The 71796-nt window shown below is 42.6% G+C and overlaps 4 protein-coding genes across 4 annotated transcripts; 3 read left to right on the top strand and 1 right to left on the bottom strand.

Annotated features, from left to right (window-relative positions):
* Positions 1 to 42290: 42290 nt before the first annotated feature.
* LOC117049411 lies at positions 42291 to 43341 on the top strand. The gene has a single exon (XM_033154068.1). It carries the CDS (start codon positions 42311 to 42313, stop codon positions 43301 to 43303), a length of 993 nt encoding a protein of 330 aa, XP_033009959.1. The 5' UTR covers positions 42291 to 42310; the 3' UTR covers positions 43304 to 43341.
* Positions 43342 to 57237: 13896 nt separating this feature from the next.
* Positions 57238 to 58376, top strand: LOC117049410 (mas-related G-protein coupled receptor member X1-like). The gene has a single exon (XM_033154067.1). The coding sequence runs from the start codon at positions 57259 to 57261 to the stop codon at positions 58237 to 58239; it is 981 nt and encodes a 326-aa protein (XP_033009958.1). The 5' UTR covers positions 57238 to 57258; the 3' UTR covers positions 58240 to 58376.
* A 4054-nt stretch (positions 58377 to 62430) lies between these two features.
* Positions 62431 to 65388, bottom strand: LOC117050485 (mas-related G-protein coupled receptor member H-like). Its single transcript, XM_033156151.1, has 2 exons — positions 65193 to 65388; positions 62431 to 63523 (listed from the first exon to the last, which is right to left on the bottom strand). The coding sequence occupies exons 1-2, from the start codon at positions 65386 to 65388 to the stop codon at positions 62481 to 62483; spliced, it is 1239 nt and encodes a 412-aa protein (XP_033012042.1). The 3' UTR covers positions 62431 to 62480.
* Positions 65389 to 68968: 3580 nt separating this feature from the next.
* On the top strand, positions 68969 to 69949 carry LOC117050484 (mas-related G-protein coupled receptor member H-like). Its single transcript, XM_033156150.1, has one exon. The coding sequence runs from the start codon at positions 68969 to 68971 to the stop codon at positions 69947 to 69949; it is 981 nt and encodes a 326-aa protein (XP_033012041.1).
* Positions 69950 to 71796: the final 1847 nt, after the last annotated feature.

The raw sequence follows: 71796 nt of genomic DNA, 5'->3' as shown, positions 1-71796 counted from the left end.
GAGGCAGCAGTTCACATGTGGCCACGATTATGATTGCAATCAAGGTTGCTTGTGTGTGTGTGTGTGTGTGTGTGTGTGTGTGTTTTAAAGTGATATTTATAGGGGCATAGGGAATTGCCATGATGGACAAGTCTAGCCTTTAATCATAGTGAATTATTTCCCTAGGCAAAATCGAAAATTCTTTCTAGTAGCACCTTAGAGACCAACTGAGTTTGTTCCTGGTATGAGCTTTCGTGTGCATGCACACTTCTTCAGGTACACTGAAACAGCAGTCACCAGACCGCTTTATATAGTGAGAGAGTAGGGAGGGGTATTACTCAGAAGGGTGGAGGGAATGAGGGATTGGCTGATAGGTGTGGAAAACCTGTTGACGACTGTTAACGACTGCAATTGGTCTTACAGGAAGAGGCAAGGGGTGAGATGGCTAAAGATAGCTTTGTCATGTATAATGAGATAAGAATCTAATGCCTTTGTTCAGACCAGGTCTCTCCATGGTTTTAAGTTTCGTAATAAGTTGCAATTCAGCAACTTCTCTTTCCAGTCTATTTCTGAAATTTCTTTGTATTCAGTCTGTATCTGAAATTACACCCATTCCCAGCACCCTTCTGAGTAATACCCCTCCCCACTCCCCCACTATATTTAAGGATCTGGTGACTTCTGTTTCAGTGTATCTGAAGAAGTGTGCATGCACACGAAAGCTCATACCAGGAACAAACTCAGTTGGTCTCTAAGGTGCTACTAGAAAGAATTTTCGATTTTGTTTTGACTATGGCAGACCAACACGGCTACCCACCTGTAACTGGACTTATTTCCCTAGGGCACTCCAATCACAGTGATTTGGAGAACTTAAAAACAGTGATTATTTTTTTTCATATGGATCTATGCAGCCTTCCCCTGCAAAAATCAATTGAAAGAAAGCTCCCCACAAACCCCATTGCCCACCAACAACTCTTGGGGTAACAAGGTTCTAGCTGGAGGGGTGAGATTTTCACCACCCTCAGTCTTTCCTGTGGGTCTTTCCATAACCCCCTGTGCAAGTCAATGGACACATATTTCTCTCCCATAGGTTGGCACAAAACTTTGGCATCAGTTTGGAGGGGATCCAAAATTTCAGAATTAATGAAGCTCTTTTGCAGAGAGAAGAGACTGTATCCCCCAAAATCCATGAAGGAGATGCAAAAGCCTGTCCCCATCGATGGCCCTGGAAGGATTATTCCTGGGGTGGGAAGAAAGCCACCCCACCCTGTTTTTCCTTAAGTATTTATTCTCTTCTCCCCCATGCCCTGCCCCCACCCTGATTCCTATTTTGCCCACCCAAAAATGACATAATCTGCCCTTGAAGGAGAACTGCTTCACCTATTCTTTCCGAAATTTGGCAGACTGTCCCATCAGAAGGGGCAACCATGCAATGAATAATCAGACACCAGAGTCCAAAGAGTGTGTAAAAGCATTTCCGTTAGGACACAAACTTTGTGGGCAACTGTGTGTCATCTTCGCTGTTCATCCTCTATCCAACCACCTTCTGCCACCCCAGTGCTTCACCACCTCTCATGGAACCTCAGTCCATGAGATACAACTTACTCAACCCATTTTTACTGTAGATGTCAGAACCCTCCTTGTACCTTACATTAGTTGCTTTACCCTTTAACAATCAGCCATTAATTTCCTCTTCAACTGGTTCTTACCAGAATTGTGCTCATGCTGCGTTCTTGCATATGTGACCCTCGGCCTCACTAATGGTGGGTCTAACAGTAATTCCACCTCATTTCTACCACTGAAATCCAGAAACCTATCAATTAAGCCACCATGACTTGCTTCAATTTATGCAGCTCATTATAAGGTTGAATTTAATGGAGTCACTGCATGAACAGAGAGACTTCTGCTCATGCAACAGAACTTCCACTTCCTTTCCTTTTTTTCCTGGTGCCACCTCCCCAACTGCTACAGAGGGTTTGGGGAACCCCCAAACCAGGTTTGTGAGGTGGGGGGGGAGTCCACAGGGGGAGGAGAGGTAGGAAAGGTTCCACAGCTTGATCAGAAGTCAATTTGCTTGCAAAATGTCTTCGCTGTATCCAAACAACAGTTCCTTAATATGAATGTTTCACTTTCTCTCAAAACTGCAGTGGAAGCAGCGAATTATTTTAAAAAGCATGCTTAGAGTAGTAAAAGGATTTGCATATGCACCAGAGAGGAAGAAAAGTTGGATAATAAATCAGTGTCAAACAACCAGGTAGTTAATGCAATAAGGAACCTGGAGTTACAAATATTTTGAGCTCGAAAGCTCCTATCAGGGTGCTATATTCCTTCCCTCTGCATTATTAAAACTGACAGGAGCAACTGTTTAAGTAGCCTACACAGCCAAGATCAGGCACTAATTCCTAATTTTTTATGCATGCACAGGTAAGTACATAAAATTCAATATACTGGATTGCATCTTATTTAGAGAAGGGGATGTGTCTGAAGAATGCAAAGAGTCTCTTTCTCTGTAATTCATTAGCCGGGGTGGGGGTGGGGGGTGGGGGAGCCAGTCTCATTGCATGTAATCTGATTGTTGTCCATTGATGAGATGATTTTGCATTTTATATTCAAACTGTGCACTTAGTTCTAAACAGTCCTGCCACGACACAGCAGATTGTGTTCCTGCATGTCTCCTGAGAGCCGGAGGGAAGATGTTATTATCTTGAATTCCTTGTTTCTCTGGAGTGTATTTCAAATAGGTGTGTGTGTGTGTGTGTGTGTGTGTGTGTGTGTGTGAAATTGCCGATTCCACTGTGTTCTAAAAAGAAGCTCTTTGTGTCTCCCATAAAATGGGGATGTCGGCAAATTAAGGTCCAACTGATGTTTTCCAGTCATGGGGACCTCTTCTCAGTGGCTTCCTCCCATACTACTTTGGTTCATCGGCATTTGGAAATCACATGAACAAGGCCAGTCGTCATAGATTCTTGACTTATTTGTTATGCCTTCCCATATATGTCATGTTAAAAGCAGTTGACAAGGAAGAATGGTAAAACCATCGATGAAATCACGACTGTCAAATTCTGCCTAAGTCATATTCAGAACAGACCTACTGAAATCAATGGTACAATGATCTTATCACAGGAGCCAGCAAAGATCCCAGTGAGACCCAGTTGCAAAGGAGCAATTGTAAGCTGTCGAAAGTTCACATATGACATCAGCCTGTGGGCTTTATCAGGTCAGGTCCCAATTGGTCTACAAGGCCATTTCCCCCAAAGGCATTGTAATAAACAAAATTAGCCCTTATTTCCACATGGGGTACACAAGAGCCCTTTGTAGGTTCTCCATCGGTAGGAGAATATAACAGAAGCCAACCAGAGAAGATTGAGAAGCAAAGTCTTTATTATAGCTGTTGCAACAGGGTGACTCCCCTCACACACAGGAGAGCAGGGGAGGGACCTAGAACAAAGGAGAGCCTGCCCTTATATAGAAATTTGAAATTGCCCATGCTGCCGTTCAAGACCACCCCCAGAACCATCATACATACATCACAGAAGAGGTGTAACCCAAGAACACCACCCCCGATACATCATACCTACATCACAAAAAGGTGGTCTCCAACAAATTCCAACAGAAATCTGAGAAATTTGTTTTCCCCTACCTGCCAGTTTATATGATAATGCCTTATCTGATTGCCTTTCCTGGGTAGCCCAGCCATTCCTTTGAGATGGTAAATACTTAGTTCCTGAATCTCTTATGCATATTGATAGTGTGCTCAGTTTAACAGATACTTGCCAGACTGTATTTACAGGGCGGTGTAAGTCCCAAAGAGAATTGGGAAGCTTTTCCTATTGCCTTCCTCCTTTGAGAGAAATACTTGGTCAGCTGGGGGTCAAAATGGTGCTGCTTCAGACATGTGGCCCATACATTCATGTACATGTTTGCTTGGTACACTTATGAACAATTATTAGAGTAGAGTAGAGTTTGGATTTGATATCCCGCTTTATCACTACCCAAAGGAGTCTCAAAGCGGCTATCATTCTCCTTTCCCTTCCTCCCCCACAACAACACTCAGTGAGGTGAGTGGGGCTGAGAAACTTCAAAGAAGTGTGACTAGCCCAAGGTCACCCAGCAGCTGCATGTGGAGGAGTGGAGACACGAACCCGGTTCACCAGATTACCGGTTCACCGCTCTTAACCACTACACCACACTGGCTTATTATTATTATTATTATATAAAAGACCTTAATATTCTTACAACAGCATGTTCTCTTAACGCATACCTGAAGGCTCCTGTCCCCGCCTTACTCCCATTCCTTGGAAGGGCTCTTAATTTTGTCCTTGTGGAGTGTTTTGAGTTTCAAACAGGGACATTAGAGGCAACAAGTTAGGAAGGTGAAGTCTAGTAAGTAAACCTGCTTACTTAGTGACAAGGACAAAACTTGTCAATCGTGCATGATTCAAGTACCCACTTCACACAAGTAAATGAAAATATCTACATATGCTTTTGTCAGGAAGGCATCCCCTGGCACCTTTTTGTTTTTCCTGGGTCTCATTTCACTATGAAAGCACCTAGTCTGGTCCCTTTGTCAGGGCTGTCTCTTTACTCCTAAGTGGTAAACCTGAGTATGTGATGATACATCTTGAGGATTATGGAGTCTCTCAAGAAAAGTGGATTACGACAACAACAACACCACCACCACCACCACCAACAACAACAACAACAGTTATCTGTTTATTATTTATTATTTAATAAATGTATATTTCGCTTGATCACAGAAAAGATAAAACAATAATATGAGTAATAAGAAAAATTAGCACAAGATAATTTAAAACTTTCACAAACTAAAATAAGAATAGACTAAAAATGAATTAAATTTACAGCAACCTTCTAAACATCTGGGTAGGCTTGTGCTGTGTAGAATGTGTGCTGAGAAGAGTACAGTGAAGGCATCTCACTGATATCAATAGGCAGGGAGTTCCAAAGTGTAGCTGCTGACCCCCTAAAAAACTGAGTAGTTATAATAATAAAGGAGTCAGAAATACTTCAGAAGTGGTTCTGCTTTTATCATTGCCTATTTGGCTACCACTTGGAATCCGCTTGGTTGAAAGAGGACAGCTGTATCCAAACTCCACTCACTGGATCTCAGTTATGGATGTTTCTAATCTTTGAAAATAAAATAGCTTAAAGTCTCAAAACAGGTACTTGTTGGGAAGCACAAAGCAGCTCGAGAAAAGTATAAAACAGCATAAGTTAAGAGGCAGAGAGAATATTGATCTGGGAGCGTTTGGACACCATCGATTTCGTTTCTGGGAAGATCTGTACATGGAGCCAGTCAAAGGAACAACTTGCCTAGAGAAGTTGTTGAAATGTTGTTGCTGGAGGGTTATTATTTTATTTTAAGAGAGGGAAAATGCACAGATATCAGACAGAAGGTCAGTCCCCACAACTGCTCTGCAAGAAAAGTGCATCTAACCCTTTGAATTGCTTAATTTTTGGTGTAGTATGCAAAATGAAAATTCATGGATCTTGTCCATAAAGAGACATGTGAGTTTCTGATTAACAGCTCATTAGTGGCATCCTTTCCAGGTATTATTTAATTGAAGGCAGTATCCCACCTTTCCTCCCAAAGGAGGCCAGGAAAGCAAACAACCAAAGTGATGAAACATTGCATTTTTTTTTTTAATCATGGAATCATAGATTCATGTTTAGTCAGAATCTCCTTTCTTGTAACTTGAAGCCATTGGTTTGAGTCATACCCTCCAGAGCAGGAGAAACCAAACTTGTTCCCTCTTCCATGTGACAGCTCTTGTGATATTTGAAGATGGCTATCACACCACCTCTCAGTCTCCTCTTTTCCAGGCTAAACATACCCAGCTCCTTCAACCATTCCTCATATCTGGTTGTCCACTGCAAAATATGCCTGGACTAGACATGCCTTTGGTCTGCTTTAACGTGGATTTTATGTTCTTAAAACAGGATACCTGATAGTTGGGGCTGAGGAAGACCCTGCCTGAAGCCTCAACGAACTGCTACCTGTCAGAGTAGACAGTACTGAGGAGAGATGGAACAATAGTATTATAATTCAGAAGAAGGTAGTTGAACACTACTGCCAAAGTGGCTTGTTGTTGTTCAGTCGTTCAGTCATGTCCAACTCTTCGTGACCCCATGGACCAGAGCACGCCAGGCACCCCTATCCTCCACTGCCTCCCGCAGTTTGGCCAAACTCATGCTAGTCGCTTCGAGAACACTGTCCACCATCTCATCCTCTGTCGTCCCCTTCTCCTTGTGCCCTCCATCTTTCCCAACACCAGGGTCTTTTCCAGGGAGTCTTCTCTTCTTATGAGGTGGCCAAAGTATTGGAGCCTCAACTTCAGGATCTGCCCTTCCAGTGAGCAATCAGGGCTGATTTCTTTAAGGATGGATATGTCTGGTCTTTTTTTGCAGTCCATGGGACTCTCAAGAGTCTCCTCCAGCACCATAATTCAAAAGCATCAATTCTTCGGCGATCAGCCTTCTTTATGGTCCAGCTCTCACTTCTATACATTACTACTGGGAAAACCATAGCTTTAACTATACAGACCTTTGTCGGCAAGGTGATGTCTCTGCTTTTTAAGATGCTGTCTAGGTTTGTCATTGCTTTTCTCCCAAGAAGCAGGCATCTTCTAATTTCTTGACTGCTGTCACCATCTGCAGTGATCATGGAGCCCAAGAAAGTAAAATCTCTCACTGCTTCCATTTCTTCCCCTTCTATTTGCCAGGAGGTGATGGGACCAGTGGCCATGATCTTAGTTTTTTGGATGTTGAGCTTCAGACCATTTATTTTTTTAGTTGAATATAGCCAAAGTGGCTATATTCAACTAAAAAAAGAAACCAGGGCACCTGGTGGATCTGAATGGGGTCAAACATAATTCCAGACTCCAAACTGAGTAATAAAATATATGGGTCAATTTTTCAGAGAGAATCTAGCTTAGTAATGTCCACTAATTTCAGTGAGTCTGCAGTGAACAAGACTTACCGGTAGTTGCTTATTATTCAATGTATATTTCTATGTCTAGTCCTCTGGTTCTCTCACTCTTTCTTACTCTTTCTTTCCAATATGTTTATAGGAAAGCACTGTGCATTACATCCAGCACTCCAAAAAATGTGTTGGATCAATGCCTCTTCTTAGCGTTCCTGCAAATTTGAATTAGATCACTTCCCCCACCCTGCTGGAAAGCTCTTGGGCAGAGCTGCATAGCTTGAGCACCAACCGGAGGATGATGTTTCTGCATTCCCTACTACTCCTGACTGCTACTCCATATGTTAGGACCATCTGCCGTTACACACACAAACTTGAGAAGGCCACTGGAGTATTCTGGGCAAAGCGGCATGCAGTTTGTATACAGGGAGATGAGTAGGCTAGATACCTTGCCGAAAGCCTGTCAAGCAGAAAAGATTATGGCCAAGGGCAAATGATCAATGATCTCAGATGGTAGATTGTCTGGAAACCAAAACACGGGGGAAGGAAGGCAGCTGGTGAATTGATCCATAAAGAGCCAGCATACTCAAGGAGTAACTGAGAAGTTCCACAGCAATCAAGAGCAAGTAAACAAAAGGCTATGAGGGAGATCATGAACTACATGAATGATTATCCAACTTCTTGAATCATTCCAGTCTACTTGAACAAGGAACATAAATTAAGGCGTTGCCCCAACTACAAGCTTCAGTTCAGACCTCAATTTTGTGCTTTGAAAATAGTCTGATTTGGTCCAAAGCACTTTGTAGACTGCCGGATTCAGCTCTGATCCAAATACAAATCCCTGTTTTGAGTTCTGTTTTACAGGCTTTGGGCAGGTAAAAAAAGGTAACGGATGGAGCTGTGGGCTAAACCACGGAGCCTCTGGGGCTTGCTGATCGAAAGGTCGGCGTTACAAATCCCCACAAAGGGGTGAGCTCCCGTTGTTCTGTCCCAGCTCCTGCCACCCTAGCCGTTCGAAAGCATGCCAGTGCAAGTAGATAAATAGGTACCACTGTGGCGGGAAGGTAAATGGCATTTCTGTGCGCTCTGGTTTCCATTTCCCGTGCAAAGTCACATATGAGGGAATGGTCACAAGCAGGCTTCAAGACATGGTCATATGTGGTGGTGGTCACAGAAATAAAATTGCTGTGCCTGTGGGAGAACTTATAATTTTACTGTATCGTGTTGAACATATAGTACTATGAACTGAAGAAGCTCTAGCGAAACCTGATTAACATCAGGAATTCAGGTCTTCCAATCCATTTCGCCGAGGGATGGTGAGGAGGTGCCTTTCTGTGACCACCACCAGGTATGACCATGTCTTGAAGCCTGCCTTGCGACTGTTCCCTCGTATGTGACTTTGCACGTTCAGTTGAGAACTACCTGCAACACTTTTTGCGTATTTGCACTGTGCTAGGACACTACCATAATTGGCAGAATTGTGCCACTAGTTTACTATTTGTTTATAAGTATCTCCAGGCTTGGACTTGTGTTTATTTTAGTGTGTTTAATTGAGTAAAATTGTTCCTTATATGTACTAGCCGGTTTGGTGTTTTGGTTTTGTTGGATTACAATCATTATAACACCTGGTACTTTGAAGTGAGATGAGCGCCACAACCCCATAGTTGCCTTTGACTGGATTTAGAACTGTCCAGGGGTCCTTTACCTCTTTTTTTAAAGATTCACTTGATGTCCACACAATAGACCTGTGAGATGTGTCCCTGTATAAGAAACCAGCCAAATTATAACAGGCATGGAATCACAGAATGGTGGAGTTGGAAGGGACCCGAAGGGTTATCTGTTACAACCCCCTGCAATGAAGGGATTTTAGCTAAAGCATCCATGTCAGCTGGTCATCTCTGCTTAAAAACCTCCAATGAAGGAGAGTCCATCACCTTCCAAGGGAGTCCGTTCCACTGTTTGCAGCTCCCTCTTCTCAACAGCAGCACTGGGGGTGCAAACAATCTGGTACAATGCTCATTGTCCTGAACCCCCTGCTACCTGTCAAAGTGATGCTTCTGCTTCCATTCTGAGCTCTTTGCACCCAAAGATGCCTCAAATCTCTGTTTACAGCCTTCCATTCTACTGGCTGAGCTATCAAAAGGCCTGCTGGTGGTGGAGCTGACTCCTTGGTATTGTAGGAGCTTGCAAAATAAGAACACTCCTTCAGGCAAGGTGTAAATAAAAAAGGGCTTTTATGGGCATGTCCATAGCAAAAGGAAGAACAATGAAAGAGTGGGGTCACTTAGAGGAGAAGATGGTGACAGAATTACAAGCCTGGTAGATGAAGGGAACACTGTGGATGTAGCCTATCTTGATTTCAGCAAGGCCTTTGACAAAGTGCCCCATGATATTCTTGTAAAGAAGCTGGTAAAATGTGGGCTAGACAATGCTGCCATTCAGTTGATTTGTAACTGGCTAACTGACCAAACCCAAAGGGTGCTCATCAATGGCTCTTCTTCATCCTGGAGAGAAGTGACTAGTGGGGTGCCACAGGATTCTGTCTTGGGCCCAGTCTTATTCAACATCTTTATCAATGACTTTGATGATGGGCTTGAGGGCTTCCTGATCAAGTTTGCAGATGACACCAAATTGGGAGGGGTGGCTAATACCCCAGAGGACAGGATCACATTTCAAAATGACCTTAACAGATTAGAGAACTGGGCCAAAGCAAACAAGATGAATTTTAACAGGGATAAATATAAAGTACTACACTTGGGCAAAAAATAAATAAAAATGAAAGGCACAAATACAGGATGGGCGACACCTGGCTTGAGAGCAGTACATGTGAAAATGATCTAGGAGTCTTGGTAGACCACAAACCTGGAAACGATGCCTTATGAGGAATGGCTTAGGGAGCTGAGTATGTTTAGCCTGGAGAAGAGAAGGTTAAGGGGTGATATGATAGCCATGTTCAAATATATAAAAGGATGTCATATAGAGGAGGGTGAAAGGTTGTTTTCTGCTGCTCCAGAGAAGCGGACACGGGGCAATGGATTCAAACTACAAGAAAGAAGATTCCACCTAAACATTAGGAAGAACTTCCTGACAGTAAGAGCTGTTGGACAGTGGAATTTGCTGCCAAGGAGTGTGGTGGAGTCTCCTTCTTTGGAGGTCTTTAAGCGGAGGCTTGACAGCCATCTGTCAGGAATGCTTTGATGGTGTTTCCTGCTTGGCAGGGGGTTGGACTGGATGGCCTTTGTGGTCTCTTCCATCTCTATGATTCTATGATTCTAGTCCTTCCACCAAGGTGAAGATAAATGAGTGCCCATTGAGCTTGTGTGGGAAAGGTACTCCTGTGACTCTGTATTGTATTTTGATTGTTGGAGGCCGCCCAGAGTGGCTGGGGAGACCCGGCCAGATGGGCGGGGTATAAATAATAAATTATTATTATTATATTATTATTATTACTGCCTTTATCAGGTGCATGTAAGCATCAACCACGGCTATTGCCTTATCTTCATTAGCATCATCCTTATTGTGAATGGGGGAGACTCAAATTTCCCATGAACTTATATTTAGGCAATATACTCAGAGTGATGGGGTTATTATATTCCAATTTAATCATTGTAAGAGAGGCCAATGAGAGCGTATGCCTATGCCATAAATCATCAACGAAGCAGGAAAGGCAACTTAAGTAATATAAGAAGGATTGTAGTGCCTATAAATGATAATACATCATCCCCTGGCATACTGCAAAAAGCAGAATTTACAGCACTTTGGGACATGAAATGATACCTACTTGGGCTGGATCTAGACACATCAAAGAAGCGATTCAGTTTAAAGAATTGTAAATTTAAACAGGGAAAACAGGTGGAGAAAAACAGGACTCCACGTCACCATCTGGCAGCACAATGTTATATTGCACATACAAAGCAGAAAAATCACCTTTTCTTTAGCAGTTTAGCCGAGTCCTTGGAGTGCTCTGTGAATTAAGCTTATTAAAGTTTTACTTAGAGCTGGAGTGGAACCCTTCCTCAAAAAAAATGCAGCTCTATATTGGTTTTCATATAACATTCCAAAAACACTTAAGAAAATAAGAACTCCACACATCTCAGGCTGATGTCTTACAAACAGTTCCAGGAACAACAGTTCCTCCTGTAAATGGTGATGTTCTGGTGAAATTGTCTGGAGCTGTTAGGTGCTACATGATGCAAAGTTCAGAATAACTTGCTAGTGATTCATCTAGCCCAGAATTCTCTTACCTAAGCCAGCCAGATATCATCGGAATATGCCTTCCCTTGTTTGTCCCATAATGGGTATAGCGTAGTGTTGAAGGTCCTTTTGTTATGGTTAATAGGCATTGAAAGATTTCTCACCCATCAATCATTAATAGTCGCTCAGTGAATGAGCTGTGATGCATGCACCATTTTGACACACTGTAGGGTCCACTTGGCTTCATGTTGAAGGATGGAGGTCAGTTGTGGATGTTGCCTACCTCCACGGCTTGAGCAACTCATTGACTAATCCCTGGCTTTTGGAAAGCAAAAACCGCTTGTTGATTTTACAGGTGCATGCATCTTCACAGGTGCCAGTTTACAGAATGTCAGAAGGGACATCTTAAATAAGGTCTATCGTTACTGCTATTCTACTGATGGCAGGTGTAAATTCAAACGTATTTCATTTCATTTCTTGCATTGATAACCACCTATTCTCCAAGGAGCCCAAGGTGGTGTAGATGATTCTCCATCGCCCTCATTTTATCCACAGGACAACTCTGTGAGGTAGGTTAGGCTGAGAGACATTAACTTGAAAACACACAAGAATTTGTTTATGTGTGTGTGTGTGTGTGTGTGTTCTTTCCAAAAATAAATTGCTTATAATTGTAGAAATGCGAAGGAAAGATTTATCAGTGGACAGCTGTAAAAGTGACTCTGAATCAAAACAGAGCTGCCGCATTTCTACATAGAAAAATGGCTGTGACCACCATAGAGGGGGGTGGAATGACACCCCCCCACACACACTTTGACCCACATTTTTAATGAATTCTCCAACATAATTTATTGTTGAATGCTGGACTGAATATCTGTTCTCCAATTCATTAGTCACCGTGCACTTCAGTTAATAGGCAAAGCATTAGCTAACTCATGATAAATTCAATAGATATTTTCAACATAATTTTGCTGTTACATCCTGCCAATGCAGTAGCACTTTGGAGGCTGAAAGGATGTCTTCCTTTAAATGAGAAGGAAGGCATTTTTTAGGAAATATCCATTATGAATTCGTTCCAGAGCTTCAGATGGTTTCAAATCAGTCTATTAAATGAGGAAGGAACCCAGGCTCTTCTTTCAGAACAAATAAGTTAAAAATGTCTAAAGGGAGGAAGATAGAGATCAGAAATACAGTCAAAATGGTGGCTTCTTTCATTTGCCCCTCATTGGTAGAAAGGCCATTCGGAAGCCATCTCACACAGGGAAGCTCAGTCAACCGATGCTCTTTACTCCATGAGAAATAATTAGGGTGTTCTTTCCCCCCTTGTGATCTTCACTTCCCTGATATTCAAATATGCTTTAATAATAATAATAGCAATAAAAGGAACTATCACTGTGAACTGTACTTGGCCCATGATTATTTCTCAGGTGAAGAGTCCTATTTTCTCCCCTCCCTCCACTGGAATTTCCAATGTAAACTCAAGCTAGACTACGATTACAGTTACCAGGGTCCCATAGATCTCCAACTTCTGAATAGACACAAATAGCTCACACTAGTAATGTAGGGTGCTGATTTAGTGCTGTGCATCCCACAACCCAATCCAGCAGCATTCCAAGACTTTGGATTGGCCCTCACCCAACCCAGGGCTGACCCAGCCTGGATCTAGTCCTTGAATTTATTTGGGGGCCAGAATTTAATCCTGCTGGATATCGTTCCCCAGTGCATTTCCTGCAGCCAGCAGGAATGCTGGTGAGTGGAGGGTTGAGGCCCGCTCATTTGGCTGTGTATGAATATTCCCTTGCTCAGAACAGGCACAAATAGGCAAAGCACTGTGCAGGGGCTGTTTAAAAGCCCTCTTGCAAACAGCCCCATCCAGCTCTTTGCAAAGGCTTTGTGCCTATCCTTCGCTCCTGCCACCATTGCAGTGTCTCTTGCCATTCCCAGATCATTCTGGGTGGGCCATCCTGACCTCAGGTGATCCGGGACTATCTCAACACAATTCAGCTGAAGGTCAGATCTGCCCAAATGAGTTGGTTTTGGGCTTTTGTTACTCCCTGGTGTTGTCTCTCTCTTTCCACGCCCCAATAGAACATGGGAAAAATCCACCCTAAGAGCTCAATTTTCAAACTAAATCTTGGAAATACCTAGAAGCTTCTACAAGTAGAAAGAGGACTTTTCTAGTAACATTTGAGTTCTATCCAGGCTTCTCTCAAAATTGAGAGAAGCCAAGATAATTCCCCAAATGTCTGGAATCGCTTGGTTTATTTTCTGACTCAGTCCTGCTTTGGAAGTTGCCCACCCCTCTCACCTACTAACCACTATGATCTTCAAAATACCCTCTAGGGTGTTGGGAATTCATTCCCCCATGCTGCAGATAAGTTTTATCACATGTCTGTGTTTACATTCCACACTGTTGGATGTCATGGGAATGGAAGTTCAGATACGCTGTTTCCGTGATACTACTTTTGCTCCCCCCCCCTGATGATGAAGCTGAGAGGAGCCATGTTTTTCTTTGTCCTGTAAATAATAAACGTAGTGTAGCCTTATTGCAGACCTTTCCGTTAACCTTGGGTTCTTTGTTGCACCCGGGGGGGGGTGAGGGAGGAAGGAGTCAAAAAATGACACTGAGGATTTGAAATAGAGAAAGAGTTTTTATTCCTGTCATTTAGAATGGCAGGAAGGCACCCGCGTGATAATTCACAGCGAACTGCGCCGAGCATCAGTTGCATACAGTTTATATAATCTTCAAACCCCTCATTCCCCCTCCCCAGGAATCTGCTTCTTGCACGTCACACCATTAGTACCATCCTTGAAAATTCCTGTTCTTACAATCTTATCTTTAGGCCAAAAGGTCACTTAGCGTTGAGTTCGTTCCTGGTGCCTGCCTGTCTCCTTGAGTGGGCCCCTCTTGATCTATTCCTTTCCTGGCTTAATATGCCAGTAAGGAATGCACTACTAATCAAGGTTCATATCTATCAGAAAAGGTTTCATCTAAACAGGTTACAGAAAAGCTTTTACTTAAAGGGTTTCAGCCTTGAGTTCATTATTGGGTGAAAGTTCCTGTCTCGCACTCTTATCTCAAAGTGGGGGTTAAGCAGCCCCTGGCTGCCCCTGGTACCTCCCGCCTTTCCCTCCAACCGGCAGGACCATCCATTAAAGAATTATCCTGTCTCTGGCTATCTGGCAACTCTCACATCCCTCGGCCAGGAATTCCTGTGCCATCCAGGGAAAGGGGCGCTCCAGTGAAGGGGCGCTTTTCACTGATTAATGATATGCCAGAGAGGTATGCACTAAGAGCAAGTAACACAAAGACAGAGCTTACAGTAAAAGCTAAATATTATGCCAATAACATAGAAATATTAAAAAGGCCTTGCAAATAGTATCAAATAAAAGCCAGGCAAATAGTATCAAATAAAAGGGGCTACAGACAAAAGCCAAAGTTTTACAAATTCAGGTAAAGTCTAAATACTATTTATAGAGAGGCTAGGAATGCTACACATCAGTAGAAGCTACATGTCAAATAAAAGAACTTAAAAAGCATTAGAGAGAGAGACAAAGAATCTCAGTTTAAAAGACTTAAAAGGGAGAAAAAGGAAGGTCAGTTAAAATGACTTAAGAGGGACTTACATAGAGAAAGGAAGATCAAATTATCCAGGGGACTTTCAATATATAATCACAGAATAGAATCATAGGGTTGGAAGAGACCACAAGGGCCATCCAGTCCAACCCTCTGCCAAGCAGGAAACACCATCAAAGCATGCCTGACAAATGGCTGTCAAGTCTTTGCTTAAAGACGTCCAAAGAAGGAGTCCAAATGGCTGTCAAGGAGTCTCTCCTTGGTAGCAAATTAAAAGACTGTCTTTCAGAGAAGAATCTACCTGTATTCAGGGAGGAGGGTCTCTTTCTTTTCCAGAAAAGGAAGATTTTCAGCCCAGAAATCCAGTTCAAAATTAAAAGCTCTCTCTCTCTCTCTGTTCAGAGACTGTCCTTCAGAGAAAACCAAATGCGCGGCTCTGAGCCACTAAAAAAAACCCTGACTTTCAGTTCAGCGAAAGTTGAAAGCTCTAGCCAAAAAGAATCCTCCACTGCCATGCAGTACCAGGAGAAAGAGATAAGGGGAGGAGAAGGGGAGGAAGCCCCCCTCCCTTAGCTGCCCACTTCTGGATTAACAGTATGTCAGTAAAGAATGCATTAGCAGACGAGCTCTTAGCTAAAAACTTTTTTTCTTCAAGTTATACAGAGAGAGAGAAAGCTAACCATGAAAGCTTGGTTACAAACAGACTTATAAACTTATAAACTAGAGAATTAAAACTCTCCCTCTTCAGTAGAGCTTTCTATCCACGCCTCGAAGCCTCGCTTTTGCTGTCTGCTGACTCTGCTGAGACACGGTGTGCAGATGTCTTTGGATATCTGCTGCAGCAGTGCCTCGGAAGGAGGATTAATCACCCAAGCGGCACTTCAGATGGAGTAACACACCAGCCATGGTGTTGATTCCCAAACCCCATGAATTTCAGTAGCAGCCACCCACTACAGCTCCCAAGGGACACCAAGGAAGAACACCAGTGAACTTAACAGTAGGCAGAGATCCAGTCTCCCTCCTTTTGGTTTCTCTTCCCACAGCCGGACCTCTGACACTGCTTCCTTTGCCTTGCTTTGCTTTAATATCAGCATCGAGCTCACAATAACAACGCATTAAAAATTTAACAAGGAACATTTCCACCAAGGCAATTGTATCAAAACCTGCAGTAGCACAGAAGAAAAGAAAACAACAACAACAGAGAATTCAATGAACAATTAATGACATATCTGAATCATACAAATAATTCCAGTTACAGGTAGGCGGCCGTGTTGGTCTGCCATAGTCAAAACAAATAAAAAAATAAAAAAATTCCTTCCAGTAGCGCATTAGAGACCAACTAAGTTTGTTCTTGGAGTGCATGCACACTTCTTCAGATACACTGAAACAGAAATCACCAGACCCTTATATATAGTGAGAGAGTGGGGAGGGGTATTACTCAGAAGGGTGGTGGGAATGGGTGATAGGTGTGGAGAACCTGTTGACGACTGTTAACGACTGCAATTGGTCTTACAGGAAAAAGCAAGGGGCAAGATGGGTAAAGATAGCTTTGTCATGTATAATGACATAAGAATCCAATGTCTTTGTTCAGACCAGGTCTCTCCATAGTTTTAAGTTTGGTAATTAGTCGCAACTCAGCAACTTCTCTTTCCAGTCTATTTCTGAAATTCCTTTGTAGTAAGACAGCTACTTTGAGATCTTGTATAGAATATCCTGGGAGACTGAAGTGTTCTCCTTCTGGTTTCCCTGTCTTGTGATTCCTGATATCAGATTTATGTCCATTTATCCTTTGGCGTAGGGTTTGGCCTGTTTGTCCAATATAGAGAGCTGTAGGGCACTGTTGGCATTTGATGGCATACACAATGTTAGAAGATGAGCAATTAAATATTCCTGAGATGGTATGTTTGATGTTGTTGGGGCCAGTAATGATGTTGTCCGGGTGTATGTGGCAGCAAAGTTGGCATCAGGGTTTATTGCAAATAATTGATTGGGAATGGATGCTGAGCTGTAGCCCAGCTCCAGTTGACATAACCCCTCTGGGAAAGGGCTTTCTTGCTTGGTGCAGCAGCATAGTGGTGGGCAGCAAGTTCATTTATACTTTCAGTCCCAAGGGAGATGGGGCAGGTCCCATCCAGTCCTAAATGGAGCAGGTGCTCCTTGCAAACAGCAGTGCAGTCCCAGGCACCTGGATCTTTCACACGGAAGGCTGGCCTGGTCTCACTCAGCTCGCCTGGATGAGTTAATTGCAAACAGCAATTGAAATCCCTTTACTGCAAGCACACTCCCTTGCAGATGGCTGCACTATTTCCGCCAGTGTCTTCTTTCACAGTTTCAGCCACAAGGGAAGCAGCGTTTGTCTCACTCTTCCCTGGATGGAACACAGCCTCCCAAATGCTGCCACTTCCACGGCGTCACCCATTAGGTGTAATTAAAACAGAAGACAGGAACGAGTTTTCTGGATCAGGTAGAGTAGCAAAGCCCTGCCAAAGGTTAATGGAATACTATATGGCTTGCTAGGAAGCTAAAGGATTGCTAGGAAATGTCATGATGATGGGGAGTTTGTGCCCTACCCTAGGAACCTAGAAAATGAAACTCTCTACCATGCCTTGCCTGGGACTCACTGCTGGATGGGGGGAAACACACCTTTGAATGCTGGTAAGAGATCATGGCAGTGACCCTTCAGTTTTGAAGAGCAACACCTATGCATTGTTTGGTTTAGAAAAAGGGCCTTCTTTGCGTTCATACTATTGTTTATTTATCTCTTATCCATGATGCTTCTTCACATCCTTCACATGCCTCCTGGTCAAATGGCACCTTTTCTGTGAAGCCCTCAGAAGCTGATGGACCACAACTCCCATCATCCGTAGTCATTGGCCCAGCTGGCTAGAGCTGATGGCAGCTGGGGTCCAGTAGTGGTGTGCAGTCAGTAGACTACGGTGACTAGGCTAGTCCCCTCAATGTTTCCCTGCTGCCTCCTTCCCAAAGCCTGGGAAAGGTCCGTCCTGCTTAGGGAGGGAGGTGCAATGCTCTGACTGGTCCGAGAGCCCTCCTGCCACTTTCCCAAAGTCCACTTGGCAGGAGGGCTCCAGCATCCTGTCAGAGCTCTGATGCCTCCCCAAAGCCTGGGAGGCTTCTGTCCAGCTTAGGGGTGCTCACACAGGCGATGCCCCCCCCATTGTCCTTGGTGCTTCTGACCCTAACTGTTCCCCTACGAAAAATTTCACAGCACACCACTAGTTTCCTTGAATCCCTGGAAAGTGCTACAAACACTTCAAAGTGATGAAAAATGACATTGACCAAAGAGAATCTCATTCAACAACTCCCCAACTTCTGCTATTTCATTCAGCATTGCCTAGACACCTGCATGAGTATTTTGACAACCATAAAGACTAAAATGTAGAGGGTTTTCATTTTGTTTTGTTTTCAAATGGAAGCCATGATTTTAAAGTTGAATTCTGAAGCTACTTCTATTCCAAAGCTACATTATTCAGTTGCGGAATACACGCCACAGGAAAACTGCTTTACTATTCAGTTGCCTGAAGCTCCTCTTTATTCTGAAGTACACCTGAGAGATGTTTCTCAACTCCTGAAAACTAGCGAGTCCCCCGGACATGTTGCAATGTGCACAATATTTATACGGTAATTGTCACACAAAGCACAGAGACTTACTTGCTCAAATATAGTGGAATATTATAGAAAGGTTCAAGGCAGTATTTCAACATGTTTCAAAATAGTTGTGTACTCTTTAGATTCATTTTCCATCGGCAGCAGTTATTTCGCTTTACTGGTTCCATGCATTGGAACATTTTTGCACAACTTTGTGGCTAAGAAGTACATGAATAATCAAACATCACTCTCATGCCATGTCACCTCCACTCTTATTCTTGACCAGAGCAAATGTCATTATCCTTAATCCTTGTTATGTACTGAGCTTGGATCCAAGAACAATAGGCAGGTAGGATCCTAGAAGGCAGCAACTTGATTGGTCTGCAGGAACCGCCCAATCTGGCTCCAGGAGGAAGTGAATCAGCAACCTGATTGGCCTGCAGGAGCAGCCCAATCAGGTTCCAGGAGGGGAGTTGAATCAGCCAATCACGTGGGACCCATTGTGTAAATATTGTATATATAGCGAGAGGTTTTTTTGGGAAACTCACTCACTCACTGATGACCATGAGCTGAAATAAAGAGCATGAAATCAACTCAACTCCGAGTATATTTCAATCCTGAAACCAAACTTAATGATTTCTTTAACAATGCTAATCTTTGACTGCTGAAGAGTTGAGTGATACTAAAGTAGTTATTATTATATCTATACTGAACCTATTGGGAACCAACAGAGCTCTGGATGTGGAATACTTAGACCATGTCACTGCTCAGGTACTGGATCTACCAGAAATGTTAGTCCTTATTCTGATGCTAATTTTGTTTGTTTATTTGGTGTTTACTTTGCTCCCCCCACCTTCCAAGCAAAACAACAACCAACAACAACATACAGGCACCCATGGCTGTATCCACGACAATTTTTATCAGATCAGTTTAAAATTTGGCTCTTCTGAAGACCTCATTAGGTAGGTCAAGTGTGTCGAGATTTACGTTATTAACCCTCTAAACATGTTAGCTTAGTATACGTGTTTGCACACATTACTTGGCTGGAGAACTGGACTGAAAAGTGAAGTAGTGTCCTTCAAAGAACGACAGAATTGTAGAGTTGTTTGGGACCACAAGGGTCCCAGTTCAACCCCCTGCCATGCAGGAATCCTTTGCCCAATGTGGGGCTGGAACCCACAACCCTGAGAGTAAGAGCTACCAACCCAGTTTGTGGTTTGTTTTGGGAAGTGCCAATTAGTTAGGTTTGCCTTTAAATGCAAACCAAATTTCTCCCCCCATCCTAAATCTAATGTTGGTCATATTCAAGGCAGACTCACCAAAATGAATGGACATGATTAATTTAGACCCATTGTTTTTAAGAAGTTTGCTCTGAGTAGGACTTAGCTGGCCCCGTTGGCCCCTCTGGAACAATACTAGCTCATAAGTTCCAGGCTGAAACCCTGAGACAACGAGCCATTTATTTCCAGGTGCTTGTTTGCTAATCTGTGTTAGAGATTTATATACTTTCTTTCTCACAATTATCTCCAGGTAGTTGCAGCAAGTGGGAAGAGGAGGGGTAGTTGGTTAGCTGCTAAAAAAACAAGAAACGACTGAACAAAACAAGCAGTAAATTAAGACCCAGCTGCTATTTGGAGAGTTTAAATATTTAGAATGTTTAAATATTTTAAAAGCTTGCAATCTTCGCCAGGTGCCTGAAAAGCAATATTGGCACCACACAGACCTCCTTGCAGAGGTGCCTCTGATGGACATGGGATTTGGAGAAGGGCATTGCTGATGACCTGAAGATAGAATCATAGAATCATAAAGTTGGAAGAGACCACAAGGGCCATCCAGTCCAACCCCCTGCCAAGCAGGAAACACCATCAAAGCATTCCTGACAGATGGCTGTCTAGCCTCCGCTTAAAGACCTCCAAAGAAGGAGACTCCACCACACTCCTTGGCAGAAAATTCCACTGTCAAACAGCTCTTACTGTCAGGAAGTTCTTCCTCATGTTTAGGTGGAATCTTCTTTCTTGTAGTTTGAATCCATTGTCCCCTGTCCGCTTCTCTGGAGCAGCAGAAAACAACCTTTCTCCCTCCTCTATATGGAATCCTTTTATATATTTGAACGTGGCTATCATATCACCCCTTAACCTTCTCTTCTCCAGGCTAATCTAGGCAGGTCGCTATGAGAGGTGGCATGCCTGCAAATCATTGGATCCTAACAAGCTGTTTTGAGATTTGCTCCATTTATGTGAATGAATAGTAAGCGGGAGTCACAGCTCAGCTCCCTTGCAACATCGGCAACTCATGAGCGTAATCTCTGTACTGTTGAAACCTCTTCGAGCATGCACAAATAAAGAAAATGTTAGTGCATTAGTCAGGTAGAAGGTTATTTATTTGTTTTAGCTGCTGCAGGGTTGCTCAATGCAGGAAATGGCAGCCTACATCGGGTGCTGCAGCTCGTATACAACTCTGGTAGATGTTAATTGCAATCTGCACAGCAATATATGGCATGCAAATGTTGGTTAAACAGACCATTCATGTTAATGAGTCCTTTACTAATGAGATAATGGGGCTGATTTGATATTATCCATATGCCTGCTTCAGTAGTATTGCTATGAAAATCAGACAACACTTTCCAGGTCAATGTGTGAGTGTGTGCGTGCATGCGCATTTGAACGTACAAATAATAATGTACTTTTGTACGTGAATGTTGTAGAGAAGCGGACATGAAAACAATATTAGTGGGACTCTGGGCAGCTCCCCGTATTACAACTGTTGTAGTTAACAAAATAAAATAAAAAAAATCCTTCCAGTAGCACCTTAGATACCAATTAAGTTTGTTATTGGTATGAGCTTTCGTGTGCATGCACACTTGGTATCTGAAGAAGTGTGCATGCAGACAAAGGTTCATACCAATAACAAACTCAGTTGGTCTCTAAGGTGCTACTGGAATGAATTTTTTTATTTTTATTTTTTGTTTCGACTACGGCAGACCAACACGGCTACCTACCTGTTGTAGGAAACATCAGCATTAGATCAGTTACTAGCCAATTTTCCTCATTTGCTTATTTAATCATAATCTAGTCCTTGCCCACTCATTATCCCTTCACCCAATTCAAAGTACTAATACTTCCATTTTCCTATGTTGTTTTTTTTAAAATTGAAACAGTAAACATTAGCCTGAAGAATCATTAAGTTGTATCCAAGTAAGTTATATTCTGAATAGACTCATTGAAATTAATGGAGTGGCAGCTCGCTGTGACCTGTTTGCAAACAATTTGGAGGATGACTACATAATCAGAGTTACAGGTAGGTAGCCGTGTTGGTCTGCCATAGTCAAAACAAAATAAAATAAAAAATTGCTTCCAGTTGCACCTTAGAGACCAACTAAGTTTGTTCTTGGTATGAGCTTTCGTGCACACGAAAACTCATACCAAGAACAAACTTAGTTGGTCTCTAAGGTGCTACTGGAAGGATTTTTTTATTTTATTTTGTTTTTACATAAGAAGAGTCTGCTGAATCCGGCCAATGGCCCATCTAGTCTAGCATCCGATTCTCACAGTGGTCAACTACCATATTTTTCGCTCCATAGGACGCACCGGACCATAGGGCGCACCTCATTTTTAGAGGAGGAAACAAGAAAAAAAAATATTTTCCTGGTTTTCCTCCTCTAAAAGCCCTGGGTTTGTGTGTGTGTGTGTGTGTGTGTTTTTGAGGATCAGCTAAAAGTTTTGCAGCTTTTTTGCAAGGGGAAAAGCCCTGGCTTTTTTGAGGACTAGCTAAAAGTTTTGCAGCTGTTTTTGCAAAGGCAAAAGGCCTTTTTTTTTTTTTAAGGATCAGCTAAAGGTTTTGCAGCTTTTTTTTACAAAGGGGGAAAAGCAAAGCTCCTTTTGCAAAGGGGGAAAAGCAAAGAGGAAAAGCCCCATTTTTATGGGGTTTAACTCACATTTCTGAAAAATCTTAAGGGAGCTGTTTCTACTGTTTCCAGTCAGATAATCTAATCAGCCAGTCACATGTCCTGGGGAAACAAACAACCTCCCTCTGCAGCACATTCAACAAAGGAGGGCGTGGCAAGAGGGCGGGGCTGAAAGGGAGCCGGGACTCTTATCTCCCTCCAGATCTCTTGCTGATCAGCTGCTGAGCGGGTCCTTTCAACACTCCCTTTTCTCTTTGTAAAATAAAAAGCACAACCTGCTTTTGGCACCTGGACAATTCAGCTCAAGGGACCACCATTCGCTCCATAAGACGCACAGATATTTTACCTTACTTTTTAGGAGGAAAAAAGTGCGTCTTATGGAGCAAAAAAATACGGTAGATGCCTGTGAGAAACCAACAAGCAGGATCTGAGCAAAAGAGCCCTCACTGACTGGTACAGTATTTAGAAGTATACTACCTCCAGTCATGGAGACAGAACAGAACCATCATGGCTAGTGGACTTTGATAACTTTCTTCTCCATGAAATTGGACTAATCCTCTTTTAAACCCATCCAACTTGGCTGCCATCACTTCTCTCGTGGGAGCAAATTTCATAGTTCAGCTATGCACTATGTGAAGAAATACTTGCTCTCCCCCCCCCCTTCCATCATTCAGCTTCATTGGCTGACCCTGAGTTCTAATATTATGGGAGAGGAAGAAAATCCTTTCCCTCCACTCTTTCTACACCATGCAAAGCTTGTTCCACCCTCTTTGGGTCTCCTTTTCGGCACATTTTCCAGCTCTACGATATCATCTTTTTTTCAGGTGAGGTGACCAGAACTCTACACAACATTGCAAGTGTGGTCACACCATGGATTAATATTCTTAAACTTGATCTGTTTATATGCTTGTTTGTGTGTTATGTAAATACCCCATTTTCATACCCTACAATGAAAATAGGGACACCCTATTCAACAACAACAACAACAACAACAACTTTACTATTTACACCCCACCCATATGACTGGTTTGCCCCAGCCACTCTGTGCGGCTTCCTACATATATAAAAACATAATAAAATATTAAACATTAAAAACTTCCCTATACAGGGCTGCTTTTAGATAGCTCAGGGGTCAGATAACTCCATGTTCTTCAACATTTTTCTGATGAAAATAGGGACATCCTACCACACTCTCCAACATTTCTCCAGTGAAAATTGGGATGCTGTAAGGAAAAGTGAAACATTCCGGGATCAAATCAGAAACTGGGATGCCTTCTGTAAATCCCGGACTGACCCTGGAAAATAGGACCCTGGAGGGCCTGCACTTTATCTCTTTATTCAAACCGGGGCTTGGATATGAGACGTCTTCTCCCTTAATCAATAGGTAGCATAGGGCTTGTGAAATACAGTTCATTTATATTTAGTAACAGCAAGCTGAGATGACCTAAAATTAGATTGTCTAAAGTTAGATGTCATAGTTCTAAATTTATATACTGTAAACTACTGTTTCAAAGGGCCTGTCACTTAGCAATGAAAGCGAAGTCAGTTTTAGAAGCTTAAATGTGGGATTTAGAAGCCGAATTTGGGACATCTGTTCTTGGAAACCTTGACCCTGGTGTGTGTTTAAGTGCTGAAGCTCAAAGGTTTTGGCCTGCATGGCTTGGTCAAGGACACACAGGGATTAAGAAAGAATGAGAACCAGTTAGGCAACATTCTGAGTGGATGAACCAAAGCTTGTTTAAGACTTCCAATTGCTTTGTTATGTAACAGTTACATAAGGATTGTAGATGATTTTGTAGAAAGCTATACAGAAGCTATAAAAACAGTTTAAATGTTTTGTGGGAAGGTCCAATGATTGGAAGATCATGGTCATTCCACTTACTCTATCCCTCAACTGTATGTGTATAATTCAGGAAAACAAATCGAAATGACCCTAAAACTTTGTCTTTATTCTAGATTTTCTAGGGTTACAAAAGTACAAACATTGTCTCTGTTTTCAGATCATAAAGCCCTTTCTACAGATCAGTTATATTAAATGTGAGACTTCGATGTTGTATACAGTATCAGCATAGGAAAAAACTTTGTGAAGTTTCCTTGCCCACAAAAAATAAAATAAAAAATAGCACCTCCAGGAGTAGCCAAGGACAGCATTTGGGGAGCAAGTTCAAAGTTATTGATTTAATTCACAAGATCCTTAACAATTTGAGTCCAATAAACCCCAAATAGGGACATGGGTGGCGCTGTGGGTTAAACCACAGAGCCTAGGGCTTGCAGCTTAGAAGGTCAGCAGTTCAAATCCCCATGACGGGGTGAGCTCCCATTGCTCGGTCCCAGCTCCTGCCCACCTAGCAGTTCGAAAGCACGTCAAAGTGCAAGTAGATAAATAGGTACCACTCCATGCGGGAAGGTAAACGGTGTTTCCATGCGCTGCTCTGGTTTGCCCGAAGTGGCTTAGTCATGCTGGCCACATGACTCGGAAGCTGTACGCCGGCTCCCTTGGCCAATAAAGTGAGATGAGCACCACAACCCCAGAGTTGTCCGTGACTGGACCTAATGGTCAGGGGTCCCTTTACCTGTTTTTTATACTGCAAATACTTCCTGATTCCTCATACCCCTGCCTAATTATGCAGGACTTGGCAGGAGCGGTATAGAAATGGTTGAAAGAATTTGCTTTAAAACAAACAGATATTGCTGCAATTCCCATCACATCTGGGTTGGCAGCATGATAATGACTGGAGCCCCTTGGGTGCTCCTTCTCCTCAATGTAATCTGCAGGGATTATAAAGGGATTGTGCAGGGCATAGGAGCCAATTCTTAGGGGTTTCGGCCCCCACAATAAAATATTTGAGGGGGTCAGGCCCCCACAAAGTTGATGGGCATTCCCATTCAAATACTGCATGTGTACTGCATTATGTGATCAATTATGTGGAGCAGGGCTTACCTGGGCCCCCACAGTATTTTATACAAGTTGGCACTCCTGGTGCAGGGATTGGGGTGTTCCAAATTCATGTTTATTTCAGTCCATGAAATATAGGAATATAGGGAATATAGGAAATAGCGTGGTGTAGTGGTTAAAACAGTGGACTCGTAATCTGGTGAACCGGGTTCGCGTCTCCGCTCCTCCACATGCAGCTGCTGGGTGACCTTGGGCTAGTCACACTTCTCTGAAGTCTCTCAGCCTCACTCACCTCACAGAGTGTTTGTTGTGTTAGAGGAAGGGAAAGGAGATTGTTAGCAGATTTGAGAGTCCTTAAGGGGAGTGAAAGGCGTAATATCAAATCCAAACTCTTCTCCTTCTCCTTCTCCTTCTCCTTCTCCTTCTCCTTCTCCTTCTCCTTCTCCTTCTCCTTCTCCTTCTCCTTCTCCTTCTCCTTCTCCTTCTCCTTCTCCTCCTCCTCCTCCTCCTCCTCCTCCTCCTCCTCCTCCTCCTCCTCCTTTTCCCTGAAATGGTGTCGCTTTGTATGGCTAGCTCTTGCAGTAATGTTTTCTGGTGCCTCGTTGAGGACCCTTGAGTCACCAGGTCAAGTATGGTGTTTGAGAAAGCGGGTTCTCCCTTAAAAGAGAGCACGGGTTGCAGAAGGGTTAAAGGAGCAGCTCCCAGTTACTGGGATTGGTTGGGGCGTGTTGCTGGGGAGTTGGGCATGTTGCCACTTTGATGATTGACAGGTGCTGCCTATAAAACCTGTGTTTGTGAAACTTTAGTTTCACTTTTGCTGTGTGCAACGGATCTCCCGCCCGCCCTCCCTAACTTTAGGGAATGGTGTCCTGCTGCTTGACCTTGCTATGCCTGTCATGGGGTTGTCTGCTTTGTAGCAGGAGCCTGGTAGGAATTTGTCCAAGTGGCTGATTGGCTTTTGTCACTGGTTTTGCCTACTGCGTAGCAAATCGTCACAACTTGTAAGGTTGGCGGTTAGGCATTGGTTAAAAAATTGCTTGCACTAGGGGTCAGGATAGGCTGGGCCTGCCCCTAGTAATGCTGCTTCAGGGGTATGGATAGGCTGGGCCTACCCCTGAATGCGCTGGGCAGGGGTATGGAATTGGCTGGGCCTACCCCTGCAAAAAGGGTATTCTGTTAAAGGAATCCAGGGGCTCATCTTGCTTTTGTCCACCCCCACCTCAAGTGGTGGGGGGCTAGGGCTATGCAGAGTCCTTGGGAGCATTTGGGGGAGAAGCCTGGGTCGTGGCCCGACTCCGTTTTCTCCCTTAGGTGTTTACCCTTTCTGACTTCGCCCAAAAGCGAATGTCAGCTGTCCCATGGCTGGGGGGACAGTAGTCGGAACCAATGCCTAAGCAACCACTCACATTGGATGTATTTAAATAAAGTTGTGGCCAAAATTATGCCAAAAACCTTAAACAAAAATTACTGTGTGACGTCTGAGTTACTGGGGTGGGGAGCTGGGCCGGTAGCCTCGACATGCAAATGAAGGATAACATATTATGCTTGCTTTCTGCTGATGCCCAACACTCAATTCTATGTTCAGAAGCCATGTGTCCTATTGACACTACCTACCAACAAATGTGTTTAGGACTGAGGTGTGAACTTCATATTTTGGCATCAAAGTGGACTGTAATTGCCCCGTAATTGCTCAACTTTGACAGGGCATTTATCAGTTTTCCAGCTCCTGTTGTAAAACCACTGGAACAGGAAATGAATGTTCTAGGACGTAATTTAAGAAGTAGCTGATCCATGGTGCTTGTCTTGGTCCAATGATCTGAAGCAATTGGCTGCTCAAAGGGGAAGGGGGTCACCTGTCAAGCTGGATGACTTTCTATTTGTGATTCTTCGTCCAATAGCACGGTGCAAGACAAGCCCTTTGACCAGAGTGAAAATGTGCTCTCGATCAATTTTGTCCCCATTTCCCCCCCCAACTGATTGAGTCTTTCAGTTCTGTGAAGAAAAGGTGGTGTAAACTGAAAGGAGAATGCAGTTCAAGACACCCTACAGAGTAACAGAGGATCCCACAGAATCCCAGTTTGATGTGATGGATATGGAAGGGAGAGACCTAGACTGAGATCTGTATTTAACCTATGTGCATTGAATGTGCTGTACGTGTATACTGAGGATCTGCCCAGAGAATTCAGGTCTCTGCTGCCTTTTACAAAGCTAGGTGATTGTTCCATCTAACTCAATGCTCTCTTTACTGACTGGCAGCAGCTCTCCAGGATTTCAGGCAGGGGTCCCTCCTAACCCTATCTGGAGGCACCATGGATTGAACATGGTACCTTCCACATGGAAAAGCGTATGCTCTGCAACTTTAAGAAGTGTGCCTGGCATCTTCTATGTGCTTCTGAGAGAGTCACGATGTGTAAGTCTTGCCTGTGCTGTCTCAGAGAAGCTGGCAATGCTTTCCCCCCTCGCCATGACATTGCAAAGCCCCCACTGGGCCAGGCTAAACACATACGATGAAACCTCAGTCCTAGCAACATCTAGGCAAACTCTGCCACTAACTAATGAATGCCTTGATTCAGCTGAAATGAAGGCGTTCTTATTATTAAGCAATATAAGTCTTCCTGCGGCACATAGATGGGCTTTGTGCCTCTGATAAGTGTATCTACAGGACATCACATTATTTCCCATGTTAAAAAATAAGCCCTTTCAATGAGATGCATTAATCCCTGCTATTAGCACTCTGTTTAATTCCCTCCACTTCTTTCCTCTTTATTGCTAGTCTGCTAATCCCAGGAATTGGCTGCTCTGTGGTTCCACATGCATTGAACTCAACAACATGTAAACAGAGGTGGATTTTTTTTAATAACGAGGATGTGGAGAGCCCAAGGGAGTAGATTGGCCTTAGAGAAATAGTGTGTGGGTGACCCCACCTGGTTCTGTGGTTAGTTTTCTGTCTTGGCTGTCAAACTGGCACAAAATCTGGTATTGGAAGGGCTGGTGACAAAAAACTGTCATATCAGAGGGTGGGGTTTGTTTTCTTTCCTATGACATGTTCATTAGAAGGTTTAAACTGGACAAGGATACTTTATAATTGGGGCTCCCAAAATTGAAACTGCTTCTTTCACAGTATGGGAGTGGTCACATTCCAGTATAGAGAGACCAATAAGTATACATGCAATTTCATTTAATGCTGAGTTCATCATGCCATTTTCAAATGTCTGTAAGTATTTTCTTTTAATTAATTTGTCTCTTTCTTCCCTAATAACATAAAAATAGCCCATTGGCTCATCTAATCTAGCATCCTGTTCTCACTGTGGCCAACCTGATTCCTGTGGGGGAACCGGCAAGCAGGATTTAAGCGCAAGAGCACAAGAACTACACGTCTTTTAGAACACAGCAAGTTTTAGTTGTTTAATGTTTCATTATGTCCTGGAAGTTTCAGAGTGGCTGGGGTGACCTAGACAGATAGGCAGGGTATAAATAAAATAAAAATAATAAAAAATAATACAGCATTAACTTTCTGGTGAAGAAATAAGAAACTGGATGCTAATGATGTATTTTTCTGTAACATCTGTATTTATTATAATGGGTTGAGCGGGAAAGGAACAGGCATGACCCCTTTTATTTAAAGGAATAAAAAGATGTCCCTTTTGCCATGTCATTTTGACTTTCAGAGCCCATGCTGGGCCAATTTCCCTAAGTGCCTCTATAAAAGCTGACCCCAATCCCCCTCCATTACGTATCCCTAAACCATCTTTAAGTCCTTGCTGATCCCATTTGCTCGGCACTCTGGTCTCAGCACACTTTGCAAGAAGAGCTTCAGCAGAAGCCGCCACAGAGCAAGAAGCAAGAAGGCCCACGATTTGGAATGATAAAGCAACGAGCTAAACTTGAGCAACCTGGCCGCCTGGTAAGCACACCTGAGGACAAACAAGGGAGCCGAAAGTTAGGTACATCTTTTCTTCTTCAAAGAAGGAGATAGGCTTTTTAGGGGGTGGTTTTGTGTCGTTTGCAAATGCATGTCACTGCGCCTTCATAGATAATGAAGCTTGATCTTCAGGGAAGGGTCACAGATCAGTGTTAGAGTATCTGCTTTGCATGTAGGAGGTCACAGGTTCAATTCCCAACATCCCCAGAAAGGGCTGGGAGAGAATCTAGTTTCATACAACCATGGAGTTGGAAGAGACCACAGGGATCATCTAGTACAGGGGTGTCAAACTCAAATTCATCGGGGGCCGCATCAGCAGTTTGGTCACCCTCAAAGGGCCGGTTTTATCTGTAGGACTATGTGTCCACTCCGTGCACTACTTCAATCATTTTAACTCGGGGTGAAAGGAGAGCACGGTGGCACTGGTGTAAATCATGGCCCTTCTGATAGGAATAGCATACACAAACCCATTAATTAGTAAACAAGCACCATGCCTACTGAATAGTCACCATGTGAGAAGACCCAGGCACAAAGCAATCTGTTACATGCAGGAGGGAAGCTGAAGGGCATTTTCAAAAGTGATGCTATACAAGCCTTTAAAACCACTTCTGAAACCGAATGTGAGACACAAGCTTTAAATCGGATGTGCTTGTGGCTTTCCAAGGTGACACAGGTTTCACACTGCAAAAAAATGGTCTTGGTTTAGTGTGAACCAGCAGAATTGGGGATGCAAGGGAACCCACGTGTGTGTGTGTGTGTGTGTGTGTGTGTGTGTGTGTGTCTTATTGGTTTGCTTTATTATGTATGTTGTGCTTTTTCATGTCGTGAACTATCCTGAGATCCAAGGGCAGCAAACAAATTTAACAAATAACAATAACAACCATAACAACCCCAAACGTTTTCCTCAGGGCAAACCCCGTCGATGCCCAGTAAACTCGCTCCCCATGCAACATGCATAGCTGTCAACTTTTCCCTTTTTTAAAGGGAAATTCCCTTATTCCGAATAGGATTCCTCGCAAGAAAAGGGAAAGGTTGACAGCTATGAACATGTGCACCGTGCAGTGGTGTTGGGTGAGGGCAGGGCCGCCAGCGGTCTACCTCCCAAGGTTGTTGCGGGCCAGATTAGGCCCCCGGGCCTTGTGTTTGACACCCGTGATCTAGTCCAACTCCCTGCAATGCAAGAATATTTTGCCCAGCTTCTGCAGAGCTGCTACCAGTCAGTGTGGATGATACTGAGCTAGATGAACCAGTGGTTTGGCTCAGTATAAGGCAATTTGCAATGCACCTGTGCATATCAATTTATTTATTTTTTTAAAAAATGAAAAACAGTTGCAGGAGAAGGAGAAATCCATTTTAAATGTGGATTTTCAAAATGCGCATCCCAAACCAGCATATGAACTGAAATGCAGCTCTCTGTTGAAATCCACACATGGATATTTGGGACAATAACATACCCAACTGCATTCTGTTAGAGGGAAATGTTGGGCAAAATTGCATATATTGGCAGTAGAGGTGGAAGGAAGTGCCAGTTTTGGTTCTCTTAGTTTCTCATTTCCCCCATATTAAATTTAGTTCTCCAGATTTCTGCAGAACTGTACGCCCCCCCCCCTCCCCGTTTTAAATCCTCACAAAAACTCATCAGGATTCAGCTGAAAGTTTCTTCTAATAAACACGTTATTTATATGCAGTCTCAACTAATGTGCATATTTTGGCAAGCAGATTTTCCCAATTTAATGCATGGTATTTTCATTATCCTATTCATTTTAGTCCACACTGGCCTCTGTTATGTGCTTTTTCGTAAGCATTGGTTGGCTGGAGAACTGCACCACAAAATTTGTTTTAAGTGTGAATTTCAGAAGGGCGGCTGTTTTCATATTGGTTTGGGAAGATGTGAAAGATTCGCTTTTAAATGCAAACCAGATCAAATTCCTATCCCTTCTCTAGTTAGGAGAAATCTGCACAGAAATGCAGACTTCTTTTTCAGACCAGAATGGAAAAAATGCTTGAGCGAGAGAATCCCAAACTGCAGCTTCTTCTGTCTCTAGATCCAACAGAGTCCTAGCATAAGTCCAAGACATCGCTGCTTGTGCAGTGGGTAATTCCCACTCCAACTGCAACCCAAGGAAGGCCATGGAGCAGATTTCCAGCACTACTGGAGGTTGCAGAAGGAAGTGAGAAGAAGGAAAATCCCATTCCACAAGTGAAAGGCCTGCAGGCAGGTAGCTCCAGGCTTGAGTTGTCATCACAAACAAAGAAGAAGAAGAAGAGTTTGGATTTGATATCCCGCTTTATCACTACCCGAAGGAGTCTCAAAGAGGCTAACATTCTCCTTTCCCTTCCTCCCCCACAACAAACACTCTGTGAGGTGAGTGGGGCTGAGAGACTTCAAAGAAGTGTGACTAGCCCAAGGTCACCCAGCAGCTGCATGTGGAGGAGCGGAGATGCGAACCCAGTTCACCAGATTACAGTTCTACCGCTCTTAACCACTACACCACACTGGCTCTCTTCCAGCATTCTTCCTGGTCCTGCTTTATATGGGAGAAAGTGGCATGAGGTTGACCCAACAACAACTCCCTGGGCAGAAAGGGACAAGGGTAGAAGATTAATTTAATGTTATTGATTTTATTATCTTATTTCAATTTATTAGGTGCTTGCCACATAAGAAGTCTCCAAGTCCGTCTTTTGAGTTCTGTGAAGATGATGATGATAATAATTTATTATTTATATCCCGCCCATCTGGCTGGATTTCCCCAGCCACTATGGGTGGCTCCTAACTGAATATTAAAAACACAATACAGCATTAAACATTAAAAGCTTCCCTAAACAGGGCTGCCTTCAGATGTCTTTTAAAAGTAAGATAGTTGCTTATTTCCTTGACATCTGATGGGAGGGCATTCTACAGGGTGGGCACTACTACCAAGAAGGCCCTCTGCCTTGTTCCCTGTAACCTCACTTCTCGCAGGGAGGGAACCAGCAGAAGGCCCTCGGCACTGGACCTCAGTGTCCGGGCTGAACTATGAGAGTGGAGCTGCTCCTTCAGGTCTACCGGGCTGAGGCCGTTTAGGGCCTTAAAGGTCAGCACCAACACTTTGAATTGTGCTCAGAAATGTACTGGAAGCCAATTCAGGTCTCTCAGGACCAGTGTTATATGGTCTCGGCGACCACTCCCAGTCATCAGTCTCGCTGCCACATTCTGGATTAATTGCAGTTTCCGAGTCACCTTCAAAGGTAGCCCCACATAGAGCGCATTGCATTAGTCCACACAGTGACCTCACTAATTTTGGGACTGTACCTGTTGGAGGGTATGTAATAATGGTCAACGTTTAGTGATAGCAGCCCTGTAAACCACAAGGGCCAAACAGAAACCACAACAGGAGATTATGCATTTTCAACCACATACTGTATTCTGGTTCATTGGACTGATGTGCTTAGGCATGCCAGTTTCTCTGACTTGATATGCATGCTTATTTTTTTTCTAACTCTGGTCAATGATAGTCACCTTGGAATTATAATTCATGTAAACCTTCACGTGGGAACTTTTCTGATTGGGGGAGGGGCACACGGATGTACAGCCTTCTCAAGCAGGTTGGTCAGTATGGGCGTGTTATTCGTGCTGTATTCCACTGATGGAAAATTGGATAATGCGTGTTCCTCTGGGTTGGTGCCAAACGTTATCTCTCAGCTCAGGTGAAAGCAGGAGGGCTTCAGCTCAGTGGTATGACATCTACTTTACACCCAGAAGGTTCAGGTTCAGTCTGGAAACACTCTTGCCTGGAGACCTGCTGCCAGCCAGTGTAGACAATGCAGAGCTTGATGGACCAATGATTTGACTCATTGAGAAAGCCACTTGCTGTGCTACTATGGCTCTGATGGAGACTTGCATGAGATGGTATCTGCCAATCCGTTTGATGTTGGGTGATGTTTGCATGTAGAATTGGACTGCATTTCAGGGAATTTCCCAGCATGGAAGTCTCTGCTACTGCAGAGCAGTAGGGGTGGCATGAGACATTGGCTCTAGATTAGCAGTTGGTAGAACATGAGTCTCTTAATCTCAGGGTTGTGGGTTTGAGCCTCACATTGGGCAGACGATTCCTGCATTGCAGGGCATTGGACTGGATGACCCTCGTGGTCCCTTCCAGCTCTGCAATTCTATGAATCATTATAACATTTATTTTGCCAGTTATCGTCTTTAACAGAAGGGCCACTGGCTGGAAGTATTTCAGGGACAAAGTTGTGAAGAAATAATAATACATTTGGAACAAAGCATCTGCCCATCTACAGATATATTCTGAAAAGTTGTTTTTGTTGCTATTTGTACACTGTGATCAAACTTATCCTCCTGTTTCTCAAAATATTTCTCCCCCTGTGAAAGAAGCTTCTATTTTTTCCTCCTGCATTCTGAGGGTACTTTAGAATTTCAGTGGGGGTGGGATTGTTCTCACTTTATTGCTTATCTTTATACTTATATCATTTTCTTCAAGGAGCTCAAGGGGGTGTACATGGTTATTTCCCTCCCCACTCTAACCTCACAACATGCCTGTGATATAGGTTAGGTGGAGAGACTATGAGAGGCCCGAAGTCAACCAATGAGCTTTATGACTTCCTGTGGAATTGAACCTTGGGTTGGTGTCCAACTAATTTGGATTTATGCTTGCACAATGGAACTCCGTCCTCCTCTTCTCTTCCGATGTGCACCCCTCCCCAAAACTGCTCTGGATCCTTGAGGGAACCCTCATAACATATTTGGGTGTGTAGCAGGAGGACATGGGGGAGTTCTGTTGCACAAGCATTAACCCTTGCACTGATGGAACAAGTTAGTTGGAGACAGTCCTGGTCTCCTAGGTCTTTGTCCAACTCTTTGACCTTTGCACTATACTGCTCTCCTTGTGAGACGAGGTGTGAGGTGGTCACGTGAGTTTATCTTTCCATTAAAGGTTTCTCCAGATTTCCTGGTTGCCTGGACTTCCTAATCCCCCCCCCCCAAAAAAAACTCCATAACAGCACAACATCTTTCCCTGAGCTTTAATTAATACATGGGTAGCTAGGAGGCTGGCTCCAAAAGCCTGAGGTAGCTGCTCCTCCTGAATTGTTTTTAACAGAAGTCTTTCCACTCACCTTATAGCACTGGTTTCTTTAAAATCAAGAAGGCTTAGCAACATGACAATGCACAGCCATCAGGAGCACCACAGTCAACCTATTAACCTTACTGTACTTCCTATGAGGATGTCATGGGGTTTGTAGGAAAGGTGATCATTCAGGAAGTGCAGGCCATGAAAGAGAAGATATGTAGAATGAAAGAAAAGACATTTACAAACATTTCTTGGCCACCTTGAAGGCACACATAAGGGTGGTGGCGGTGGAAACCTGCATTCTACTCATTGACCTTTTATCTCTACATGGATATTTTTAAAACAGAATTTATTTTCTCATTAACCAATGGACATTAGTCATGAAAAAGATGCAGCATAAATGTTTGGCACAATGCTAATTTCATACTGTAGATGTAATTGAGGTGATTCACACCCTGCTTTAAGGAGCTCATTATCTAAATCAGGGGTGGCCAACTCCCAAGAGACAGTGATCTACTCACAGAGTTAAAAACTGGCAGTGATCTACCCCCATTTTTTAGGGGTTCAGGTCTAAGTTGTTGAGCTTTTTTTAGGAAGGAAAACCCTGATTTGGGGGGTTCAGGTCTAAGTTTTTGAGCTTTTTTAGGGAAGTTATTGAGTGATCTACCACAGACATCCGGTGATCTACCAGTAGATCACGACCTACCTGTTGGACATGCGTGATCTAAATTTTGAAAGTGTGTGGTGGTGGGTGGGAGACAGGAAAGTGAAAGGTATCACAGCATGGCAAGAGGAAATGCATGGTGAGGGACAGGGAGCCACATTCTCTGTGTCTCAGGTGGCCAGTGCTCTGAAAGAGATTTTAGTGCTACTAAGCACTCAGCTGCTGCAGGTCATGGTCCCATAGTAATGTTATTAGTGGGGCAAATGTCCCCTGATCTGCTGTCTTCTTTGAATCACTCCGTAGGGAATCCACTAGCAGCTAAGAATGGATGCATCTGTTAGCTTCGGTCTCTCTCCTTTCTTGTAAATTCAGTTCTACGCATTGTCAATTTGCAAATCCGCGTGAGAATCCACCAGACATTTAGTGTGAATGAATTCCTCCTAATGATCACAGTTTGTATGCAGTTTGGGTTAATTTACACAATTTTGCAGGCACATTTATTCAATGTTAAGTATTTTTTTGTATGTTATTTCCATTAAGATATGCATTTCAAAGCAAACTTTCCCCTAGGATGTGCATTTTTCTACACATTGGTTGGAGAGCTGCATTGCAAAATTCAGAGAAATGTGAATATTCAGATGATAGCTGTGTTTTGATTTGGTTTGAGAAATGCAGAATTAGACACTTTCATATTAACATGCAAACAAAGTCCTTACTATCAATGGGGAGTCTAACAGCAAATAGCTATTTAGTTAATCTCTCCTTCTCATTCTCTGCTCTTGGGAGCTCTACAACAGCACCTGGTGTGTGAATCCCCAAACCCATTTAATATATCACTTTTATTACCCTTGCTTTTGGAACATGGGATAAAACACAAACAACTGAGGCATCAATCTGAAAGACACTTCCTAGGGTATGATCTCCATTGAGTTCCATAGAACTAACATCTCTGTAAACATGCAATGTCAAGGTTAGTGATGAAGGAGTAATCATAAAATGACAACCCACCTATCTATATGGAAAATTTTATGCATAAATGTGTATTAAATGTATAATATAGATAAAAGAGTCAGTCCCATGCTGTACTATATTTTTTGCAGCACACACACACACACACACACACACACACAGTCATATGCATCGTTGCAAAGTAATCAGTATATTAGGAAAGCTGGAATATATATGCATTAAATATTTGTGCAACATTATACACGCAATCATGCATATACTATATAAGAATTGTTCACATTTTTCATAGAATGAGTTCTGGGAATCTTCCATCCTTGTCCAGATCACATAGTCCAGGTATACCTACCACAATGTTCTCCCCTCTAGTTGCTTCTTTATATTGTATGGCCATTTCCTTAGCTATCATGTGCTACCCTTGTTTTGAGAATGCAGAATTATAGAATCATAGAAATCATAGAGTTGGAAGAGACCACAAGGGCCATCCAGTCCAACCCCCTGCCAAGCAGGAAACACCATCAAAGCATTCCTGACAGATGGCTGTCAAGCCTCCGCTTAAAGACCTCCAAAGAAGGAGACTCCACCACACTCCTTGGCAGCAAATTCCACTGTTGAACAGCTCTTACTGTCAGGAAGTTCCTCCTAATGTTTAGGCAGAATCTTCTTTCTTGTAGTTTGAATCCATTGTCCCATGTCCGCTTCTCTGGAGCAGCAGAAAACAACCTTTCTCCCTCCTCTATATGACATCCTTTTATATATTTGAACATGGCTATCATATCACCCCTTAACCTTCTCTTCTCCAGGCTAAACATACCAAGCTCCCTAAGCCGTTCCTCATAAGGCATCGTTTCCAGGCCTTTGACCATTTTGGTTGCCCTCCTCTGGACATGTTCCAGCTTGTCAGTATCCTTCTTGAACTGTGGTGCCCAGAACTGGACACAGTATTCCAGGTGAGGTCTGACCAGAGTGGAATACAGTGGTACTATTATTTCCCTTGATCTAGATGCTAAACTCCTATTGATGCAGCCCAGAATTGCATTGGCTTTTTTAGCTGCTGCATCACACTGTTGACTCATGTCAAGTTTGTGGTCTACCAAGACTCCTAGATCCTTTTCACATGTACTGCTCTCAAGCCTGGTGTCACCCATCCTGTATTTGTGCCTTTCATTTTTATTTTATTTTTGCCCAAGTGTAGTACTTTACATTTCTCCTTGTTAAAATTCATCTTGTTTGCTTTGGCCCAGTTCTCGAATCTGTTAAGGTCATTTTGAAGTGTGATCCTGTCCTCTGGGGTATTAGCCACCCCTCCCAATTTGGTGTCATCTGCAGACTTGATCAGGATACCCTCAAGCCCACCATCCTCAAGCCCATCATGTATATTTCATTTAATTAACCTCAAGAACTTAGCTGCTTGAGCAGACCAAAGGCCCATCTCGTTCTGCATCCTGTTCCCACAGTGGCCAAACAGGTGCCAATGGGAAGCCTCTAAGCAGGATCGCAGTGCAACATCACTCTTCCCAGTTGTGATTCTGAGGAACTAGTATTCAAAAGCACACCACCTTTGATGGGGACTGTAGAACATCAATAGCTTTATCCTGCATGAATTTGCCTAATTCTCTTTTGAAGTCGTCCAAGTCGGTGGTCTCCACTGTCTCCTGTAGGATTGAGTTCCATAGTTTAATGGTGCACTATTTGAAGAAGAACTTTCTTTCACATTGGATAGCTCTGAGTTATACTGTAATGAGAAAGGGAGAAAAGCTTTCCTCACCACTATCTTCACAAACTAACCCTACGCCAAAGGATAAATGGACATAAATCTGACATCAGGAATCACAAAACAGAGAAACTAGTAGGAGAACACTTCAGTCTCCCAAGACATTCTATACAAGATCTCAAAGTAGCTGTCTTATTAAAAAGGAATTTCAGAAATAGACTGGAAAGAGAAGTTGCTGAATTGCAACTCATTACCAAACTTAAAACCATGGAGAGACCTGGTCTGAACAAAGACATTGGATTCTTATCTCATTATACATGACAAAGCTATTTTTAACCTTCTCACCCCTTGCTTTTTCCTTTAAGACTAATTGCAGTCATTAACAGCTGTCAACAGGTTTACCACAGCTATCAGCCTATCAGCCATTCCCACCACCCTTCTGAGTCATACCCCTCCCCACCCTCTCAATATATATAAGGGTCTGGTGACTTCTGCTTCAGTGTATCTGAAGAAGTGTGCATGCACACGAAAGCTCATACCAAGAACAAACTTAGTTGGTTTCTAAGGTGCTACTGGAAGGATTTTTTTTATGTTTTTATTTTGTTTTGACTACAGCAGACCAACACAGCTACCTACCTGTAACTGTTCACAAACTAAGTTTTAGGCACCTTAATCATTTCCCTGCTTACTCACCTTACTCAACTAAGAAGGCCCCAATACTGCAAACTTCATGCATAGAGAAGTTGCTCCATCCTCTTTGGTTGTCCTTTTCTGAAAATTTTCAGCTCCACAACATATTTTTTTCATACAGAACTGCACACCATCAAACAACCTTAAACTTGATCTGTTCATATGCTCACTTGGGGGTTCTGTAAATGCCCCACATTATCTCATTATTCAGACATGGATTCAGATATGAGCCTTTTCCTTTAATCAATAGGTACAGAAGGGCTTATGAAATACACTTCATTTATATATAGTTACAGAAAGTTCAGATGGCAACACGAGGCCTAAAGTTAGATTGTCCAAAGTTAGACAGTGTAGTCCTTAATTCATATAAAGAAATGAATTGTTTCAAAGGGACAATCAATTAGCAATGAAAGTGAAGCAAGTTTTAGAAGCTTAAATGTGAACTTAGAAGCTTATTTGGGTATATTAATTATTGGGAACTTTGACCTTGATATGTTGAAGCTTAAAAGTTTTGGCCTGCGTGGCTTGGTCAAGGACACAGAGGGATTAAGAATGAGTGGGAACCAGTTGGGCATCATTTTCAGTGGAATAACCAAAGCTGGTTTAAGGCTTCCAATTGACTTATTTTGTAATAGTTATGTAAGGGTTGTACTTGATTTTGTAGAAAGCTATGCAGCAGTTCTGAACACAGTTTGAATATTTTGTGGGAAGTTCCAATGATTTGAAGATCACACTCATTCCACATGCTCTCTATATGTCTAATTCGGGAAAGCAAATCAAAATAACTCTAAAATGTCGTGAACTACTCTGCAGAATTTCAGAAATCTTACCAACATTATTTCAGTTTCCTTTGAAATTCCCAGCAGTGTTTCCCTAACTGGGACATTCCAAATCCACCATGTTAATTTGGGTAGCTGCTGTGGGAGATGAACTGTTGATCAACACGTATAGAAATCAAGATGGGGATGAAAGGGATCAATGTGATGATGTAATGGTGGTTATTTCTCATGTGCCTAAAAAGTTGATGTGGAATGTAAACCACAGAATGAATAACAAGATATCTTGTCCTGTAGACCTATCACATAAGTAGATAGAGAAGGAAAAGAGAAGGAATTAGAAAACAATGAAGGAAGAGAGGCAGACTCAAGATATCGCCATTAATTGGGGAAGGCACATTAATATACTTTAAGGTCAGACGCAGATTGTCTGATGCCCTGTTTGCATCAGATTATAGCCTGGTTCTCACATGGTGGTAAGCTATAGTTAAACTATGGGGAGCAACCAGGTGTGCTGGTGTATATGTGTTCTTGGCTAGTTCTGGTGGCTTGTTTCGGAGAGATACAAACCATTGACTTGCATGAAAGACAATGTCAACTATCCTTCCAGTATGAAGGAGAGCATTAATGCAATTTGTGCAGTGTACACAAGCACACTTATTGACTGAACTAGGCTTTGAACAATGAATCATTAAGAAGAGACAAAGCACCTGCTGACTCAGGGCATACTGAGGACTTCAAACTAAGTTGGCTTTAAACTTGGGATAAATTGCTCTCTGAGGACAGCTTAACTCTGGATTAGCTGTAAGATTTTATCCATGAAGCTGCTTGCCCCCATTACCTATCATGCTATCTTAACCTCAACACCTCACTATTTCACATGAAGGCAAGGACATAAAAGTTCCACTAATGTGCATGCAAGTTACTGACCACAAAATGGCTCACAGATGAATGTGTGAATTGCCTCCAGTTAAGAAGCTCTGTGTTTTGTCTGAGGTGTCAGATTTGGAACAGCTAATTCACACACACAAGAAACCTGTGATTATTGTGCCGTAATCGAAAGAGCATGCATGTGCAAGCAGGATTCAATGCACTATATACAATGTTTACTGTGGCATCTCACTGGGTGGCACTGATGATATACCTTACAACAGTCTTGCAGAAGTAAATGTTTGGGCACACATTATACTTGTGGGAATAGTGTCTGATACAAATCAGCTGCCAAACCTATCATCTGTGCCACGTTTGCAGTACTGTGCATACATTCAGAGACGAAGAGTATTTCGCATATATGCACAGAGGCTGTTTTCTTAACAGTCTGCAAATACAAAGTGATCCCTGTACAAGAATTCTCCTGTAAGTACTGGGTACATTGCACTTCCCACCATTTCCAAAGTGCATGGTAGAATTACGGTCAAATAGAGGAACCTACAAAGGAGTTGAATCAAAAGTATCAGAGTAGATGAGCATCCAGAAAGTCTCTAAACTAGCATGTGCAGAAGAGCAAAATGCTGTGCTTATAGCTCAAGGGAGGTTAAGTGAATTAGCACAAGGCTTCAGGATTTAACTGGCAGGTAACTAGGGTGAGAAGCTACTTTGCTCGCTCATGTTGAAGGCAGTGCCAAGACTAAAACCGATTGTGGGGCTTGTACACTCATGTGGTTGGGAAGGAAAGAGAAGCAGACAGGTTTTTCATCCTTTCCTGATTGTGTGTTTAATAAAACCTTGATAAAACACGTGGTGGTGTTTAGGAGGAGACACATGTAGACGTCTGCACATCTCCTTCCTCTATCTCCTCGTTGACAGCTCTGGGTCACTTTGAATGGGCCTGATCTGATATGAGGCAGAATGGGGCTGCACCCAATGCACTCTGCTGGAATCTTGGCTCAACTCAAATCAATCCATTTCGGTTCAGAGTCTGGGATTTGGCTGGTTCTGGTGCACAGCCCTAGTATAGAGCCAATACTACTAATAACCATTGGGAGATCAGTTTCTCTAATCTCCTTCTAAATTCATCTAAGCCAGTGGTTCTTAATTTCCCCCCCTCTGGGCCACACTTTCAGAATAAAAAATTGCTCATGCCACACTGAATGTTTTATTGATAAGAAATACATTGGAAAGCTAGCCAGATTGATTCAAATGCTGTCGGTGGGTTCTTGTTGTTGTCTTGCTGGGCTGGGTATGTACCGGTAATAAAGGGGAGCCATACCAGGGTGAAGGCGTCCTCTTCTTTTTGTCTCCGTGTCATTTGTAGTCTGTTGGTTAGCTTTCCTAATAATAATAATAATAATAATAATAATAATAATAATAATAATAACAACAACAACAATTTTTTATTTATACCCCGCTCTTCCCCACCAAACCAGGCTCAGAGCGGCTAACACCAATAAAATCACAACAAAAACATAAAACAATTAATTAAAATACAGATTAAAATACAATTTAAAATTTAATTTAGACTGCAGCCTCATTTTTAAGTAGCCCACCAATCACACCAAAAGAACGAAACAGGGTTAAACTGAAACCAACCCAAAGGCCAGGTGGAACAGCTCCGTCTTGCAGGCCCTATGGAAAGATGCCAAATCTCGCAGGGCCTTGGTCTCTTGTGACAGACCATTCCACCAAGTCGGGGCCAGTACTGAGAAGGCCCTGGCCCTAGTTGAAGCCAACCTAGCATCCTTGTGGCTCGGGACCTCCAAAAAGTTATTATTTGAGGACCTTAAGGTCCTACCCGGGACATACCAGGAGAGGCGGTCCCATATGATTTGGTACCAGTGGTCCATGTTCAGTCCTGACATGTCTCTCCAGTGTCTGGCTATGATGCTTCTGGCTGCTGAGAGTAGGTGGGTTATAAGCTCTTTATAATGTGAGTGGGCATTATTATCTTGGGAAATGTTCAGAAAATCCTTAATAAGAATTATAAACAAGAAATACATTGGAAAGCAATAAGATCACAACAAGTATCACTTGTTGCTCTTGTTCTCATTTTGAACATTTATCTATCCATATTCTGCCAAAAAAATGATACTATACTATGCTACACTAAAATATTTAAATGTTTCTTTGATTGTCCTTGAATCTTCTCACCCCACTTGCCAGCCTTTCCTGCCACACCAGTGTCACATACATTGAGAACCACTGTTCTCAGCAGAGAGTCACCACCAAATCTTGTGGTGGTGAATTCAAGGATTCCTAGGCAAGTCTGTGATTTGTGAATTTCTCTTCATTCCAAACTGGGTCAGAAGTCAATATTTCTGCTGTTTGTTCTGTAAATAAATGAACAGAGCACTCTAAGATGAAAGTGGCTAGTTTTCTGGAGGGGAAAGTCCATTTATATAAAAACACTTTTGAATTCATGCACCACACTAAATATCTAAATATTTGTTGTTTTTCAGGGTGCTCTGGCAGCTGATGAAAAGATGTTCAACTGCACAGTTAGTGAAGTTACTGTGATGAACCTGAAACCTGATAAGAAAACAACCATAATATTGCCCAGAAACAAGAAAGAGAAGGTTCTCAGGTCTGCCAGCTTCCACCATTCTGCTCCCAACCTTGCAGACACTACAGTACTCAAAGAAGAGACAAAAACCCTTGCTGGAAAAGTCACCAAAGATAGTGTTACTTTCCCCAAACCATTTTATTCAGCAGATGCTCAAAGCATGGATAATCTTGCCATGAAAAGACCAGTGAGGTTGGCTCCACTAGAGATCTCCTTGGAAGTTAAAGAAGCTCAGCTCAAGAAAATTATGAGCCTTCAGAGAGATTCCCAGTTGGCTGCTTCCAAACTGGCTAGCATTGGCTCCATTGGCAGTGAGCCCCATGTCAAAAGGGTGAAGAATTTGGCCCAGGTTGAGGTTGAAAGCCTTCACATGGTCAAGCCAAATGAGAAGCCCACTTTAGAGAATCAAGATGGCATCCATTCATCAAGTTTTGACAACCCTTTGTGTGAGGTTCAGATCATCTTGCCAGCTGAGGGAAATGCCAAGCCTTCTAAAAAGCCTGCTGCTGAATGCTCCCCTGTGAGATGCCGTAAGCCTTTAATTCCCAAGAACATGTGTGACATTCTCCAAACTCCTGATTTTCAAGAGGATGCCAAGATTCCAGACAACCCTTCTCAGGTGAATGGTAGGCCCCGTTTCAAATTAAAGCAGATGAAAGAGCAACAGGAGCGTTTAGGCAAGACCAAACCTTTGAAGGCCACAGGGACTGGCCTGCAGGAAGTGAAGGTCCCAACAGCTGGCCAACGAGCTCAGAAGACTCTTAGCCATGCAGACAAGTTACTAGACAATGTAGCCAAAAAGCACAGAGGGAGAGGGGAAGAGCCAGATGAGATTGATGAGGACCTCCTTGCAATGCGACCAGCCTCACGAAGGATGGCGCTGGGAGATATTATTCTGGTGGATGAAGAGTAAAGCTGGATCTTAGTTCCACTTTAGCTCAACCCCGACCCTTTCAGGGCTAATCCCTGAAAATAAACAGTGTTAAAATTACAACTTCCTGAAGATCATCAACATTACACTTCTCCATAGCCATTCTAATAAATGGTTAACAGCTTTACAGTTTTATAGGAGAACTATGTTGTGCAATAAATATCAGTTGCCCGCTGTTCTATGGACTCTTCTATGTGTCTTGGTGTCCTTCAAAACTTTCTTCTTGCTTATTTAAATGGTTATGTGATGCAGCCATGCTAGAATACTATTTGAGTTGAGTGACCACTCAGCTCACCTATAGGAGTATCATAAGACCCAAACTATAACAACAGGATACCTACAGAAGAATCATGTGGGTAGGATTTGGGTGTGGTCAGGGGGAATGACTAGATAAGGGATCTAAACAGGAAATTTATCTCTGTGGTAGGAATATTAATGGGAGAACTGAACACCTAAAGTGAAGTGATGAAGTGACACTTTTGGGCAAGGGGACCTGGATTTTTTTGTTGTGAATCTGAAATGTAAAAGAAGAAGAAAGGTTAAAAGGGGGAAATCAGTCTGCATATGAAGACAAGGCTGTAGCTCAGTGGTAGAGCAAATTCTTTGCATGCAGAAGGTCCCAGGTTCAAACCCTGGCATCTCCAGGTAGGACAGAGAGGGACCCTTGCATGAAACCCTGGAGAACCACTGCAAGTCAGTGTACTCAATACTGAGCTAGATGAGCAAATGGTCTGAGTTGGTACAAGCCAGTTTCTAATGTACTAATGCACTGCATTTTTAAAAAAAATGAAAAGCAGTTTTAGAAGTAGTGACTTATCCCTTCATTGAGTTTCAGATGTGTGTGTAATCTTGTGAGCCATGGGCAGGATTGCTGGTGTGTGTGTGGATTTGGAACTTGGAATGGGTGAAACATCTCATACCCTCCACTCATCACTAGCTCTCTGCTGTTTTGCAACAAAGCAAGTCACCAGTGTTAGGGTGTTTCTGGGGAAGGCATAGGAATATTGATTGAATGGGTTAAGGAGAAGCCTGAACAGAATCTATCCCATATGCATGTAAAATGATAGGGAAATTGTGAAGTCCTGAATGATAATTTCCATGAGAAGAACAGTTTAATGATACCTGCGGGAAAATGCGTGCATGTGAATACATACACAGAAAGAGATTAACATAGGAAACAAAAGAATAGAATCATGGACAAACATATGCCCAAATAAAATGGAAGTAAAGGGAAACATATTTGTACGTCCCTAGCTCAGATGCTCAGTACTTTGGACACCTCATGAGAAGAGAAGACTCCCTAGAAAAGACCCTGATGTTGGGAAAGATGGAGGGCACAAGTAGAAGGGGACGACAGAGGACGAGATGGCTGGACCGTGTTCTCGAAGTGACTAGCATGAGTTTGGCCAAACTGTAGGAGGAAGTGAAAAATAGGCGTGCCTGGCATGCTCTGGTCCATGGGGTCACGAAGAGTTGGACACGACTGAACAACAACAACAACAACAACAAGCTTAGATGCATTGGTTAAAGAAATGCTTCCCTGTGCAAGCAAAAAGAATCACAGTTCTCAACTTGGAACAGTAAATGCAGACCGAATTCCTCTGCAACTTCAGTGAAAGGACAGCTAAAAATAGCACGAAGCAACAGTAAGCAAAAGGGGCCAGCTGATATCCATTACTCATTTTGTTGGCCGATAGATAGAATAATTTTTTTTCCCAAGGCAAACTACTCTTTAGAACAGTGGATTCAAGGACAGGGTCTTAGTTGGTGTCATTTTGTACTTTAAGCAACTCAAATAATTAAACTGTGCAGGAACTGAGGTTGCAGGTGGTGAGTGTATATGTCTGAATATTCTCTTCATGGAAAGAATGTGGGGGGGGGGGCTACTGTATACAGAAAAATAACATGTCAGGAAGAGGACAAGGCTGAATACTTGACATTCAAGCTTTTTATATGAAGGGAAGAGGCAAGGGAAGCATTCAAACCTGCAAGCTCCACACAACTGCGTCAAAATGGTGCTGTCCAAGGACAGCTTTCCTATCCAATCTTCTTGTGTGTAAATGCTTTGGGTAATTCCATTGGGTATGCACATGGGACCCCCCCCCCCAATCATTTTATTGCTAGCTGCTTTTCCATAGTTAGTGTGGACCTCTTTTTCTCTCCTTGAAAAGTATGTGGAGCTGAAGAAGGAAGCTGGAAGAGTGAAACTCTTTCCCACTTCCTCTTTCAACTCTAAGCGCTTCTCAGATTAATTCTGCTGGATCCAACTTTTACCCAGTTGCCTTGGGAAAGTGTTGTGTGTTTGCATGTGCAATTTGTATTTTTTTCCTGTCTCTCTGTGGGGAGAGGAGAATGGTGACAGAAGAGGGTGGCATCCATGTCCCTTGCTCAAAACTCCAAATGTGTCCACTGTCCTCGAAAGATTGGCAACCTGTTCTGCCCAAGATTTTGGCTGTCAAAGGCAGTAAATTATTTTGGATTCAGATAGACAATGATGACCACCAAAGTTATTCTTTAACAGTTTTTTATTTATATGATGAGGATTTATAGGCTAAGGAATAAGAATCTTTCTTATTCAAAAGTTTAAATAGAGTCTTGGGTATAAAGCCTAGAAATAACTGAGACTGCATTCAGACAGCACATCTCTTCATTTCCCCAATGTTTCCTTACCTAATAATTCCTGTGTTTTATAAGATCTTTCACATGACACAAAAGCCACTTTTGGATATCTAGCAGAATCTAGAGGAGGTTTAGTACACAATTCTGTGATAATTGCTTCCAGAAAAATAAAATAAAATTGCAACCGCATTAACCCGAAAAATTGCAGGAATTTTGTGCTGTACATTCTTTCTCCATTTTCACAAATCACACCATTGTGATGAAATATGGGCTGGTATTCTAGCACACAGTTCCCCCCCCCCGCTATTTTCTTGGGCCAGTCTTGGGGAAACACAAGTACACATGCTGAGAAAGGGTGACATGTCTGGTGACATCTGCTGTTGTGTCATACCACACCCACCTGCTTGGACATATCCAAAAAGGAGAAATCTTTAATGCAGCAGGTAATGCGATGCAAAAGGAATGTTAGAAGCACTAGCCTTCTAACCAGGAAGACTAACACAACAATAGCCACATCCAAATGCATTCTAAGAGTGACACTTTAAAGCTTGATACATTTAGGATTGCCATAAACTTTTTCGGACTGCACCTTGTCCGACTTGTACAGTCTGTGAAACCTTACATGCCATAATAAATGTGGTTGTGTTAAAGAGGCCACAAGAACTTTTGTTGTTTCAGCTACAACACACAAATATGGCTTCCGCTCTGCAAGTGGTTAGAATGAAATATCAGAAATGTGATTACATACATTGACCTTGGGTGCTGGATGTAAGGGTGCTATAAAGAGCCAGTGTGGTGTAGTGGTTAAGAGCGGTAGATTTGTAATCTGGTGAACCGGGTTCGCGTCTCCACTCCTCCACATGCAGCTGCTGGGTGACCTTGGGCTAGTCACACTTCTTTGAAGTCTCTCAGCCCCACTCACCTCACAGAGTGTTTGTTGTGGGGGAAGAAGGGAAAGGAGAATGTTAGCCGCTTTGAGACTCCTTCGGGTAGTGAGAAAGAGGGATATCAAATCCAAACTCTTCTCTTCATAAAATTATATTTTCCTGAACAGGCATTCTCTCCCTCCACTTCCATACACACAGCATTCCTGCGAAATTGGAAAGTTGAGCTTGACTTCACGATATGCACTTGCAAGAAGAAGAGGTAGCTTTGCCTGAATGGTGTGTGTTCCTAGCCATTAGCAAATGTTGCTAGAGAACAGCCAAGAAGCCGGGGGGGGGGGGGATGAAATTCCCTTTTCGAAGTGCTATTAGTCCAGCTTGCCAGCAGATGGCTCATGAGTGTCATGAATAAAATCAGTGAAAGAAACACACATTTTGGGTCCTGGCTCTATTGTCTTTCTTTCCCAGTTTCCACAACAGTTCTCTTCTATATTCATTATTTCTAGTACATAAGAAGCACCTGGCTGCTGATTCAGACCCAAAGTCCATCTAGAAGCTGTCTGCTTCTGGGAACATGCAAACAGGAACTGGGTGCCACATTGCTCTGCTCATATGCAGTTACCAGCAACTGGTATTCAGAGACATTCAGAGAGCAGTATTTTATTTTATTTTCTCTATCCTGAATTTTCCAAAATTCAATTTCATCGGATGACCCTGAATTCTACTATTACAAGACAAACAACAACAACAACTTCCTATTAACTTTATCTGTGTAATGCATAATTATGCAGTTCTATCCCGTTCCCTCTTACTGACTGCCCCCCTCATTTCTTCAACCTTTCCTGAACTTTTCCCAGCTCTCCTTTTTGAGGTGAAACAACCAGAAATGTACAAAGTATTCCAAATATGGTTGCACTGTAAAATTGTATAGCAGCATCATGCTGTTGTTGTTCATTCATTCAGTCGTGTCCGACTCTTCATGACCCCATGGACCAGAGCACGCCAGGCACGCCTATCTTTCACTGCCTCCCGCAGTTTGGCCAAATTCATGCCAGTCGCTTCGAGAAAACTGTCCAACCATCTCATCCTCTGTCCTCCCCTTCTCCTTGTGCCCTCCATCTTTCCCAACATCAGGGTCTTTTCCAGGGAGTACTGGAGCCTCAACTTCAGGATCTGTCCTTCCGGTGAGCACTCAGGGCTGATTTCTTTAAGGATGGATAAGTTTGATCTTTTTGCAGTCCATGGGACTCTCAAGAGTCTCCTCCAGCACCATGTTAGCAGTTTTATTTTCAATCCCTTTCCTCAAAGCTTTTGATTTATCATGGGGGAAGCCTCCTTAATCTCAGTTTTAATCTTCTTTTAATTTACTGATGGCTTTAATTGTTGTTTAAACCTTTTAACTCCTTTTCCTTAATTGTAACCTTTTGCTTTTAATTGTTTCTTGTAAACCAAAGAAACAGATAAAATCAGCAAAATAGTAAAAAAAATTAAATAGTAATTTACATGTCTGGATAGGCTTGCTGACATAAACAAAGTTTTTCACCACGGGGATCCATGAGAGTATAGCGAATGTGCCCTCCTAATGTTAGCAAGTCTTGAGATAGTTTCAGCTCTAAACTGGGGAAAAATATCCCTCCATACCTACAACATGGGAAGAATGCCTTAAAGCTGTGCGACCTGATGGATGCTGTCCATGGTCCTGAATTTTGCTTAAAGTGCTCACTCTGCCTGAGCTGACTGATCTGCCCAGTGATCTGCTCAGAGTGAGAAACAGAACAGGGTCGGGAAGTTTGTAAGGATTTTGTAATGTTAATACCCTTCAGTGCAGGGGGCAGCAAACTTTTTCAACAGGGGGCTGGTCCACTGTCCCTCAGACCTTGTGCGGGGCTGGACTATATATTTTTTTTGGGGGGGGAGGGGGTGAACGAATTCCTATGCCCCACAAATAGCACATAGATGCATTTTAAATAAAAAGGACACATCTACTCATGTAGTACTCGTGCTCTGGTCCATGGGGTCATGAAGAACGACTGAACAACTCATGTAGTCAGGGAAGATGGGAATTGTAGTCCAGCAACGTCTGGAGGGCCGCAGGTCAGTCACCTCTAACATATAGAATCCCGAGTTCCACAAGGGAAGGGTGTGACACTGATGTGATGGATGAATGCAGAGATGGCAAGGAAGCCCCTTGGTGGAGAGAATAAAAAAGCACAGCAGGGGATTGGACCAGATGACCCTCGTGGTCCCTTCCAACTCTACAGTTCTATGATTCTATGAAAACATGCCGATTCCCGTGGGCTGGATTTAGAAGGTGATTGGGCCAGTTCTGGCTCACGGGCCTTAGTTTGCCTACCCATGCTTCAGTGGCAGGCCAGACAATGGAAAGAGTAAGAGAAATTATGATGTGATGGTAAGAGCTACAGGCACACAAGTGTGACATACTCCCCAGCTGCGAGGTTCTACCAAAGAAGAATGGCAACTTAAGCTGACAGAATATGCACAATTCACAGACTCAACATATAGAATAAGAGAACAAGAAGAATATACATTTAAAAAAAGATTGGAAAATGTTTACTGAATATATGGGAAATAATTGTGTACAGCTGACAACGCTGGCAGCATTAAGATAGATTCAACAGTGTAAAAAAGTTTTGATGGATGCAATAATGGAATACTGAATGGTATAGTTTTTGGAAAATACGCAGGGATTTATGATATGTAAAACGAACCATGGAAAGAGAAGAAGAGAAGGCATCAATATCTTAAGGATGTAAAATGAGTATTTTAAATTGTAAAACAAAATACTTAATAAATTATATATGAAAAAGAAGTGAATATCTGGCATGTCTTTTCATGCATTTCCCCCTAATATACACATTTATGCAAATCAATTTCCCCTTATACAACACATTTTTATGCATACCTTGCTCTTATATCTGCATCTTTTTACACATTACTTTGCTGGAGGACTGTAGTGGAAAACTCAGATGAGTAAGAATGGAGAAAGGCTGTGTGTTCTGCTCACACATTGATCTGTGAAGTGAGAATTAGGTAGTTTCACCTATAATTGCAAACTGAATGAAGAAAGGAGGAAGGCTAGAGCATGAGACTCTTAATCTCAGGGTCATGGGTTCAAGTCCCACATTGGGCAAAAGATTCGTGCATTGCAGGGGGTTGAACTAGATGACCTCTGTGGTCTCTTCCAACTCTTCAATGCTATGATTCTATGCATCTAATTTCTTCCACAGTTAGGACCAAGGAACACACAAGGGCTCAGGAAGCACTTGTACTAGACATTTTCAATCAATATATCCCCTCCACAGACACCTTTGTGATGATGATTGCGTAAAATTATCCTGTTCTTCTTCAATAAAAAAGGAGACTAAATTGTGTCAAAGGCTTCCTTTTGCCTTTGACTATTAGACGATGGCATGAGAGGCATTCTGATAGAGCAATGTTCCAGATATTATTAACTCTAGGCTTTATTGGTATATTAGAGTTTTCCTTCCATCATTGGGCAATAACTAGTCTAGCTGCTGTTAACAGGAAGGAAATTAATTCTTTTGATTTAACGGTAGAATTTGTGGTCAAATCTAATGATAGTAAGGCCTGATAGATAGTTTAGTGATTTTGGAGGTCAGATAAAAGTATTTTCCCTAATTGAATACATGGAACTCGCAGAACTGACCGCGAAACTCCGAGACCAGAGGGAAGAAACGGCACAGGAGGACTGGAAGAAATTTAAAGACTATTTGAAACGTCGTGAAAAGATAGACATTTGAAATTGAAATCAGAGGACATTTAAGGCTACAGTAATGCCAGAAGTTATATTAAGATAGGATATAAGAAGTAGTTAGAAATAGGATATGTTTATTTTTATTAGGATTAAAATTAAAGTTAAATGATGATTATTGTTTTTTAAGATTAAGATTTGATGAGAAAGAAGATTTTACAATGTTATAAAGTTACTAAAGAAGATTAGAAATGAACGCAGAAGAGAGGATGTGAGGAAGTCCCCAAACAATGTTAGGAATAAGATAAGGATAGCTAAATAAGTGTTTGTTTGTTAAGATTTTTGTATTTCTTGTAGTTTTGTAGTTTTTTTTGTAGTTTTGTAGTTTTTGTTGTATTTTGTATTTTGTGTGTGCTTTATTGTTAAAATTTAATAAATTCCTTAAAAAAAAAGTATTTTCCCTAAAAGGCGTGGACCAGGGTACACTCCCACCAAACATGAAAATAGTAACCTCATTCTACACAGCTTTTCCAACATAATGGCGAGCTTGAAGAATTTATTTTTGGTTTGCAGTATTAAATCAAAGAAGCTCATTCATCTATTTAGCACAGCACTATTGGACCCAACCCATCAAGACTGTTTATAGTGCCCTAGCTGTTGAATTCACAATTGAGAGGCCATCAGATTAGCAATGGAAATCTGCAGCTTTCACATCATTACAACCTGGCTTCTGTGTGGCTGGTCTCCTGCACAGATTACATGAAAAGGGAGGATGTGGCTAAGGGCTTCTTGAACAGCCAGTCAAAATACAATCTTGTGTAGGCTGCAGAGGAAAGGAATAAATGAGTAGATCTCCTTTCAGATCATGACTGAGTCGAGAGCCAAAACCAAACAATTTGCAGAAGGGAGACATTTTGCCACTTTCTATCCTGTTGAAACTCCCACATGTTCAAGAAGTGTGTGATGTGCAAAAAACCATCAGGTGATGATCTGTTCGTCACTGTATACCCATGCTAGGAAAAGCTTCATCTGTTGGACATCTTCCCCAAATGCAGTTGTCAGATGCATTTGATCCCTGTATGGAAAAAAAAGAAAAGGAAACATAAAGCACAAACATTATAATCCTATTCCATGATGATTGCTCAGTACTTTCATGCAAATTTACAGTTTAGGGTTTGTTTTATTTCGGCTTTAAGCCCATAGACATAACAAACAAGAACAGAGAAAACGCGCACATTCTGATTTACAATCACTAGCAACAGAATAGGTTAAAAGATATACAAATTAAATAAATTATAATGGAAATTAAAAATTTCAAGTTGTGTATAACAATCCATTGCGTCTCTTGAGTGTCACTACTGAGGTTAATTTTTTTTGGTCATTTGTAGGGTTACAATCGTATCAGAATCTTGCAACAAAAGAGCAAGATGAGACTCTTCCAAATATCCCGGCAGTTTTTGAATTAGTGGAAGCAATAAATTCTTTCGGGCAGCACAATATAGAGGGCAGATAAACACTATGTGATGTAGGGTTTCAATCGAGCGGTTGTCACAGGCACATAAATCTGAGACTTGGCCCTTAGAAAATCTATGAAAAAGGACGTTTGAGGGGAAGGCATTAAAACGTGCTTTGATAAAAGCAAAGCGGTGGCTAGCAATAGAGAGAGGTGTTAAATAAGCTGGCACTTGCAATGAGGGAACAATGCCCAGGTCTTTCATGCAAGTGTATTGCGGTCCTTGGTCTAGCTCCAAACAGCAAATCACACACACTCACATTCCCTTCTCAGCACACGTTCTTCATTTTATGCTTTCGTAGAGACCCAATTATTTATCATTTGTGCTCTTTGCTTTCCTCTGTGGCTATGTGGAGGGCACACATTTTGCAAGAGTTCACACTTCCTCTCTTTAGAACCGCAAGAACTCTCCCAGCTTCCTTTATTCAAAAGCATGAAATAACTTATTCGCCCCTGACAAAAGCAGCAGCCTACAACAACCCCCCCCCAAAAAAAACTAATGCATGATGTATTTGGATCGAGCTCCAAAGCTAGAGAACGAAACAGCAGGCAGAGATTTGTGAGAGTCTCTCTGGTGACAATCATAACCCCCCCCCCAAAAAAAATAACAATAGTATTGGTGAACATTTTAAGTGGAGAAGGCAGCTGTGAGAGAGCCTGATTAACAAATCTGTGCCAATGTCCCTAATGGCACTTATTGGTTGGGGCCAGTAACAAGCAGCCCAGCAGCTTATTTAATCCTTAACCTTACAATCATCTCTGCCTCCTCCCTCCACCATTGCATGGGACCATTCTTTTAGAAGAAAAAAGGACCTTTGCCTTACAAGCCCTCCATAGCTCATGTGCCAAATATCTCATGACTCCCACCACACCAATAGGACAAGTTAAGATCGACCTCATCCTGCCAATAAGTGCAGGGCTATGCTAGGTATGGGAGAAGCAAGCCTGTTGAGGAATAGCACCTTCCTGTAACCAGTCAATTTTTGAATTTGCTTTAAAGGTTTTGTCCAAGAAGGTAGACTCCAAGCTTCAAAGACAACTTGTTCTGTTTGCTCAGTTCCAACCATGTTGCAAATCACTTAGCCGTGGATGGAACCCAGAGTATGACGCTGTTACCTTCTCCTGCTTTTTATTCACTACCTCCAGGTCTCTGCTTGCCGGAGAAGCTGCAGAAGCCCCATTCGGGGTTCTCTTTCAGTTCCTGCTTCTCTGGACTCCTGCTTGCTGAAGTAGAGAACACTTCCTGGATATGCTTGCCAAGAAATGCTGCTACCACTATCTAAAGGTCATGATTCATGAGACTCCTAGAATATGTGTGTGCGAAACACGTGTCTACCAAAAAGGATCGCCAGCAGGGGAATAACAGCATGAATGGACTATTGTGCTCATGCCCTGTTTGTGGGCTTCTCACAGGCATCTGATTGGCCACGGGAAGGAACAGGATGTTGGGTTAGGTAGGCATTTAGTCTGATCCAACTGTCAAACTCTTCTTATTTTTCAGTGACCGTGATTAGGCTGTGGAACACCCCTCCAACCAAGATGCATCTAGACCCCTCATGAAGTGCAGAAAGTAGGTCCTACATGTTCAGACAACTCCATGTCTGGGGGGGGGGGAGCAAGTTAGAAGAATGGAGATTCTAACTAAACATCAGGAAGAACTTTCTGACAGTAGTTTGACAACGGAACAGACTCCCTTGGGATGTGGTGGACTCTCCTTCGTTGGAGGTTTTGAAGCAGAGGTTAGATGGTAACTGTCAGTTGAGATCCCTGCACTGCAGGGGGTTGGACTAGATGGCATTGGGTTATTTCCAAATCTACAATTCTATGATTCTGTATCCTCTGAGAGCCAGTGTGGTGTAGTGGTTAAGAGTGGTAGACTCGTAATCTGGGGAACTGGGTTTGTGTCTCCACTCCTCCACATGCAGCTGCTGGGTGACCTTGGGCTAGTCACACTTCTTTGAAGTCTCTCAGCCCCACTCACCTCACAGAGTGTTTGTTGTGGGGGAGGAAGGGAAAGGAGAATGTTAGCCGCTTTGAGACTCCTTCGGGTAGTGAAAAGCGGGGTATCAAATCCAAACTCCTCCTCCTCCTCCTCCTCCTCCTCCTCCTCCTCCTCCTCCTCCTCCTCCTCCTCCTCTTCTTCTTCTTCTTCTTCTTCTTCTTCTTCTTCTTCTTCTTCTTCTTCTTCTTCTTCTCTGCCAGCTGGAAGAAACAGAAAATCCTCTTTTCGTTTGTAAGCTCTGGGTTCACAAAGAGTTAAATCTTCTGCCAAGCAAAGTTTCCTGTGCACAGGAGATCGAAATCTTCACCAGAAAGACTGCTGGATCACTTTGCAAAAATCTCTGTGGCCTGTTTCTGGCACATCAGCACCACAGATAACCAGCTCCTTCTGCAAATTGCAGTTTCCTCTTTAACTGAGAGTAGCATTCAAGCCTCTTTAAAAAAAAAAAAGCAGTCTGTGTAGTTCCCTCCCAGGCTCACAATGCACACTGTGTACATGTGCTCTCAGATCAGTCAGCAGCGTGACGTGAGCCAGGGGAAGCAGTTCGTGCCCTCTCTTCTTCAGAAACAGCAGTACTTGCTGTGGGCTGGAGATTTCCTAGGCTGAATGAACACCCGGAGATTCTCAGGAATCTGTGAAGTCTGGGAGGGGCGTGGGTGCGTGGGAAGAGGGTGGATCTGGCTAGAAGGGGTGGAGGAGGAGGAGGGAAAGAGCTGCTGGAGAGACGCCAGTCGAGAAAAAGCCGCGAAGGAGAGCAAGAGAGCGAGCATCAGAAGGGTGTGTGAATAACAGGAAAGCAAGCAGACAGAAAACATCCCCCCACTGAAGGAGGGAGGAAGGGCTGTTACCAGCCAGCCAGATCGCGCATTTTGCTGGAAGCTTTAGGTTCCCCAGGAGGGACTGGACAAAGAAAGCATCTGTAAGTTATGTCTGTAACTTTTATACCTGTAAGTTTTGATTTTCCTGGTTGTTGTTTTTTTTAAAGAGAGTTTTGTGTTCCCATCTCCTCATTTTGTACTCCTCCAGTTTTTGGTGGGGATCTGTGATGCTCCTGGGGACCTCTTCTCTGGTTTCTCATTCTCTCCTTAACCAGGCGCTCCAGAGGGCACCGGTAACCATGGGTGTAGCCAAGGGGGGGCACTTAACTGCGCCCCGCCTCACATAAAGCCCGCACCCCAACATAAATCCAGGCTATGCCTTGCATTTAGGTGGGGGGGGGGTCAAGTCACTCCGGCTTGCATCCTGAGCTGCCCTCTGCGAACACAGAATTGTGAAATGAGAAGGATCCTGGAAACGCATCTAGCCCAGCCCTCTGGTGAGGCTGGGGTCCCACCAGGACAGCATTGCTGATAGGTGGCCATTCAGCCTCTGCTTTAAACCTCTAATGCAGGAAGGTGTCTCTTTGAAAGGACAGGAATAAATCAAATCCCTTTCACTGGACAGAGTCTGATCCAAAGGAAGATGCCACTGTTGGGAGCATGGAGAAGTTTTGTTTTGGTACTGTTCTCAATATTTTTCATGGCCAGGTTAAGATATTTCTCTCCCCACACACTCTCACTCCTTTTCATTTTTTAAGTAGTATTCAAAGTTGTAAAAGTTTTTATTTTTGGTGGTTTCTAGCTAACCACAACGAGGCTCCAAGATTTGTTAGGTGTCTGATTGTGATGTAATAGCAGTTTCTCTCCCACCACTTCCTCTGTGGGCTGATTCAGCTTCTGCTTCCATTCATTCTTGTCATCCTTCTGCCTTAACCTCACAACCCCCATATTTTAACAATGTAAGTGTTGCTTTTAAGTATCAGTCGCCCGGATGCACAATAACAATAGCATTAATAACAGTAATTTATCAAACAGTTTTATGGAAGGTTTATAACATTTTGAGCATGAAAACCCAAATGCATTTATAAGAAGATTATAAAAAGGAGTTAGTCAGAAAAGAATAATAGCAAAAATAAAAATAAAATAGCCATGATCCTTACAAAACACAATTAAATAAAAAAGAGAAAGAGAAAGAACAGATTAAAAATAACTAAAAGAAAAGAGAAGATTGGGGGGGGGGAATGATTAAAAAGAAGAACTCTTGATGTGCGTATCTGACAATTATCAAAGTGTTTAACATACGCACTCCATAATAGTTTTGTCCCCTCTGCAGGCTGTAACTTTGCCCAAATTTCCCTCTTGAGTCCAGCCTTTAACTTGGAGTTACTCAGACAGCACAAAATGACTCTTCTAACATCCTTCTAGTAATCCAAATTGATATTTCTCCAGTTTCTATAAGTCCTTTTAAACAGTTACAATAATAGTAATTGTAATGCTGGAATTCAGCTGAAAAATCTACTGTTTTCGATGATTGTTTGTTAACTCTGTGTTTGGGCACCTATTGAGATATTGCATTCATATTTTGCATGATGGTTCCAGAGATCAAGGGATGGAGTTTGTCTATGTTTTAATACAGGGGTGGACAACTTCCAAGAGACTGCGATCTACTCACAGAGTTAAAAACTGCCAGTGATCTACCCCCTTTTTGTTGAGCTTTTTTTTTAGGAAGGAAAGCCTTGTTTTGGGGGGTTCACGTAAAAGTTGTTGAGCTTCTTTAGGGAAGAGGAAAGAGACATTGAGCTTTTTTTTTTAGGAAGGAAAGCCCTATTTTTGGTGGTTCAGGTCATTTTAGGGGTGCAGGGCAAAGATGTTGAGCTTTTTTTTAGGGGAGCCAAAGATTTTTAGCTTCTTTGGGGGGAGCCACCGATCTACCGGTGATCTACCACAGACGGCCAGTGATCTACCGGTAGATCACAATCTCCCTGTTGGACATGCCTGTTTTAATACAACTGGATGTCATTATGAATCAAGATGGCAGACTGAAACTTTCAAAACTTCACTGGTTTTAACCACTGATTTCAAAACTTTGCTGATTTTAATCACTGATTTCAAAACTTTGCTGATTGTTTAATTTTTTTGGCATTCTCATGCAAAGCCATATGTGGAGCTTCTAATGTCACCCGTTCTTGCTAGCTTTCGGTTGCCTCACCTTATAAAATAGTAAAAGTGTCAAGATGAAATGTTCAAATACTTCTGTAGTCCATCTCAACCAGCGTGACTAATTCCCCTCTGTCTCCTCTCTCCAACAGAAGAGAAATCGGTGTTGAGTATTATGAGCAGCAGTGAGTGGCACAGCAACATTTTTACCATGGACACTGACAACACATATCAAGTGAATGGAGAGCAACTTCATGCAAAATGTTTCGAAGAAGAAATCTACAGATATGCATTTTCTGAATTGGGTTATTATACTAAACCCATTGTCATCCTTATCTGCATATTTGGGTTGTTGGGGAATGGATATGTTTTGTGGCTCCTTGATTTCCATATTAAGAGAAATGCTTTCACCACCTACATCCTGAATTTGACTGCAGCTGACTTTGGCCTGCTCATGTTTTTGTCTCTGTCCCTTATCCTTTTGTTTGCTGATGACCTCTGTGGAATACCGCTACCTGTCCAAATTTCTGTAATACCCCTGTTACACTTATGCCAATTTTGCTATACTGCCAGTCTCTGTTTCCATACAATCATCAGCATAGAAAGATGCCTCTCTGTCTCTTTTCCAAGCTGCTACCAACATCGGCGGCCACAATCCCTTTCGTCTGGGCTATCCATACTAGTCTGGATCCTGTGTGTCATGTTCTGCGGAATGGAGATTTCATTTTACCTGGTTTATAATATGATGTTATACCCAGTTGTCAAGAGCATGTTCATTGTGGTCATATGGGTTTTGCCTCTAATTTTAGCTGTCTTCACTTTGCTCCTGCTTGCCAAAATGTGTTGCAACTCTCGGCGCCGACTGCCAGGAAGCCTGACTACTGCCATTCTTCTCTCCCTCCTGTTTTTCCTCCTCTGCCATGGCCCATGGAGCATCGCATTTCTGCTATCCTCCCCTAAACATTCACAAACTCTTATTGCACTTTCTCAGCTCCTCCACTCTGTCAATGGCATCATTAAGCCAGTGCTTTATTACTTGGTGGGGAAACAGGGCAAATGTTCCTCTACAGAACCCCTGAAGGTCATTTTCAAGAGGGTCTTCCAGGATGAATACTACCCTCTACAAGCGAACGGGTTGACTGATGCAGAGATACTTGGTGCAGTAACTTGTTCAACCCAAGCCATCAACTGACTAAGCCAGCATTGTTCTTGAATGGAAATGCTTTGATCCTGGACTATGTAAGAATAATTGCTCATAGTGGACTATACCATGAAGCTCAAGCTCCTTACCCAGGAATGAAGATGCAAGATGTAATCAATAGGCATAACGAAAAGCCATAGCTTCATTAACTCAAAGGAATGCTCTTCTCTTGCCATACTGATTTAACTGCCACTTCTCTCTAGCTGAGTATTGATAAAGTTGCTGTCAGGAACCTCAGGGTACCTCCCTGTGTGGAGTAAAGTCGGCCATGTTGATGACTATCACTGCCTCCAGTGGGAGCATAGTCCCATAGTAAACTGCTCAGGACCACAATACCTCAAGGATGGCCTCTCTCCATGTGAACCTACCTGGAGCCAGAGATCCTCATCTGAGGCCCTCCTTCATGTGCCTCCTCCACAAAGAGGTCTCAAGGGTGGCAACATGAGAACGGACCTTTTCTGCAGTGGTTCCCCATTTGTGGAATGCTCTCCCCAGGGAGCTTTGCCTGGCACCTTCCTTATACACCTTTCGGCACCAGGCAAAAACGCTCCTCTTTAACCAGACCTTTGGCTGATTCACATCCAATACCCTTTAAAAATGTATTGGGGGGCCCGCTCTGTTATTGGGTTGCTTTTGTTTATATTATATATTTTGTGTTTTTATAGTGATTGTATCTTGTGGACTGCCCCGAGACCTGCCGGTATAGGGAAGTGTACAAATTTAATACATAATAATAACAGTATAACTATGCACTGTGTGAATTGTTTTGTCTGTGTGAAAAAATACTTTCTTTTGCCCCAGATGCTGTAACCTTTCCTCATGGGGGAGTTTGCTGTGAGGTTGCTGAGTTTTTACTGCCTATGTGTTTGTCAGGCTTCAGATAATCGGATTCCTCCCAGAGTGGCAGCCAATAAGCAGATAAAAAAGGAAGAGTTCTTACCAAGTCTTTTATTCAAGATTCACAGTAGAAGACATAGCAATGCCACCTCTCTTAGATAATGGCATTGATCTGTGTAAAGTCCCACCCCTCTCCTTCTCTCCTATCATACGTCATCCCTGCAGCAGCCAATCTATGCTTTCTGTCTTTGATCCTTCTGTTCTGCTACTCTCAACACTCGCCAGGACCTGGGATAAGTGGGGCAGGTGGAGGGTCTGGCATGCTTTCCAAAGGCACCAAGTCTGTCAGCTGTCTCCCCCCTAATTCTTCTTCCTCCTCCTGCTCCTCTCCCAATATTTCCCAGCTTCTACCCTCTGCAGCCTCTGAAATGTGACCTTCTGCAAACCACAGTTGTAAGTCTATACTGTCTCCCTCTTCTCTGGGAAGTGCAGGAGGAGGAGTGGGGGTGTGTGTCCTCCACCATTCCACCTCAGACCAGTCCCTGACAGTGTTTCATATGCAGTCCTTTCAGGCACTGCTATGGGTTCTTTGAAACGTTCGATTGGGAGGAATTCAGTGATGTACTAATTCTGTCTACTTAAGCATGTTTGCTTGCTAGTCAGAATGATCGCCCTCTTCTGCCACACTTCATATTGCAAGGTTTATCCCACCCCCTGCGGGCCAATTTTGGTAAGCACATGGGGTGGTGGTGGTGGTGGTGGAATTGTACAAGCGGGATATTTGCTCAGGGCTTCTGCTGATGGGGATTGCTAGCTGAATCCCTCCCGCTTCATTTGCAATTCTCTATAGTCGCCTTGCAGCTTTGGATAAGACAGTGAATGAATAAGGTTATTCGGAAGAATAGCAATAACATATGCAGCTGCTACGCCTTGCTATGAACTTGCATCTTGTCTTCTAAAGTGGGAAGCAGGTGGCCAAGGAGGTTGGAGGAGGTGGATTTAGAGCAGTGTGACCATTTCTACTGCTCTGGGGTCATCGGAAGGCACCAGAAGTCTGTACTGAATAGAAGGCTAGAGGTGCAGGGCGCCAAATTTTTGCCTTGCAGAGGGCGCCAGTGAAATTTGAAAGACCAAAGACTTGGAGGAGGACTGACCTGATAATGTACCACAGCAAGATCCACAGTTTCTTCTGCTCCTGTCCATGCGAGTCAACAACCATGAGCCCCCTTGCCACTGATGTGCCTGTCATAGCGTCAGCTTATTATTGGATGTAAAAGGTTTGCCTTTTGTATTCTTTGATGTACTACTGAATATCACGTTGCTTTTTATGACCCCAGAGCTGCACCACTCCATTCATGGTTAGCAGCTTTTAAGCCTTTTGACAAAGTCAATAAATGTGTAATGAAACTAAAGAATGAAGCTAGTCAATATTGATTGCTTTCTCTGTTCCAACTGCTTCTTTCTCTTTGAAAATGTCCCCATGTGTACAGGAAAGAGTGATGCTTCGTTCTCATGTTCAGTGTGTGTGACTTTGGCAGTGCAATTTTTAAAAGATTCAGGTAGGTAGCTACGTTGGTCTGACACAGTCGAAATATATATATTAAAAAAATTGTCCAGTAGCACCTTAGAGACCAACTAAGTTTGTTCTTAGTTGGCCTCTAAGGTGGTGCTACTGGACAATTTTTTTTAAAATATATTTTAAAATATTGTTTAGGTAGAGGTTTAACAACAACAACAACAACAACAACAACAACAACAACAACAACAGTAATATTTTTTATTTATATCCTGCCTTTGCCCTGACAGGGACTCAAGATAGCATACGATAAAAACAAGAATGGCTGCATACATAGAAAGAAACAATAATTTAAAAACAACAACACACAATTAAACATTGATGGAACAGCTTAACTCTTAAACTGTAATGTTTGATGCAATATATTAGTTAACGTGAGAAGAAATTAGAAATTCCAGCATATTGTGTGCACCATAATATTCAACCTAGAGTAGCATCACATTGGCCAGTGACCCAAAGCAAGGTCGTGACTCATGTTTCCCCCAGTCAAGATAGCTCTCTGAAGAAAGGAAAGTTCATAGCCTTCATTTTGCCCTTCTTCCACTGCCTGCACAGCACATCACTCTATATATTTAGTAAGATAAAGTGGCCTACTGTAGGAGAACAAGAGGAAGGAAAATGAAAGACAGGATACATGACAACAGAGACGAAACCAAGGCAATTTTCCGAGTGGCTACCAAGGTGCTAATTTTATTTTGGCCACAATGATCGCCAAGCTGAGCTTACATTCCAGCAATTTCTATTATTGCTATTATTCATTTCATTGCTATGCCCCTATATATTTTAAAGAAAAAAACTTTGGTGTGGTTTAAAACACGTTAGAGCATCAAATCCAGAATAAAACAATACTGAAGAAAGTTAAATATACATTCAAAGCAAAATAGTTACCGGGAAACTAAAATATTATCTTAATCATTTCAAAAGAAAATATTACTAGCAGAAGCCAAATATAAAATGTGCATTTAAAACAGCACAATTAACAAGATAATAAAATGTTATGGTAAGCAGAGAACATATTTGCTCCTGTTGTTGCCAATCCTACCAAAGGTGGGCAGCAGCTGTGAAAGCTCAGACCACACATTTAATTAGTGGAGTCCGCAGAGTCTTTAAGAAATGTGGTTTATTTACTCATATTTACACCTGAGTTTAGATGGAGGGAGTGCAGAACCTCCCTCCCCAAGAGTGTCTCTTGCTGCTTCTCGAGCAGTCAGCTATGCTCACCAGTCTCTAGGTTGCAGCCTGCACTCATGAAGTTCTCACCTTTGTTCTCTTTCCTCTTCCCAGAACATATCCAGGAATATATAGGGGAGGAACTGACACACAGGGGTCTGGGGATACCTTGTTCCCCCACAAACCTGTAACAATATTATTTGTGGTGGAACTAGGTTAGATTGGAGATGCAGGAGGCTCTGCTGGGGGACCAGATGGCTTCAACAGCAGATCAGGCTTCACACTTCGTGACCATCTGTGTTATTTTCACACTTTCAAATCAAGGGTGTGCTGAGCTTCTCAAGTGATGGAGTTGAAAAGAATTCTGCTTATTCCTTTGAAGACTTGGAGCCCTTGGTATTTGAACAAATCCCACTTTGGAACGAATTGCTATTCTTCATTAATTTGTATGCCACCTGATGCCCAAATTAGCTCCTAAGCAAATTACAAGTATAAAAACTAAAGGAGCAAACATTAAAAGGTGAACACCCATGATTAAAAGATGCAGAAAAGAAGTAGAAAAAATGGATCTACAGACTTTTTCCAGAATAAACCTATGTTGTTGGTCATCTCTAATGCCATCATGACAGCTTAGTTTACAAGGAGAGACTTAAGGAGTCATCATCATTGAATCTGTCGTGGCTGGAGGACTCCGATCTTCTCTGCAATCAGCTTTGTCACTAAAAACTCTTTCCAGCACCACCTTCAAGGGTTCTCTGGATCGATGTGTCTTTTTCCTTCCAATTAAGAAGTAAATGAATGGATTGACACTGCTGTTGATAACAGCACATACTACTGCTAATGCCATCATGATTATTGTTTTAAAATCATAAAGAAAATATTGAACACTTATTGTGACACTGAGTGGAACACCAAAAATGAGGAAGAAAAGAAGCGTGAGCAAGAGGGCTGTGTAGAACTTTCCTCGTTGGCATCGATGTAAACTGCAGCAGACCTTGATGAAAAGGATCACCGTACAGATGAGCACAACAAGTGGGCAAAATACAGAGTTGATCATATGAATGATGCTAAACATTTTGTTAGAGTCTTCATATTCAGTTGAAATGAAAAAGTGATCGATTCCGAAGACCAGAATGGATATTGCCCATATTAATGCACAAACAATTTCAGACATGTGTTCTAGACGGTGGCATCGATACCAGATTGGGAAGGCAACAGAGAGACATTTCTCAACACTGATGGCTGTCAGTAGATATAAGCTAATGTCATGTGCGGAAATAAACAGCCCAAAACCCAGCTCAGGCGAAATTCCTCCTACATTCCAAATGGTAGCTGAAACTGAAAGTGCTATAGTCACAAGGACACAAGAATCAGCTGCAGCCAAGTTCAAGATGTAGGTGGTGATGGGATTCTTCTTCACGATGAAGCAGAGAAACCAGATGACGATTGCATTCCCCACCAGGCCACATAGGAATGCTATAAGTGTAAATATGAAAAGACAGCCAAAGAGAAGCAGGTAATATGTGAAGGAAGAAAGATCAAATTCATCATCTTCATTTGGGAATGCTGAAGGCATGTAGTCTCCAGAAACCCCATCAATGGTTAAAGCAAGTGATACTGCTGTGCTCAGCTCAGCCATAATGAAATCTGTTCCTTTGGATTCTGCCTTCTTCCCTGTCCCCTGCACTATGTCTGCAAGCAGAAGAGATGAGGATCAGAGGGGATAATCGCTAAAAGTAAGTGCCTACACAAGTCCAATATGGAAAGCTTCTAACTCATTTGTTATAGTTACAGGTAGGTATCCGTGTTGGTCCGCCATAGTCAAAATAAAATAAAATAAAATAAAAAATTCCTCCCAGTAGCACCTTAGAGACCAACTAAGTTTGTTCTTGGTATGAGCTTTCGTGTGCATGAAGTGTGCATGCACACGAAAGCTCATACCAAGAACAAACTTAGTTGGTCTCTAAGGTGCTGCTGGAAGGAATTTTTTTTTATTTTATTTCATTTGATATAGGCAGCACAGGAAAGAGATTAACAATACTCACCTGTCACAGGTTCAAGAAGAATAGAAACATAGAATTCTTGAGTTTGAAGGGACCCTAAGGATCATTCAGTTCAACCCCCTGCAATGCAGGAAAAAGTTTTGGGCAAAATAAAGAAGAGGTTCATATAAGAGGCACAAGACTCCAAATGCATATAAGAATTATCTCTGGTTACACAGTTTTCTCTGCCTCTTCCTCTATGATGGTATCTCGGCCAACTGTTGTAACTGTTTATCAGGCTGGAATTATCAGGGTCCAGAGAGGAAGATAGATTATACACAAGTTCTGAGTTGGCATGACTTTAAACAAGCCTCCTCCAGTCTTTTGGACTACAACTCCCACCATGATTAGACAATGACATCTGATGACTCTGTCCTTTTGTGGTAGGCATGTGATGAAGTAATCAGTGAACACATGTGTAGCTACTCTATTCAAGATAAAACTATAACAGATGATGATAAGTATTTGATATTGTCTTTTAATATTTTGATTCAGTGAGCAGGCCTCTTTTCTCTCTTATGGTCAGAAAGCTGATCAGAGGATGGTGTTGAGGTTTAATTGCTGTAGTAGTAGTAGTAGTAGTAGTAGTAGTAGTAGTAGTAACAATAACAATATAACAATAACCCTGCCCATCTGGTGCACCTGCTCCCCTTATCTTTCACCTACAGGTCTTGTGATTAGTGTCTGAAGGACACTGACCTGGCAACCAGCCAGGTAGGTCACTGTGACCTGGTAACTGGCCAAGGATGTGGTCATTCTTGGGTCTACTAAGAGGGGGCTGTACACTGCCTGCTTGCTTCGCTGCGAGGAAGATCTGGCAAATTAATACTGAATTCTGTGCTGTATGTATGCTGTGATTGTACTTGCTTTGCATTTGAAGCCTGTACCTTCTACTAGGGATCTAGGGGAAGCCTGTATACAGGTGAAACTCGAAAAATTAGAATATTGTGGAAAAGTCCATTTATGTAAGCAATTGTTTTCATTAGCTACTGGAGTTTAATATATGAGATAGACTCATTACATGCAAAGTGAGATATGGCAAGCCTTTGTTTGTTGTAATTGTGATGATTATGGTGTACAGCTGATGAAAAGCCCAAAGTTGAAATTGTTAATTTGGGGTTCTCATCAGCTGTACACCATAATAATCACAATTATAACAAATAAAGGCTTGACATATCTTACTTTGCATGTCATGAGTCTATCTCATATATTGCTTTCACCTTTTAAGTTGAATTACTGAAAGAAATGAACCTTTCCACGATATTCTAATTTTTCGAGTTTCACATGTATATGTGATGGCCTGGGACTCAGGCTCAGACTCAGAACTCGAGGAGTCTCAGCCTGCACCGGATCCTCTGCCTTGGACATCAGCTGAACTAAGTCGGGGGCCTGATTCTGAGGAACCTCAGTCTGCTCAGCCTCCCCTGCAACAAGCACCAGCTGAGCCGAGTCTGGGGCCTGAGTCTGCCCTGGTTCCAGATGTGGGGAATACCTTGTTGCCGTCAGCCGGGTCATCACCAGCAGCTGGCCCACTACCAGCTGAGGCTGCGGCAGCTCCTGGGTCCAGTAACCCACCGGCGTCTCCTGAGCTGCAGAGACTCAGGGCTGATAGAAGGAGAGACCTGAGTACTCGCAGGAGGAGTGCTTGCCTTCAGGTGAGACGGGGTGATGAGTCGCCAGGGGATCGGGACCGACCATTATCCTGTCTAAGATAAAAGGCGGTCAGACCCTGCCCCAGGTTGCGGGAGCAACATTGTTGGTTGCTAGATCCTGCCTGTGTTCCTGCCCTGCCTTGGTTTCCTGCCTGCGTACCTGTTCCTGACCTTGCCTGACTCCCTGCCCTGCACCCAGCTTTGGCTACATTGGACTGTCTCCACGTTGAACCTTTGGACCATGGACCGGACTTGGACCTCTCCTCTCGGGTAACCCACAGGACCAGCACAATATAGTGAAATTGCCTTAATACTTTGGACCTGTCAGTAAAGGACTGAACTGACAGAAGAGTTGGAGTCTGACTGCTTGCAGCACAAAACTGCACTGCCACAAACCTACATGCTTGGGGAGCTGCACACATTTGGCACAAAAAGCCAACAGGCAAATGGGAGCTGATATTTTGTACAGTGGCTCCTCTCTTCCAACTAATACCTATTAATCTAATATGAAGTCATTTTGCATATGTAAATTGTATGCTTGACCGGAGACAATTATGAGGTCCTTGCCAGAAATGAGATGAAGTTGGCATATTCTGGGACATTACTGTGATTTGAACCTTCAATGTGTATCTTTTCCCAATAAAAAGGGGAACACAGCGATTTCTCACATGAACTGGCTCTCCAGGTTAGAGAACAAAACTCTCCACTGGAGTTAACTATAACCTGCAATTCTAAGCACACTCATAAAGGAGTCCCCCCATGAAATGTGATTAGGATCACATTGCATGAGAGAACTGTGACAAATATCGCCACTTCTGCCGGTTCCAGTGACATAAGAACAGGCCCTCTACCTGATTTACTCTACTCCAGTGCAACATCAATTGAGCTTCTTGAAATGGGAATAAAAGGTATTTTTTAACATCTTTTAGAGACAGGCCAGACCTGCATACCAGGCTTGTACATCACTGCTCCCCATTCCCAATCCTGAAACACAATGCTTATGTAAAGAAAACATTGTATTGGCTTGACTTAATCCATCCATCTTTACAGATTAATTTAAAAGGTTCTATATACACTGAATGCTGTTTTTGACATAGATACTTTTAGTATGCACAGATACAAATTATTGTATCATTTAGGTTTTGATAATACTTTTCTTTTGAAGAAAAAGCTGTCACAGAGTCCCAATCCTTAGCATGCCTCTTATACGATCAGGTCCACATTCTGCCGCATTCTGAATTAGTTGTAGTTTCCGGGTCTCCAAAGGCATAGTTTCCTGAGTAGTTTGACCATCAAATCAAATACCATGGCATATGAAGTTAGATAATTTCAGTTAAAAGAATACCCCCCAACCCATAATTAAGATCCTTAACTTTATAATCTAATCTACTACTTTGTTTTTCCAACCTGATGACCAACATGTTTTGTACTACAACTCCCAACAGTCCCATCCAGCACAGCCAGATGGGAGTTGTAGTCCAAAACATCTGGAGGGCACCAGAATAGGGACGGCTTGTTTCAAATCATACTATCTCAAAACGTGTGCACAAGTTCTCTTCTGCCCTTCATGCTTCCCTTGGGTTGCAGTCTGAAAAACAGTCTCAACAGTTGGCCTAGATAGCATCTTAGAGGAGGGGTAAGCAAAGATTGTGTAACCAGAAGTCAAATGCATATGCATTTGGAAAGTTGTGCCTCTTCTTTGCTTCACCCAAACCCTTTTAATTCTTCTTGAAGCTGCAGCAGGTGAGTATTGCCAAAAACATGATCTCTTTCCCGTGCTACTTTTTTAAAAAAATAATAATTAAAAGCTTTGCATATTGCCACTTATTTGCAAATTAAGTCCTCTTTAGTTCAATGACAGGTAGGTAGCCATGTTGGTCTGCCATAGTCAAAACAAAATTAAGAATAAAAAAAAAAAAACCTTCCAGTAGCACCTTAGAGACCGACCAAGTTTGTTCTTGGTATGAGCTTTCGTGTGCATGCACACTTCTTCAGATACACTGAAACGGAAGTCAACAGATCCCCACTCCCTCACTATATTTAAGGATCTGGTGACTTCTGTTTCAGTGTATCTGAAGAAGTGTGCATGCACACAAAAGCTCATACCAAGAACAAACTCAGTTGGTCTCTAAGGTGCTACTGGAAGGAATTTTTTATTTTATTTTGTTTTAAATGAAAATGGTTTTTTTTTATAAGACCAGAAAAAAATATAATGTATTGTTGCTTAGTTTGCAAAAAATGCTGATATTCTTTATTCTTTTCAGAGTGATATGTTGGATGTAAACCAGATCATCAAGGACCTGGCCTCTATGGTATATGAGCAGGGTGAAACAGTAGGTAGGTATCATTGTAGCATAATGCTGTTGGTTTGTTGCTTGTTTCGTGATGTTCCTTGAATCCTTTTATTTTTTATTTTGTTTTAGTTCAATGAGAATTCCATGAGTAGACTGGGATATTATGGTTTAATGTCCTAAGTGCACTTACTATGCAAAGTAAGTTTCCACCAAGTAGAACTTGTTAATTGAAACTTACTTCTGAGTGGACATGCTTAGGAAGCCATTTATAGATATTATTCAGAAGGGAGTGTTATTTTTTAATATTTTTAAAAACAAATGTTTACCTTTTTATGTGACTGCTCAAGGCAGTGTATGCAATGAACATGAAACAGTCTGAAATGTTAATAACATCATGGGAAAATCACCCAAATGTGATTTTCATTTTCACAAGAATTTGAGCTTCTTATTTCCCTCAGATTCATAAGCCAAAATGTACAGTTCAGTACTTTGAATATGTTTTGTTCTAAATATGCTATGTTCATGTGTAATGTTATTTTGGTATTCCTCCCAAATAGTTCTTAATTATGGTTTGAGTAAATGGGGATATGAGGGACTGCCTTGGGATAAGCCCTGGAGAGTATACTTAGAGAAACTTCAGTTAAGAAAAAAGATATATTGCTTTGCATTAAAGGTAAAGGGACCCCTGACCCATCAGTTCCAGTCGTGTCTGACTCTGGGGTTGCAGCACTCATCTCGCTCTAAAGGCCGAGGGAGCCAGCGTTTGTCCGCAGACAGCTTCCGGGTCATGTGGCCAGCATGACTAAGCCACTTCTGGTGAACCAGAGCAGCATTTACCTTCCCAACGGAGCAGTACCTATTTATCTACTTGCACTTTGATGTGCTTTCGAACTGCTAGGTGGGCAGGAGCGGGGACCGAGCAACAGGAGCTCACCCTGTCACGGGGATTCGAACCGCTGACCTTCTGATCAGCAAGCCCTAGGCTCTGTGGTTTAACCCACAGCGCCACCTGGGTCCCTTTGCTATGCATTACGTATGCGTTTTAACTGGTCTTTATTGATGATTTCTTCTGATCTCCATCCTTTCTGCTTGCAGCAGTCGTGCAGGTAAAGGAAAAATAAGGTAGAATCCAAAGGAAGTGATTTCATCATGGCAGAGCTGAACACAGCAGCGTCACTTGTTTTAACACACACCACTGATGGGATCTCTGGAGATTACAGCCCTTCAGCATTCCCAGAAGATTATTTTGAATTTGAGCTTTCTTCCTTCACAGCCTTCCTACTGCTCTTTGGTTTTCTCATGATCCTTATAATATTTCTGTGTGGTCTGGTGGGGAACGCAATCGTCATCTATTATCTCTGCTTCATTCTTAAGAAGAATCCCATCACCACCTACATCTTGAACTTGGCTGTTGCTGATGCTTGTGTCCTTCTTTCTGTAGTAGTTTTATATTCCTCTTTGAAGGAAAGTGATCCTAATTCCCTAAGTTCCATATCACCATATCTGCTTTTTTACACATATACCACAAGCGGATATCTCCTGACAGCCATCAGTGTTGAGAAGTGTCTCTCGGTTGTCTTCCCAATCTGGTACCGATGCCACCGCCCAGAACACATGTCTGCAATTGTTTGTGCATTAATATGGGCAATGTCCAGTCTATTCTTTGGAATTGATTCCTTTCTCATATACTCTTCCATAAAGTTTCTAGTCATTTCCACGATCAGCTCTGTATTTTGCCCACTTCTTGTACTCATCTGTACTGTGATCCTTTTCACCAAGGTCTGCTGCAGTTTACATCGGCGCCAACGAGGAAAGTTCTACACAGCACTCCTGCTTGCTCTTCTTTTCTTCATTATTTTCGGTGTACCATTCAGTGCCATGATGACCCTTATAGGTTTTGAAGTTATTGACATTAAAAGCATTGTATGGGGACCACTAATATGTATGACATGTGCTGTTATCAACAGCAGTGTCAATCCATTCCTTTACTTCCTAATTGGAAGGGGAAAGAAACATCGACCCAGAGAACCCTTGAAGGTGGTGCTGGAAAGAGTATTTGTAGACAAAGCTGATTGCAGAGAAGATCAGAGTCCTCAAGCCATGACAGCTTCAATGATGATGACTTCTTAAATCTCCCCTTGTAAACTATGCTGTAGGGGGGGAGGAGGAGGAGGAGGAGGAGGAGGAGGAGGAGAAGAAGAAGAAGAAGAAGAAGAAGAAGAAGAAGAAGAAGAAGAAGAAGAAGAAGAAGAAGAAGAAGAAAGAAGAAGAAGAGTTTGGATTTGATATCCCGCTTTATCACTACCCGAAGGAGTCTCAAAGCGGCTAACATTCTCCTTTCCCTTCCTCCCCCACAACAAACACTCTGTGAGGTGAGTGGGACTGAGAGACTTCAAAGAAGTGTGACTAGCCCAAGGTCACCCAGCAGCTGCATGTGGAGGAGCAGGGAAGCAAACCCGGTTCACCAGATTACAAGTCTACCGCTCTTAACCACTACACCACACTGGCTCTCCGGGCACTATAATTAACCCCACACAGAGTTACAATTTGCAACAGCCCTAAACAAATTACAGTGCCCAGAGGGTGGCAATGCTACCTTTCCACGCCCTCCTCCTCAGTATCAGTGCTGCCCTTGTAGACATTTCAAAGAGGTGTGACTAGCCCAAGGTCACCCAGCAGCTGCATGTGGAGGAGCCGGGACGCGAACCCGGTTCACCAGATTACGAGTCTACCGCTCTTAACCACCACACTATGCTGGCTCTCCAGTTCCAGTGCAGGGGTCAGCAACCTCTTCCAGCTGTGGGCCGGTCCACCGTCCCCCAGACCATGTGGTGGGTCAGACCACATTTTGAAAATAAATAAATAAATGAGCGAACTAAAAATAATGAACAAATTCCTATGCCCCACAAATAACCCAGAGGTGCATCCCAAATAAAAAAACACATTCCACTTAAGCAAAAACACGCCTACTCCTGGACTGTCTGCAGGCCAGACCGAGAAGGCGACTGGGCCGCACCCAGCCCCCGGGCCCTAGGTTGCCCACCCCTGTTCTAGTGCTATAAAAGGAGAAAAACTTTTATCTATCCAATTTCTCCATGGCATGCAAATTTTGTAAACTTCCATCATGCACAGTGCTACACAGGGAGACTTTTTTTTTTTGAGGAGTGGCTTTCATCTGGCCTTTAGAAGCTCACAGGGCCTTTTCTGTGGTAGCCCCAAAGTTGTGGCACTCCCTCCCCATAGACGTGTTTCTTATAAATTCATCCTGGCTTTTGACACATGAGGTGCATAATTTTGGAACTCACCCTATTTCCGTGACTCTAAGCTGTTTTAAAGTGTTTTTAACATGATGTTTTATTTCTTGCAACTCTGAGAGCTGGAGGTCAGGTGATAATGATAATAATAATTATAATGTGCTTTAAATGTATCCTGTGGATGTGAGAGTTTTGAACCTCCCAAAATGTGCATTAATAGTGACCTCCTTTAAACACTTTAAAGTAGGCTTGAGAATTCTTGATTTGTTTTATCTTTTCGTAAAATGCTTTGGAGGGGTTTTTGTTTTTTTTACAATCAAGCGACGTATAAATTTTATGAAAGTAAAGAAAAAATTCATGTTGTTGTTGTTGTTGTTGTTGTTTAGTCGTTCAGTCATGTCCGACTTTCAAAAGGTTTCAATATGCAGCATTCTGCCATCCTGTCTTGCTGTCCGAGAAGCCAAAGCTTCAACCCATCGCCGTCACTTGTTATAGTAAGGTTACCAGATTTTTTCCAATGAATCTGGGGACACTTTTCAACTTCAATGGATTTTGTATGGGGACTGATTTGTAAATCCGGGGACTGTCCCCAGGGAATGGGGACGTTTGGTAACCTTATGCTATAGTCTTTGCCAGTGCAACCTGCCTGCTTCGAACATGCATGTCCTTACGCATGATGGCTGCAACATCTAGAGATGGGTGTACAATGTGGACCAAGGCCGA

Source organism: Lacerta agilis, chromosome 7, assembly GCF_009819535.1.
Source record: "Lacerta agilis isolate rLacAgi1 chromosome 7, rLacAgi1.pri, whole genome shotgun sequence".
Lineage (NCBI taxonomy): Eukaryota > Metazoa > Chordata > Lepidosauria > Squamata > Lacertidae > Lacerta > Lacerta agilis.
Note: the sequence above shows the minus strand (reverse complement) of the source record. Positions and strands in the feature narration are given on the sequence as shown.

What these genes read in the sequence shown, in the direction of transcription:
- LOC117049411 (XM_033154068.1), top strand. Translation starts at nt 42,311, where the DNA reads ATGTTCAACTGCACAGTTAGTGAAGTTACTGTGATGAACCTGAAACCT.
- LOC117049410 (XM_033154067.1), top strand. Translation starts at nt 57,259, where the DNA reads ATGGACACTGACAACACATATCAAGTGAATGGAGAGCAACTTCATGCA.
- LOC117050485 (XM_033156151.1), bottom strand. Translation starts at nt 65,388, where the DNA reads ATGACCCGGCTGACGGCAACAAGGTATTCCCCACATCTGGAACCAGGG. An exon ending in TGAGACTCCTCGAGTTCTGA is followed by an intron (nt 63,524 to 65,192) that starts GTCTGAGCCTGA and finishes TTCTGCTTGCAG; the next exon opens with ACATAGTGCAGGGGACAGGG.
- LOC117050484 (XM_033156150.1), top strand. Translation starts at nt 68,969, where the DNA reads ATGGCAGAGCTGAACACAGCAGCGTCACTTGTTTTAACACACACCACT.